The sequence below is a fragment of the Aplidium turbinatum genome, chromosome 2 (assembly GCF_918807975.1).
Source record: "Aplidium turbinatum chromosome 2, kaAplTurb1.1, whole genome shotgun sequence".
Taxonomy (NCBI): Eukaryota; Metazoa; Chordata; class Ascidiacea; order Aplousobranchia; family Polyclinidae; genus Aplidium; species Aplidium turbinatum.
This window is the reverse complement of record NC_137473.1, coordinates 47,715,306-47,787,394: the sequence shown is the minus strand read 5'-3', so window position 1 is coordinate 47,787,394 and position 72,089 is coordinate 47,715,306. Positions and strand designations below refer to the sequence as shown.

General features: G+C 38.0%; 4 protein-coding genes across 5 annotated transcripts; 1 reads left to right on the top strand and 3 right to left on the bottom strand.

The window, feature by feature from the left end:
* Positions 1 to 1,740: 1,740 nt before the first annotated feature.
* LOC145764881 (centrosomal protein of 19 kDa-like) lies at positions 1,741 to 4,413 on the bottom strand. The gene has a single exon (XM_082576572.1). The coding sequence runs from the start codon at positions 4,398 to 4,400 to the stop codon at positions 3,918 to 3,920; it is 483 nt and encodes a 160-aa protein (XP_082432698.1). The 5' UTR covers positions 4,401 to 4,413; the 3' UTR covers positions 1,741 to 3,917.
* Positions 4,414 to 26,647: 22,234 nt separating this feature from the next.
* LOC145764352 (uncharacterized) lies at positions 26,648 to 38,329 on the top strand. Its single transcript, XM_082575969.1, has 12 exons — positions 26,648 to 26,747; positions 28,281 to 28,461; positions 29,782 to 29,903; positions 30,486 to 30,521; positions 32,744 to 32,906; positions 33,219 to 33,360; positions 34,100 to 34,299; positions 35,873 to 35,994; positions 36,447 to 36,491; positions 37,260 to 37,434; positions 37,692 to 37,855; positions 38,081 to 38,329. The coding sequence occupies exons 1-12, from the start codon at positions 26,696 to 26,698 to the stop codon at positions 38,086 to 38,088; spliced, it is 1,410 nt and encodes a 469-aa protein (XP_082432095.1). The 5' UTR covers positions 26,648 to 26,695; the 3' UTR covers positions 38,089 to 38,329.
* Positions 38,330 to 43,193: 4,864 nt separating this feature from the next.
* On the bottom strand, positions 43,194 to 48,374 carry LOC145765090 (ras-related C3 botulinum toxin substrate 1-like). Of its 2 annotated transcripts, none has more exons than XM_082576837.1 (4): positions 48,294 to 48,374; positions 44,873 to 45,063; positions 43,825 to 44,040; positions 43,194 to 43,535 (listed from the first exon to the last, which is right to left on the bottom strand). In XM_082576837.1, the coding sequence occupies exons 1-4, from the start codon at positions 48,297 to 48,299 to the stop codon at positions 43,370 to 43,372; spliced, it is 579 nt and encodes a 192-aa protein (XP_082432963.1). In that variant the 5' UTR covers positions 48,300 to 48,374; the 3' UTR covers positions 43,194 to 43,369. The 2 variants fall into 2 exon arrangements, with proteins under 2 accessions (XP_082432963.1, XP_082432961.1); XM_082576835.1 differs by lacking the exon at positions 48,294 to 48,374 and adding an exon at positions 45,829 to 45,930.
* Positions 48,375 to 51,270: 2,896 nt separating this feature from the next.
* Positions 51,271 to 55,133, bottom strand: LOC145764351 (ras-related C3 botulinum toxin substrate 1-like). The gene is made up of 4 exons (XM_082575968.1): positions 55,128 to 55,133; positions 54,429 to 54,500; positions 53,306 to 53,496; positions 51,271 to 51,436 (listed from the first exon to the last, which is right to left on the bottom strand). The coding sequence occupies exons 1-4, from the start codon at positions 55,131 to 55,133 to the stop codon at positions 51,271 to 51,273; spliced, it is 435 nt and encodes a 144-aa protein (XP_082432094.1).
* Positions 55,134 to 72,089: the final 16,956 nt, after the last annotated feature.

Genomic DNA, 72,089 nt, shown 5'->3' with positions numbered 1-72,089 from the left:
AGCTGACAAAGCCATAGAAAGCATTCACTTGAGATTAAACCCACATACTATTCCAATAAGAAAAACAGGTCAGAACGATATGGTAGACATGTTTCTAAACAAAGGTCCACACAGTCAAGAATGGTAAACTGTTTAAATATTACAGCAAGTTGTCGGTTTGATTTGACGCCTACTATAGCTTACTTGCTTTTGACAACTTAATTTCCTAGCAAAGTTGCATGGGTGAGCTGATACGGGTGCAACCTATTTTGTCCCCTGAAAACTTAGTCCCCCGATTCCATCTCCTGAAAAGATTGAGAGAAAAAAATAGAACAAAGCCGAAGTTTCTGATCGGAATTTCCGCAAACATTTAAAAAAAATTCCCTTGAATAGGTTGCATCCGCTGATACACTGAAGTTGTAAGCTTTTGCAAATTTTGAGATAGATGCACCATCAAGCATTGAATTAGTTTTGAACTACGGGAGTCAAGAATGGTACTTTGGCTAAAAAAGCTCCCGACAACACTTAATGCATCCTACTCTGAGCAGGTAGTTTTGCATCTCGTATGGCAATTCTAAAAATTCCTATACATGTAACTGTTTACATATGGCCTACAAACATTTGGCCTAATATATCACACTTTGCAAGCTTTTGCCCACTGTTGCTAACAGTTTGACTGCATTATTCTGAGAATTACATTTTCTCACATATTACTGCCTGACAATGTCAAAACAGCATATTTTGTTTAGGGAAGGAACTGTAAAAATGTATTTAAAAAAAATACACTGCCAAGGTATTGCTAGCTACGATAATATAGATGTTAAGGGACTACAAAATAAAATACAAAACATACTTGTCAAAGTCTTCTGCATCATCCCGTTTAGACATATCCCATAATTATGACAATACAAATGTTTCTATTTTGGTAAGGTAAGACTGAGGACAGCTGTTCTGCTACTTTTGGAACATAATCATCAGGACCAGGAAAGATGTCACGCACGTGCTTGAGCACAAGACAAGTCTTCCCAACACCTTCATCACCAACCAATAGAACTGTCACACTCTGTTATGACAAAAAAACAAAACAACAACATAAAGACTAGGCTGAGAATTGGCAATTTTTGTCAGTCAGCTACATAATGAGGCTGACAAGCATTTAAATAGTTAAAAATCACCCAAAAAAATTATGTTAACCTAACATAAAATACATGTGTTTTAGATCTTATTATACATTGTTGTATATTATATTCGCTGCAATCATATTTTAGCATTAACCCTGTTTAACACTTTTAGGTAGAAATACTAGCCTTCAAAAATCTGCTGAACTACATATACTGTGTATATATATACATTTAATTTCGATATGTATCAACACTATTAGTTACATTATAATGTTCTAACCATTTTGATCTTATGAGTGTTCTAAATATTATCGTAAACAAACGATTCATTTAACTGAACCAAACAATTGTTATATTCAACTACTATTATTGTTATACTCATGTAACATGTTCAAAAATATCATTTTAACGTGTTACCTCAGTTTTAGATGCCATGAAAGATTGAAAGGTGATTAACATTAACAATCCAAAAATTCGTCCTCAAAGAGAATAACATTCAACAAATTTACTTAACATGGGAAGCTATTATTCTTCAAAAAATTAAGTTCCTGCATTTTCTAAACTAATTTCCACATTGCACAGCTAAAAATAAATGCAATTCAAACATAACAAAAAATCTGTCATTTACGCAGAAAGGTCCACAAAATAGGCTACATTACAACAATTTTAAACATATAAAATAACTACATGTAAAACACATCAAAACAAAAAGATATTTTAAACACATAAATGACTACAGTACCGGTAAGCAATTATTGGTACAAAAAAATAACTCAAAATATATATATATATCATATGTTTTTAATCAAACAATCACAATAAAGCTGTTTATAAAGTTTAATTTTATGCCAGTTTTAAAAATTGCACTGTAAGTTAATTGTATAAAACATTTTATGTTTAACAATCATGGTGTGTTTCATCTTATAAATGCATACATTGCCACTGCAGTGCTATATATGTTTTGATTGATTAAATGATTGTAGGAATCTTTATCTTGATAGTACCGAGAAAGTTTCTTTGAAAGTTTTATCCTTGTTGCATAAGTTTTGTATACTTGTAGAAGCTTTGAACCATCGAAACAGGCCGAACACTGACTAAAGTTTTCGCTCGTTGATATATTTAAAATTAAGAGTTATCCCATGAAGTATGTGCCGCTGAATGGAAAGCAGTGCCTGAGATGACTTGTGTAAATGCACACCCTGAGCAATGTGAGCATCAAACCAGCATTGCATGATCTTGTGGTTTCTTTGTGCACAAAGCTGGGCGCAAAACCAATGGAGTTACCAGATAGCGATCATCAGCACAGAGATGTGTATTGTAGATAGCAAAACGTTTAGGTTGACCTTTAAACATATATTAGTGAGATTTCAGAAGCTAGAACAGCAAAATCGTTGTCAAACAGGTATTGTATAAAATATCTCTTAACAGTTCTGCCGCTGGAAACGAGTTAGCTCGTGCAATTGTGATGTAATTTAACGTCACATGACGTCACAATGCCCCAAAAATCCTAATGTGTTGCCAGTCTGGGGGCCTGACAGGTTGCTTTAATTTTAAACCAAAAAAAAACGATTTTTAACCTATTTCCCCGCCAAATTCTTAAAATTAAATAAAAGTCAAAACACCAATCTGTGTGAACAAAACTCGAAATACAGCAATGACTTCGAGGTCTAGAAATTCTTAGACTGGGATCATGATGCCAGGCTACTAGTATATTGATCAATGCACATAGGTCATGTAAAAAAGCTTACTTTTTATGCAGCAAGGTAATTGAAATATTCTATTATTTTTTAAGGTTTAGACTAATTTACCTATTCATTTAGAGTCACTAGACTAGACTGCTTACTGGTACTAGCTAGAAGTCCTGTAGGCTATCTAACCCTAGTCGCTAAAAAAATCCAAGCAAGCATTTTCTTATGAATATATGCTATGACTATGGTATGATGTCAACAAAACTTTTGAATGTAATGTAAAGGCAAACCAAACGTGGTAGCCTATAGGTTTCATCGAAAGGAAATATGTTTGCAATCGCCTAGTTGGTTAAGTTAAACTTCGGTACGGTACAGTAGCCTAGCTACCGGCCAGCAAAAATTGTCATTTTTACATCGTTTCATCGTCGCCAGACGTTGAAATCGTGTAAAAAAGGAACTTTTGCTGACCAGGTATAAGTTGCAACTGAGAAATATTTACAAAAGCCATTCGATTTGTTCAAAGAACCGAATTAGCCTAACAGTTCGTATTTACATTGATTCAATGTTTGAATACGTTGAATCACTCGGCCTATCGTTTTTCTTTACATTGATTTCACGTCTGAACAGGTTGATTCAATGCAAAAAAAAAACTGTTTTGCTGACTGGCGCGCTTTTAAATGCAATGGTCATTTCGACGATCATTTGCAACACCGATTTGCTCCAAAATTTCAAAGTGCGTTTCAATAGTTTGGCAACCCATTTTTTCATTACCATGGCAACCAGAGAAAGAGGAGAACTATTCTCACTTTTTCAAAACGCTGGCAGCTAAAGTGTTAAATTAGACATTCTTTTATATAGGCCTATATTATAAATGCATTTGATATTTAACATCAAAACAAAAAGTTGATGTATGTTGTATAAAAATACAACATTTAGCAATTACAACACGTAAATAGCACAAATAAACATCACGCCAAATATTGAAAATGGATTAAAAGTTTGGTCCACCACATTTCGGTAATACTGTAGTACTCACTGTTAAAACAACTTCATATGGAAAACATATGTTCTGCAACAGTTTAACTGATATCTTCAAAGCAATAAAAACTTAGTACAAAATTTGACTTGTCTAAAATTCTTCCGGCTCTTCTGAATCCCATCCGGACGATTCAACAGGCTGGTCAAATTCAACCTCAACATCATACTCAAAGTTAGGATTATCTGATTTCACTCGATTTTCATTGAAGGTTTCGTCCATAATTCTTTTTGCTTTTTCAATTTCTTCTTCACCTTCTTTGCACAAGTCTTGATTAGGATCTACAGTTAACACAGATTCAGCTATTTTAATGGCCTCATCAAGTGTGTAACCTTTCAAATACCCTTGAATGATCAACAATAGTTTTTCAATTTGTAATTGTGATATATTGTTCAGTAGAGAACGATGTCGCTGGTTCTTTTTGAGGTCTGATGCAAATATAGAAACATTTGAAGATTCTTTAAAATTCCTTAATGGCATTTGTCGGCATCTTAATTTGTTGCTACTCAATTCAATGTAGGTGACCAACAAAGAGGGTGGTTTTAATTTTATTCCACATTTTTTAACAGCATACATTTTCGTAACCTACACCTCAACTTTAAAAAACAAAAGTGTTAACCATATACTGTGTAGTGTGTAGGCTACCTACTATAGCAACTGGCAAGCAATAACAACAAAACAAGTCAACTCCCAAGCCAGGCTGACCAAATGTAAAAGTATGAAAAGTTAAAACATCTAAAATAACAAACTAAATGATAAGTTTTGACGGGTGACAGCTAATTTGTCGCCTGAACAATATGTCTTGTCCTCCGAATTGGTCCGATGCGAGATCGAGATCGCGAGTAGTGATAAGATGAGATCGGATCGAGTTGAAATAAATCGTCCAGATAAAAAAATGAATAATATCTGAACAAGATTGCCAGATCCAAATTTCAAAAAATGCCAAATGTCATTTCAAGAATCAATAAAATTGTTGGGCGATCATGTCAAAGTCAATGTCATTGGATTTTGTTTTTCGATATAAAAATAACATAGGAGTAATTTACCAATCGTTATCACAAGGCAGAGTACTTACTATAGGACAGTAAACATTACCTTTTGCTTTTGCTAACCATACGGATGAGTTGTTTAATTTTGAAAGGCTTGACGGCGAGCGTAGCTTTCACGTTTGCCACCAACCACCAAACCTTTTAAAATTAGACAAGTGCTTCTCGGGTCTCGGCAGTCGAGTGTAGCAAGAATTGACAATGATAAACTTTTTTTTTCGCCCATAAGGCTGGGATCATTAGTATTGCACCACTAATTCATGTCACTAAACTCTCGTCCGTTGATGACTAAACATTTAACACGGTTATAGATAGGAAAAGTTTAAGTTCATGAATGGTAAAAGTAAGAGACTGCTCGCTCAAAAAAAGGTGGACAATTGGAGGGTCATAGTATTATGAAAAAAATTGGTGCAATTACAGTTTAAAAGGTCTACCGCCATATGTCACATACCCAGGTGCAGCGTATGCACTAGCTTACGCAGAGGGGGGCATTGGGCCATGCCCCCCTTAAAAATTTTTAGTAGTTAACGACGTAGATTAAAGCATTTAATATGTTTTGGGTTGCAGTGTTAAAGCAATTAACAATGTTGTTCTATAGACTAAGCCAATACGAAATACATAGCCCAATCCACCTATACCTCACCCCAGGTATGCCAATGTAGCATAGTGTTCTGTAAGCCTATTATAGGCCTAGTGAGAAAGAAATGGATAAAGTCTAAACTATAAAACCATACTGGGATATCAATAGCCAGTGGCGTAGCCAGGGGCGGTTTGGGGGTTACAACCCCCCTTTGGTACGCGTGTGACGTCACGATATTGAGAATTATGCTTTCAGTCTCTTTATGCTTGAGAATGATGCTTTCAGTTTAAAAAAAACTTGCCTAATTTTAAACAAAACTGCATTAAAAGAGCGAGTTTTGCCAATACCAAACATTCAAACATCTCAGCCAGGAATTAGCAACAAGAAAACAGAGACTTAGCTTTATTTCCGAAAAATGCCGAAAAAAACATGATCTTATCCTTTTGCTATGCCACCTGACAGCACCATTTTACAGGAATATTTATACGCACATTTTTGTTGAAAATGCTCTCAGAATGCACCAAATTCAAAGTAATTTTTCAAAATTTTCTGGGAGAGGCCCCCCAGACCCCCCGCCGCTGGGTGTCATCTTACGCGAAGACGCCGTCGGGCTTCGCCTGCCTGTCGTCAAAACCCCCCCTTTTAAAATTCCTGGCTACGTTACTGTCAATGGCCTCCCCTTCAGAAAATCCTGCGTACGCCACTGAGCGTATGTGACATGTCCACGAGTGTACAAATGTGTAGGTTAGGCCAGTGCTCATCAACCTTTTTGTCTGTGGTACACCTTTTTTCAATTTTTAATAACTTCGTATACCTCACAAACAGCAATGTCTAATTGTGCACAGAAAGTAAAAAAAAACTAATAATTAATTAATTGTTTGTTAAAGTGATTATAGTAGTCTTGAACTGGGCACAAGAAACTATGCATGCGAAAGTGCAAAAAACGTCAAAATTGAAGTTGATTTAATGGCTATAGCTTGTTGTTGCATTGTTTCGGCAAGTTGGACATAACGTGGTGTTATAGCTCTTTCTCTATTCCTCCCCGCATTAAAGAATCGATGCCAAGTATCGAGTTTCGTTTGTTTGACTTGCACCAAGACATCAATGGCTTTTTGCGTGAGATTTTTGTATTCGGGAAATTCAAGAAGAGACCTAAACATTCTGTGTAATCCACTTCTCGGCAGGGAAGGCACTTTAACATGCAGATATCCAATCCATGGACTTCTGTCCAATCCAACCACGAACCAACGAGATGCTACGTTATCTGTCCAATTGTGACCATTCCAGCAACCAGCATTTAGCCAGAGAATTAATTATTACTTTGAACTTTATTTGGTAATTACAGAAGAAAAAAGAGCTATAGCAGAGGTGGGAGTCAAACCCACGTCAATGTAATGACTACCACTGCCCTAAGCCAACGCGCCAAGTCAACCGATGGCAAAGCTATGATTTAATTTAGCTAGAATTTGCGTTTTTCCTTTATTGTTCCCAAACGCAACCTTGATAACGTCATGAACAGCGTAGCTTTTGAATGGTTCGTGGTTTATTAGAAATCTGCTTGTTAAAGTGCCTACCTCTCGGCAGTGATGTACGCGCATACAAAAAATTTTGACGCGTCAGCGTAAATGCAAACGTTCGAAAAAACATACGCCGTATGCGTCAACGTAACTTGTAAAAAAAGTTGGCGGCGTCAGCATCAGCGCATACACTAGCGTAAACTAATTTTGTTTGCTAGGTGCCAAACATTCACATGGTATAAACCACTCGAAACAAACAAGTTTTATTTCGAATTTCCACGATGAAACACAAGCATCTGAAAGTGTTCATCTGACATTTTGCTGTGTTTTGATTCCAATAAGCTATGTCTTTGCCCATTGAAAACATTCTTTCAACTGCAGCGCTGGAAGGTATTGGCGTGTTGTAGAAAAAAAATACATTAAAAAGTATGCGTTGACGCTATGCGCTAAAAAAACGCGAAAACTTTACGGCGTAGCCTCAAGCGCAAACTATCCAAAAAAATGTGGCCGCAAGCGTTAGCGCAAACAAAAAGTCTACGCCGCAAGTATGCGGCGTAGAATTTGCGGCATATACGTACATCTCTGCTTCTCGGAATGAGCATTTTTGATTTAAATCAGAGTTCCAATAATTCCTCATCCTCAGTTGGTTCTTCATTAAAAACGGCACACGCATCCAAAATGAGCGTATCTGTTTCAAAAGCACAAAGCAGGTTGACGAGTAGCCTAATAACAGCATACCAGTAGGTCCGGTTAAAAGTTTACAAATATGCCAATTGCTGTTTCTGTTGTGACTTCCACTATCACAAATCTAAACTGTAGGCCTATACCCTTCGCATACCCTTCTCCAGCTGTATACCCTAATTTTGATCTGGTATACACAGAGGTGGGCGTGATCTTGATCTTGATCTAAGATCACTTTTTTTTGTGTGATCTTGATCTTGAAGAACAATAAGATCAAGATCGCTTTAAAATTGAAGTTTACTTACTAGATAGAGGCATTTTTTTAGAACTCGTACTGTACAAAGTAGTTAGTGGCAACTACTAACATTAAAGTGCCCCTGACAGGTTGGATCCAAGTATAGTAACTTTTTAAAGCATTTCCTAGCGCAGAATTACACTTAGCGAACTTTTTAATCTTGACCTCGTAGCTCGACTGGTTAGGGCGTAATTTAATCAAACGACTGCTCCGCAGCGCCACCACAGGTGAAACTCCATATTTCACTGCTCTGGGACGACTTTGGTGGTATTACGTCATCATAAGTGGACGTCGTTAGCAACGGATGAAACAAACGCTTCCTAGATGTAATTGGTGGATCACAGTTTGGTCGGAGTTGGTACAAGCAGTTGCTTTTTTAGAAGATTTATTGTATTTTGCAGTTTAATAAAACTGTACTGGATACGTTCCTACAAAACCTAAAATATACAAAATATACTTGAAGTGAAAAATGAAGAAATCGTACGAATCATCATTCATATTTAATTCATCATCACTATTCAAAAATAAATAAAAGTTCTCTCTCTCTCTCATAATGTGCCTTCAGTTGGCCATTGAAATCCTGTGTAACGGCCATCTGGATCATGAAAATTGTTTCTGATTCGCCAAACAATGCATGACGGCATCACAATCCGATTGTTGCTTCCGAGAGAATCACCTTGTAGTATACACTCCAACACATGCCTGCAGGCATTTTTACTTGAGTGGTATTAGGCTAACAAAATCATCTTCAGTGAAGTGAACATATAGCCTACGACTAGTTTTGTATGGCCCATCCCAACTTTGACCATTTTCTTCTCAGTAGGCCTACCTTGTTTTGTGGGAAAAGAAAGCACACGGTGTTTGTCACTGACAATGTCACATAAACAGCAATTTGTAGGCATTGCCTCAACCATAAATTAAAGGTACTGTTTGTGAGATACTGTTGTTACACTGCAAATGGCTATAGCCAGATTAGGACAAATAAAAAAGTGTGAAAATTGTAGCCTTATGAAACTGCAATTTCAATTGAATTGAGATGCTGTTTGATAAAAGTAAACTCAACCTATTTGATCGAAACCTGATAGTAATAATAAGTTCACTTTTTCATTTCGGTAATTCTTAATTTGCACATGCTTTTTTAGACCAACAGAGCCCCACACATTCACGTTTTGCAGTAGCCGCACCATACTTTACCAAGTCATCACAGAGAAAGAATGTATCCTTCCCGCTTACTGTGACGTCACAGCGGTGTTGCCGTTTTTATTTTCGCAATTGAATGAGTGCCAGATTCGCCGATGTCAACGAAAGTTTGCAAGCGTGTAACTTAGTAGCCTGTTGAATGTTGATATTTTTTACAATTTGCTGGTCAGGGAAGTTTGTTAGTGTCATCTTTTTGGTATCTTAGGTAAATTTAGCGAATTTATTTACCTGTCAGAGGCACTTTAAGCCACTGTTAATGTGATATGTGTCCAACAAAAGACAATATAAAGTCTCCATCTGATCTGGTCAGCGTTGCCATTTCAAAATTCAAAAATTTTTATGTGTTGGTCATAATAAAGAAGTCAACTTCCGTGTACTACTTTATGTTGACGTATGATAAATATGATTTAACTTTGTTCACAATTTCCATGTGTAAATTTTAAAGAAATATTTGCTTTCTTTGACCCAGTTTTAGATGTTTCAAAAGTCTAGAATGGCGGTGTTAAAAAATTTAGGGTCTAGCCGATTTTAGTCATGTAGACTAAAGTGGTTTATTGCAGCAACTCAACCAGAATAAGACTTGTTTAGGTTCTGAGTATGGAGCGGTTTGTCTGACCACAAACCTCTGAACTTTTTTGATAGCAGACAACAGTATCAACGTTGTCAGATGGATAAATGGTGCAATAAACTTTAACATAATACAGTGAAAGTTAAAACTACTTAGTAACACGTATAAAAACTCCCACATAAATCAGACAAAAATTTGGTAAAAAATGATGCAGTTCAAAGTTTATTTTTATTTATTTATTATAAATTAAAAGTATAAAACTAATTGCAAATTTTGCGACTTTTTCTTTAGGCCTACTGCTGTAGTTAACCTCGGCCTTGGGTGTGACGTTGCGATTCTACGCAAACTACGTCAACAATTGAAAGGCTTAATAGCAACAGTCACTAACTTATTACAATTCTTAGGCCAGCGATCGAGTAGTTAAAAGTAAAAGTTAGCAATACCAACTATATACCGTTACCCAGGTTGCTTATAGTAATTATTTTTTGCAATATCATTGATCAAAAACTTCATTTTTTTCAAGTACACAAGAAGTGATCTTGAAAGTGATCTTGATCTTCAAGATCACGATCTTGATCTTGATCTTCAAGATCACACAGCTTGGTGATCTTGATCTTGATTTTTAAGATCACCTATTCTTGGTGATCTTGATCTTCAAGATCACCAATACTGGTGATCTTGCCCATCTCTGGGTATACACTTGGGTATAGGCAGTAGGCTATAGCCTACCCGGTTGAAGAGCACTGGGTTAGGCTATTGCCAAAACAAATGCCTTATGGAAATGCGTGATAGGCGTAGGTAGGCCTACGGCCTACAATGTTTATTTAATGGGATGGGATGATGAGCACCTTCACGTGGTCCCTCCTGTGAGTGGCGAAACGAAGCCCATCAAAAAGTCAGAGAAAAATAAGTTACTATATCACGACGTTTCACAGCGAAAACAGCCCTTTTCAGAGCATAGCCTACGGTCGTCCCAGCTGGGACAAAGACCGGAGAAAGAACGATTCGGCTGGGGTCTTTCCGAATCTTCCAGCTGAACGTCAAAGGGCTCACGACCAGCAAGCTTGACATTGTCGAGCGGCTGGCTCACGAGTAGGCTACAATGCAACCAATGTTTATTTAATATTATTCAAGTCATGATAATGCAGCGGACCAGCGGTAGACTTTATGCTACAGTGGTGACACTAGGTAGTTTCACACTGCTGCAGTAATAGTCAGGTTCACTATGTCAAAAAAAAGAGTTTTGTTCAAAATTTTTGGAGATTAGCAAACCTATACATTTTCGGAAAGCTTAGATCATGAGGAATCTGAAAAACGTTGATTACATTTGCAGAGATGTACGCATGGCCGCCATTTTGATTTTTCAAAATGGCCGCCGCAAAATATATATTTTGATATATCTTGGCTCCTAATAAACTTAGAAACTTTATCAAACATGCTAATTCTATGTTTTAATGGTCAAGAAATCCATTAGAAGCATACCTAGATACCTAGCGTTAATCACTTTGCAATTATCCGCCATATTGGTTTTCAAAATGGCCGCCGAAATTATATTTCGTTACATTACTACTTACTAGTTGAGATAGAAACTTCATTCAAACTGCTAATGCTAAGTTATGTTGACTAAGGAATTTATTAGAAGCAAGCCTGCACGCCACTGTCATATTTTGGACAAACAAAAAACAATTCAATTTTCCAACAGCTGTCCTGAGTCTTATTTCCAGCATTGCAGTCAACGTCATTTTCGCAGTCTGTCCCACACAGGCACAAGTCGGTGTAAGTCAAGTTGTTCCTTCGACACGAACATCTCTGGGTTGACCAGTTGGTTTTGCATTGGCATCGGTCTAGCTGAATAGTGGCTTGTGGTGCAGGTAGAATCTTTGTGGTGATAGGTGAAATCCCACTTTCATGCTGATGGTAGCCATGCCGAAGTGGATCAAGGAGCTGTTGCCACATGACAGTGGCTTGGCACCAGACACGACTCTGACCTCGCACGCGTTCAACGTGCTCCTCTAATGCACCAATTGTTGGAGGCAAGTTTGATTCTCTACCAAGTTCTTGCAAAACAGGTGCCATCTCAGTTCTGGAGTTGTTTATGTGGACACCCTTGGGGCAGTACATCGTGCACACAAAGTTGGCCAGCATTTCTTTCACATTCTGAGATAGGGTGCTGTCCTCAGGTAACCGTATTAGTGCACTGATTGTTTCCATTCCTGCCTTCAAGTACTGTTGGAACCACTTGGTTCTATCCAATCCTGAAATCTGCCAATATTATCAGCTCCACTGAAAGTATGGAATACGGATAATGCTTTCGCCTTCTCTTGTCCTAGAGCTCTCCATATTGGTGCGATCACCAGTGTACCTGATAGCATGGAAATGGACGAGTGTTTGCAGAGTTGGTCGTAGTTTGCAACACCAAGGACAAGAACGTCTGTGTCCAGACTGAAGAAGACTAACTGCGCACCAGGACTCCGCTGTGATGCTGATGCTGCGAGGCAGATCATCAAGGTGTCAGCTTCTTCGTGATTGTTCACTTCAAACGTGATGTTCCGATTGCTTCTGGTGTGGCCTGACGCTGAAGTTATCACCAGCTTGGAGAATGCTTGTTGTATCCGATTACTTCTTCAGCAAGATACTGTGTCAAATCTGCTTTCGTTTGGTCATGGGACAGGAACCTACTCAGTGGTATGTGCTTGATTCTGGTGTCATTCATGATTTGGTATTGGACAGGATCTTTGTCTTTTCGTCGTCTTGCTTTAGTTTTCTGTTTCAAAGAGTCAGACTTGTACGTGTCGAACACCAGAATAATCTCGTCAAACTCTGCTGTCAACGTCATGAGCTTGTCATTGAAGTGTTGGCTAAGATCTTTGACTGTCGTGATGGCCCCGTATTCTTTGTCATCTTCTGGACGACCACCATGCTATTGACAATGGCAATTTTCTGACTCATGTGCGATGCCGATGGTAACAGTTCTGTATTAGTAGTGTCAACTCTCTGTCCACCCGATGCTGGTTCATGCACATCATGCTCTGTTCTATCAGTTTCAACCAGATGCTGTAGGCAATGGATGAGCTTTGATTTATCAGTGCATGGTAGAACTGATCCATCTGGAGCGAATAGTGCTCTCCGTGTGAGGGTAAACTCATAGTTACCGATAGCGTTTTTCTGGTCAATGTCCCGGCTTGATCTGGATAGGACCATGAAGCGCCCTTAGAGATCTTTTGTTTCTTTCAGATCAACCAACTGGTCACGAACCTTGACTGTTTGCTTCTTGTTTCTTGACATGTACAATTGTACATGGGGTTGTTCTGCTTCTTAACTGGTGCCCATAAGCTGACATCACCATTAATGCGTTCTGCAACATACTCTTTGTAGAGCTGTTGTCCCTGCTCATCGACGGTCAGGATCTGTTTGACATTTTCTTGTGGAACACATGCGTGTGTGATGAAGTTATACAACTCATCACTTTCAACTGCGAATAGATTTCCGTGACTCAGTATGGTAGCTTTTATCTTGTCAACAGCTTCATGTTCTTTCCTGACAATGGCTGGTTGTACTTCAGGGTAACTTTTTTTTGGAAGAAGTGTCTCGAAATTGCTCTTTGAACTTTTCTGAGAGGCGCGACATCTTTGGTGCAGCCAGAAAAAACCGTTGCCGACATTGTTGTTAGAAATGCCAATTAGTCCAGAGCGGACTTTCATCACCTTGTTGAACTGCTCGCATGCACGATCTGCACCAATGGACACAAATGGGATCTCACCTTTGATAGCAGACACATTGCCTTCTTGAAGTTCACACCAAGTCTCTGGGTGGTTGATCTTCAGGTCATGCATATCTGCAATATACCGTGGCCAAAGGCGCTTGTACTTTATTTGATCTAGGGCTTATTCAGTTCCTCACCAGCTTGCAAATGGGGATTGAGAACTGCATTCCGGGATGCCTCGACAAAGAATAAGATCGTTTCCACACCGTGAACATAGTTCATCATTGACTTGAACATCACATTAAAGGACTCCGTTTACCATGCTTTCGATTGCTGCATCGCATCTTCATCTATGAGGATTCGTTCCAAATGGTCATGAGCAGTCGAGATGGATTCAGGAGTAATGTTTATGTTATCAGATAACGATGTACATGCCTCCTGGACCTTATCTGCTGATCTTGAGCAAATAATCTTCAGATGTGGCTTCTCTGTGAAAAACTGATCCAAGGCCAGTTCATACAAAGCTGTAGATGTGTGCACGAAGAGTTCTCTTGTAGTGCGCACACTTGAGAATTTGTCTTGTGGTCGCAGACCCATACACATCGGCATCGATCCAGGCATCATCAATCCCAGAGTTCTCTATGGAAGTTCCGAGAGCTCTTAGTGCAGCCATCACAGTATGCAGCTCACCCAGTCTGGAAACAATTTCTCTTTTCAGGTCGACCCGTGCGTCTAGCAACTGCACTGCCTTTTCGTAGAGGGCCATGTCGAAGGTTATCACAGTTGGGTACCCCTGACCAACGACTAACGTCTTCAGCTGGGATACTTGTAGAATCACAGCATAGTAGGCCACTCGTGAGCAACTTCAGGTAGCATGGGTAGTGCATCAACGCGACTGAGTTGTTCGCAAGATGAGATGAGTGACTTGTATCCTGCCCATCCGGGGATCTTTCTCTGTTCATAATTTTCTCTTGCTCAGTACAAAGTAGATGCTGTGACCCACTTTAACTGGGTCAGTTCATATGACTGAGCATTGAGCAACACCTGTTGTGTTGGCCTCAAATCTCCGCGCTCTGTTGTCAAGTTCTGGTTTTAGCTTGGCACATGGCTTAATGCGCACATGATATGGAAGGATTGATAAGTTCTTAGCTGCAGTAAGTTCGAGCTTTGGTGCGAGTAGTTCTCCTGGAACATTTGCTTTCTGATACACTGCAGTGATTGTTCCATGTGTGGTGCCTTTCCAGTAGGTGGACAACAAATACGAATAAATACTTTTTTATTTTATTATTTTTATTTTTTATACTTAATTGCGGACAAATACTTTTTTGTGAGCAGACAAATACGACGTAACACTGCCTATAAGTAGTAATGTAACGAAATATAATTTTGGCGGCCATTTTGAAAACCAATATGGCGGATAATTGCAAAGTGGTTAATGCTTGGTATCTAGGTATGCTTCTAATGGATTTCTTGACCCTTAAAACATAGAACTAGCATGTTTGATAAAGTTTCTAAGTTTATTAGGAGCCAAGATATATCAAAATATATATTTTGCGGCGGCCATTTTGAAAATCCAAAATGGTAGCTATGGGGACATCTCTGCAAATGTAATCAACGTTTTTCGGAGTCTTCATGGTCTAAGCTTTCCGAAAATGTATAGGTTTGCTAATCTCCAAAAATTTTGAACGAAATTACATAACGAACCTGACTATAAGGTTCTGAACTTCTGCCGATGTTTTAGCACCCAAAATTTTAAGCAAGCATAGCCTAGAAAACTTTTGCAGTTCAACCAATTTTTGAATTTCGTATTGACCCTCCAGCTGTCTACATCGCAAAAAAAATCAATAAAGTGAGCCGTCCCGGTATTCCAGTGTTTTTGCTTTCTCAAAACAATATTAGCCTGTGCTTCCCTCAAGAAAATCTTGCGTTATGCTACGTCATATAGCCTTTAGGGTACGGTAGTCGTTTTTTGTTGCTTCCGAATGGCTTTCACTTTGTATCTGTAATTATGTAGCCTACTAGCTTATAGGCTACTGTTTGTCTATTACTTTTTCAAAATGTGCCGAATTTGATTAGCCTACTGTACTCCTTCTATTTTGGTCAAACGCATGAAACGGATCTGAAGTTTCTCATATGCCTATTAACCTACTGTGATATGTGGCATGCGTCGGCTGCAAAGCCGAGTGGTGAGAGCCCTGGAACGACAATCGAAAGGGCGCCGGTTCGACACCGCTCAAGAGTATGCGGCTGTGTCTTTGGCAGGACACTTAAAGACATGCCTGAAGGTGGACATGAAGATTGGCTTCTTTGCCTTCCGGTTTACTTAATCTAAATATTCAAACACCGGTTGTAAGCCTGGATACGACAAACAAAAACAAACTGTGATATGCTGCTACTGCATCTCAACTTCTGATAAAATTGAACATTCTATCGGTTCGGTTTTGAACCTTTATCCACGAACTGACAAAGCCTTGATAGTTTATTCCTGGCAGCTTTGTATAGACTTGTAGAGCAGGGCTACTCAACTGGCGGTCCGAATCCGGACCTTCTGGGTGTTGATGGTGGTCCTCGGGTTTTCGGAAGAATAACCTCATTGCCACATTACTGGGCCTCTTTAAACAGATTTCTACTGGGAGGCAGGGGCTCCGAGAGGGGGGGGAAGTCGGGCAAGTTTCTCTCCTAGCAAAACATTGTGAATGAAAAACGAGTAGTTTTTTGTTTTTACATTTTTGAGGGGGGCCCATTTTTACTATTAAAATAAAAATGTACCAACTCAATAATAAACAAATTCTTAAATGAAGTGCGTAGCCTAGTTCCAAGTATTTCTCAATCATTGTAAATGTCACTCCAGATGCTTCTCATCAAGAACAAATGATTTTCGTGTTATAAGGTAAGCGATGTTGAACAGCTTCAAGACGTAAAATGTAAAGCTGAAATGATTTTTGTATCACTGAACGGTTTCGATTATATTGATAGTTTCAACTCGAAAACTGGTGCTGCTTTGGCTAAACGTGAACTCTTTTTGCTTGACAACTGAACTTTAACTTCAAAATCTGCGTTGGCCAGGCATATGATGTTGTATCTACCATATCTGGGAAAGTGAAAAGTACCAGTACAAGCAGGATTAAAGAAATTAAACCCTGTATATTTTTTGTTTATGGGTGTTGTTGCTTAAATCTAGTTGGAGTTCATAGTGTTGCCTAAAGCGTTGTTCAAATGTCATATCATTTTTGGAGTAATTGATCGACTGTAAGTTTGTGGCATCTTTAAAGTTATAGACCAGTCAGAGAGAAAATTCTGAAAAATCTAAAGAAAGCTGTCCTATCATCTTTGCAAAGAAAATTGACTTTAAAAGATAATCAAGTCCTGGTGCAGTCAAACCCAATGCTTTACATTACCCTTTTGCGAATGAAGCTCTAAAGACGTTACTTAAATCAAGTTGGAACCAACAAGAGCTTGATCCGTAGCTGAGTCAGTGCTAAAATAGCCTACAACTAAGTTAGCAGTTTTAAATTTGTGACTGCTTTGCATTATGTGGTAATGTGGAAGTCCTAAACAAGATTCACTGATGAATTTAATGAAATTAAAGGAACATGTAATCTAAGTAAGAGAAAGCTGAGAAGAGAAGGCTATTACTCGCAAGCTAAAGTTGTTCTTGCAATTATAAATTTAAAAGAAAATGATATTCTTTTCCTGAGGACAGAACGCTTTTATAGCTCCACTTAATTTGCTGAATCATTAGAACGAAATGTATTCTATACTCAGTGATGGGCATTATCGGCGATAATCTATCGGCGATAATTATCGGCGATAAATTTTTATCGCTTATCGTTATCGCTTAATTATTTTTTCAGTTATCGTTTATCGTTATCGCCAAAGGCAATATTTGATTATCGCCGATAATTAATCGCCGATAAATTTTATTTCGGATCAACACACAAGTAGAAAGAACATGAAAAGTAATATTTTTACTAGCCACCTAGTTCATGAAACTAAAATTAAAACCAGTTCTTCTTCAGTGCCTGAAGTGTGTGTGCACAGGTCGTTGTCATGGGAGGGGCACGCCCCCTGCAGCGACGGCCCTAACAACACAATAATTTTTAGAGTTGCAAATTGCAATGCAATGAAATGCATGCAACAAGTCTCTTGTTGTTTTGCTGCAATCGGCAATCGCGAGTGAATTTTACAATTAAAATGTAAGCGCACAGGCGGTACAGATTCCTTTGAAGCAAAGCGAAAAAAATTGGCAAGTGGTTTATGAAAGTGTCGCAATACGAGGCAGCTTTTACATGGGAAACATGGTCTTTCGCGCCACCATCACTGAAACAAGTCATTGCAGAATATGATATTGCTTGAAGCATTTGACATGCAGACCGACATCACACTTTTTGCATCTTGTAGTAGTTTTTGCATGACAATAGGCGCATCGAGTTGCGTGGTAAAATTATGCTAAATACAGTATAACCTTTCTCATTTACCTGTGCTGCATAGCCGAGTGGTGAGAGCGCTGGAACGGCAATCGAAAGGGCAGGACACTTAAAGGCATGCATGAAGGTGGACATGAAGATTGGCTTCCTTGCCTTCCCGTCCACTTAATCTAAATCTTCAACCACCGGGCGTAAGCCTGGATACGACGACGATTTACCTATGCGACATAGCCAACGCTCAATCAAATATTTTTATTCCCACTAATAATACAGTGCCTATATTGTAATTCTTATCTCAACAACTCAGCGTTCTGCCATTGCTTTAATGATGGTGTTCACAAAGAAAACAGAAAAATTTATCTGAAATTATCAGTAAATTACGATAATTATGTTATTGTTCTTAAACAAACACGACTAATTTGACAAGCTTGATGGATTTCACAGTATGCACATTTTTACTACCAATAACGCTTAAGATTACTGATAAATTTTCAAGCATTTTGCGTTTTTTGGAATTTTTTTAATTATTGCTGACTTTGCTGTAAACAGCCCGTAGAAAGCAAAATACAAAGTTTGGAATTTTTTATGATATTTTCATTTGATTTAATTATTTTGCCTACTGCACGTAAGCGGCAGTGTAACTCAATTGATAAAAGCATCCAACTGGTATCTGAAGGTATAATTATAAGCACGGCGGTTACCTCAGTGGTTTGATTCTGGATCAAGAGGTTGAAGATTCGATACCTACTGCCGCTGTTGCGATTCTATTCATGCATAACTTACAAAAAGTTTTGTCCCTTTACAGTACATTACAGTATGTTCGATTTTTCGTCATGTTAATGAAAACAGTTCGTGCTGCATGGGGTGGGGCAGCGCTAATCAAGAAAAAAAAAGTTATCGTTATCGGACATTATCGGCGATAATTTATCGTTTATCGTTATCGCTTAACTTTTTTTTGATTTATCGTTTATCGTTATCGCTTTAGGCATTTTTCGTTTATCGATTATCGTTATCGCTTAACTGAAAAATGAGTTATCGCGCCCAACACTGACTGTACATTGCAAAGGATTCAATAGTTGTTGGAATTGACAAATATATCAACAAACTCAAACATATCGTCGATGAGTTTGACGTTCCATGAAAATTTCATCGTATGTCTGATGTGCAGTTGCAGGCATGTGGGCAGGCCTGGATTAACCATTGTGCTAGGGTGTGCTAAAGTACAGGGGCCCCGCAGACAGAGGGCCCCACTTTTCCTAAAAATGAAATAAATAAAATAAAATAACAAATTTTTTCTGAAAAAAATTAAGAAAAGTGGGGCCCCTCTGTCTAAAAAAAGTAACACATTTATCAATATATCTCCCCCTTCACGTGAAATAAAAATATGGTTCTTGTATTTTTTCTTTGGCAACAAAGACTTTGCAGCAAAGAAAGCCAGAAAAAAGTCGTTCGACTGAATTTCATGTTAGTTTTCTGAATCCTATTGGTAGTTAGTAGTGAATGAAAGAGCAGTTTAGAATAGAAATTCAGAATAACCTTTCATTGCAATTTGCAGTGTAGTGTGCAGTACTAACAGTAGTCCCTTGCTACAATGTTTTCCCTTGTACGGTTTCGTTGATTTAATGTGTGTGGTTTTGCATCCATTATAACGTAAACGTTGTTGACTTAATTTGCACATGCTTATTTAATCATCGATCACGCGCTTTTTCAAAGTTATCTAACTTACCTAAGCAACGCTCGGTTTCCTCTGCAAGCGAAACCAGCTCACTTTCATTACGCTCCACGTAAGCTGGTAAAGGCCCCTATAAAATTCATTAGCACAGGGGCCCCATTTGACCTTAATCCGGGCCTGCATGTGGGACAAATTAAACCATTTGTACAACAATCAATGACATTTTGAATAAGTTGTTAGCCTACTTTTCACAGAAAGCCACGCACCAAACTTCAGCTGCAAACCAGAACGAACCACCCCATGATCTCTATACAAGAAAACCATTGATTGCAACTTTCGAAACGTTTTTCCAAATAGTTTTGTTATGAATTTTTTTGTTTTCCGGTAAGGCGGTAACTACCTCTAACGTTCCGATTTGAGAACGTGGTTTTAGCAATTACTGAAATTTGTAAAAAATTGTTTGCGCTCCACTATGACTCAAAACCGATTGAAAAGCCTAACTATACATGTTGTTGTTGTGCATCAAGTCAGACGTCGCAAAATTTTATCATTTGATGCTGTGATCCGTAACTTTGCATTGCAAAAAGTCCGGAAAGGGTGGAATTAAATCAGGGATGTCCAAAGTCCGGCCTGTGAGACGTTATTGTATGGCCTGCGCCTGTTGTACAATTTTCCACCTGCAGACACACAAAAATCATATAAATTTAACTTGCATTTTTTAGAAAATTAATGTAGCTGTTGGCCCGCGAACGCTTCAGTATTATCAAATCTGGCTCGCGTGGGAAAAAGTTTGAACACTCCTGAAGTAAATGCATGCTTGGTTGAACCAACGGTTGAACTATTTTTGTTGCCTGTATTGTGTGTTTACAAAGCTTTCTAGACAAAATAGTTAGCCACAATGGCATGTTTGCTTCAAGTGTAATCCAGTGATTATTATTGTTGATTTTTACATTGAAGGAAGTTCGTTTTATGCTGAGGAAAGTAGGCTAACTTCAGCTTAACACGAACATGCAACGCAAGATACAAATTAGTTGTACATTTGCTAAAAAATATTATGGGGCCCATTTTTCGCATTGTTTCCCGACCAGTGCTGACTTCTTTCGGAGACCCTGCTGGGAGGAAGCAATTTCTAGTATGGTTATCCTAGTTGCTGGTGAACTTTGACCCCCTGACTCTCCAACACTTTCTCAAATATCCAAGTCGAGTTACACTTTACGTAAAAAAGTGGTTTGGCACTGATAGTTTAACTTTCGTGGTTGCGTTTGAAATAACTTATTCACCGGACCGCTAAAAATATTCTATTTGTCAAACCGGTGTAACGGTCTAGGCGTGACCGCAGTCCAAGAGTTACCAGAGTTGCCAAATATAACTAATTATTATTTTTTTATGAAAATAATTGAAATTTCTACTTCTCAAAAAGTTACATTGACAATTTTAGGCATTAATTAATCTTAAATGAAAAGGTATGCATTATTTTGAGAGTAACTACTCAATTAAACTTAGTTGTAAAATTTTTGTTTTTTTGTATCGCTTTCAGAAGCGCCGGGCAGCTCTGGTTATTTGTGATCTGACGTCATTTCTACAGTGCCACGCTGCAGAAACACGGTAACTTTTGGACCGCAGTAACTCCTGGACCGTTACACCGGACCTTTGTTAACATTATAGTTGAGTAACCCTGTTGTAGAGGCTTTTGACTCAAAGCCGGTTACCAAAATTGACATAGGGTCTAGGGATAAGTTTGTGATTGTTAAAATTTTGTTGCCGGGAAATTATTTCATCAACTAGGTGCTGCTAAACGCGTTGCTCAAGTGCACACCCCAAAAGCCGAACCAACGCCGCGTGATCTTGAGGCGGCGCTTAAGTAGGATACTATCCACGCAGCTATCGTAATGTTTTATTATGGCACGTTTGATGGGTAAAGTTGGATTTCCACAAGATGATATTGTTATTGCTTGTTTATGTTTGTTTTTGTATTGTTTCATATCGTCAAACTTTGACAAATTAGTAAATCGTGTAAGGCCTGGGCTGGTAGGCTACGTTGCGCTTGAAATGGCTTCGCCCGTGAGAGAAACCTTTTATATAACTTTTTATTTTTTGTGACCTTTTTTGTCTACGTTGCTCTTCTTTTCAAGCACTAGTTCTAGTTGCAATCAGGGGCGCCGGAAGCTGGGGGGCAAGGGGGGCAATGGTGCCCTTTCAAGGTTATGTGAGCTACTGCACATTTTTCAATAATAACAATTTCTGCTATTCGCTTTTAGCCTAGGCTAATTACAATCTTTCATTTTTGCCTCAAAATAATATTCACACACAAAATTCTGTATCACAGTAGCATGATGCCCTACCGTGCCATTGTTCTTTGCACACCGGTATACAGAGATGTACCGTATACGCCGCAAATGCAGACTTTTTGTTTACGCTAACGCTTGCGGCCACAATTTTTTTGGATATTTTGCGCTTGAGGTTATGCGTAAAGTTTTCGCGGTTTTTTAGCGCATAGCGTCAACGCATACTTTTTAATGTCTTTTTTTCGCTACAACACGCCAATACCTTCCAGCGCTGCAGTTGAAAGAATGTTTCCAATGGGCAAAGACATATTGCAACCAAAACACAGCAAAATGTCAGATGAACACTTTCAGATGCTTGTGTTTCTTCGTGGAAATTCAAAATAAAACTTGTTTGTTTTAAGTGGTTTATATCGTGTAAATGTCTGGCACCTAGCAAACAAGTTTGGTACTACCACCAGCCGTGAAAATCAAACGCCAATGATTCGAGGCACCACTAACGACCGTTTTCCATTACATAGGACCAAAGGTAGGGCCGAATGGCCGGGTATTGTTGATGGCTAACTTATGACAAAAAATGTTCCTCGTGGTCTGGGTTTTAGTTAGAAAAAAGATCTGAGTGATATAGAATTGTAGAAAAGTTAAGAAATGGTAACTTATAAACGTCTTGGCATCGCAAAGAGTGTGAGAACCTGGAAGTTAAAAGTTTTTCGAAGAGAAAGTGTAAGTAAGCCGTTATGATATAGCGTCAAATTAGGAAAGGTGAATGCTGAAGGTAGTTTTAGCGCCATGAGGCGTGAAAAATGTGGCTTCGTACCATAATGACAGACAAAAGTTTAAACAACCGACTGTTTGCGACTATTCACAAACAGGTGATGGACACCATTGACTTAGATGCTGTTGCAAACAAGCTCATTCGAGCAACCGGCGCGCGTAAAAAATACTTCGGATTGGTTTGATATTTGTCTACACTCTACTGTATATACACTCACAGACCAATAGTGTATACACTAATACAGTATAGGCCTACAAATTATCCCGTGGACACATTTTATACTTTGCAGCAGATTGTGACGCTATGAACGTGAAATTTAGCCTATCTTTCGTTTCTTCTTGTTCAAGCTATTTCAATATATTTCATTCCTTTATCTTCACCTGTCTCACATTTCGATTTATTTGGCTAATAGGGGGAAAACAATTAACGAACTGCCCAGCATTATCGCTATATCTTATTTTAAAACTTAAAAAAAGTGCCCTTTTTTCATAATCCTGCCGCCCCAGTCAAATATCGTTCCAGCGCCCCTGGTTGCAACGTTCGTCTGACAAAAGTGATAGAAAAACAACGACAAATAGCCTACTGTAGGTTGATTTATTGCTTCACTGACGTTTCACGCACCATGTAACCTGCCTGTATGTTTTTTTGTGTTTTTTGTTTATTAAGCAATCTTTTTTATTTCCTTTTTGTTTAAAAATTTTCTAAAAGTGTTGCAAATTTAAAGTTAATTTATTTATAACTTTCTTCGGTTTCAAGCACGTTTTATGTTTAGCGTTTTGTCGCATCTACCTTTTTCTAGACCTTGGCTGTGTGGACGTATTGTTTTCGCTGTAATGATCAGAAATAAAAACAATTGAACGCTGCTGTGCATAATATATTGCCACTGCCGAAGAAAAATAGAACAATAGCCTACTGTCAGTGTCATAATAGGCCATTATTTGTTGAAGGAAGCAGCAGCTTTATTCACGCTATGGCAGTGGTTCTTAACCTTTTTCTAGACACGCTTCCCTTTAACAACAATTAGCCCTACATGTTGTGCCCCTTCCTCGATTCTGAACAATTGTAACACCCAAATAAATTATGTTTTTGTTGATGACAGTGTTACGGACAATCGTTCTCCAAATCAAACGTCACATAAAACTGTTATGGTCTACTTAACCTAGCTGGCGTCTTACGTCATGCAAATTATTAAAAAATTAGCAGAGATTGCAACATATACTTCGTAAGACGTGTAAAACATTGCACAAACCGTTTCAACACCTGTGAAATTGCATAACAATGCATATGGACTATTACGTAACAGAAGCTGCGGTTACGTGCGTTTGAAACATCTCAAGTCAGTTTTGTCATTTAGAATTGTCGTTTTGAAAAGTTGGTCGAATATTAAAACTGTTTTGCTTGTGCTTACCAACTAGACAAAATTTCCGTCTTTTATCCAAGTGATTTGTATTGTGGTGACAAGTTTTAGTGGTGTACCGCGTTGTACTCCATTTTCGACAGCCTGTTGGCTATTTTTTGCTGAAATACAATTTTTGAAAAAAGTTTTCAGTAAAGTATTTTTTCCGTGTCATTGCATACAGACAAAAGGATCCGTGAATTTTATGTTACAACTTTCCCACGAAGACATTATGGTTTACCGCTGTGACAACACGGTAGCCAAAGGGAGGCCTACTCAAAATTTATTCAAAGCAACTCGATTTTTAATGCATTGCGTAACGTTGCTTAAGTCTTCAACTTTCAGCCTGTTCTTGGTCTTGACAGCAACTGCGGTAGGAAAAGGAGTAAAGATATGAGGATCCGAGGACTGTTATGGTTTTTCAATACCTTGAGTTCAGACAAGGGGGCAAACAGAAAGATAATCGTGTTTCAGTTCTTTGAAGTCTGACGTGGCCGTGAGGTTGAACGTTTATGCAGAAAATTTCTTTTGTGCTTCTAAATAAAAAATTTTGATTGCTTTCCATGTTTTCGCTTGCATTTAGAAATTATTTAAGTTGTTTGCTTTCAAGGCATCTAGACGAACTGTTGCTTGAATTGTCGACTCTAACTTAAAGTTAGCCTATCATCTGCGAGAGCAACATCCAACTTGCTAAATTTTGCTGGATTTCCTTGCTACCTCAAATTTTTCAGATGTAGGCCTATAGGCCTAGTTTAATTTGGATGTAAAACGTCAAATTAGCATGTATTTTTTGGACAACCATCCTTATTATTCGTGTGAAAAATACGCCAGATTATAAGTTACATTATTTACAATCCTGTTGGATCTCCTTACACAGGAAGAAACAACCGCACGATCTCAAGCTTTTGATAAAGCCCTCTGCTTTTGCAAAGTTGACTACTTTGATAATTAAGTTCAGGACCCCGTTCAAGACACCCTTCATTGCTTTACTGGAGGCAAAGGTTTGGATGCTAAGGTTCTTCGATAAATAACGCAATGCGTGTTAAAAGATTTTACTGTTCATTTTCACGTGGAACGAAACCAAATTGTAGAGCAAGGGCAACAAAAGCTTCTCTGCATATACAGTAGCCCGGTTCTTAAAAATTATAAATAGCACAAAAATAGTTTAGGAAATTAAAATTCAAAAAGATTACATATCGTTGGAAAGCTTGCGTCTCCCATGAAAAGTGGTCGACGCCCCCCCCCCCCCCCCCCCCCCGGTTAAGAACCACCGGGCTATAAGATGAGGTGGTCGGTAATTCATTTCTCACCGCGTTTGCAAACAGCAGAAGGCGCAATTGTTTATCGGGCTACTGTATTTCACAAATGACAAAAATTAGCCTTTGGAATAACCGGTAATATATTCTGCTCAACATAAAGAGGATTGGAGTATTGCTTTTTGGCTTTATAAAAAGATTGCAAACGATCGAATTGGTGTTTAGTGCAAGTAAAGTAGGCTACCATAACAATTGTCACGCGGTGCAGTCCTTGTTAGCAGGAAACTAATTGATGACCAATCTTTCCTGATTATAGGCCTACTAACACGGGTTCGACAATAATTATGTCTACAATGGGATTTTTAAATGTGGCTATTTTATTGTTTTGTCGAACAATAGTAGCTTATAGTAGCCTAAGCTACAAAAGAGCTTAAGATAATCTAGCAACAGCAAAAGTACAGTAAACTATAGTAGGCTATTAGGCTACAATATAGCTAACTAGGCCATCGGTACTAACAAGAGTAGGGTGGCTAGTTCCTTTCTCTCAGCCACCTGTCATTCAGCAACTACGTCTACTCAATTTATTACAATCTGGATCAGTAGCGTTGACAGGGGGATTTAAAGGGTAGGCCTACTTTTGGACTCGGGCTCGAGATAATTTTAGGGGCTAGGAACCTTTTTAAGAGGCCCAAAAACATGAATAAACTAAAGCTTATTCTTTGGATGCAATGCATTTTTCTTTTATATATTTCAATTTGGAGTCGAAGGATCTCATTGGTACGGGGCTCAAAATATCGTCTCAACGGCTTGCCCTGGGTAGAGGTGAGCGGTGTTTTTCAACGACCAGCTGAAGCCGCGGGAGTCGAAGCAGGATTGGGTATGCGAAGCTCAAATCTTGCGTGGAGCAAACGTTCGATAGTGAAATATTTCAATTCTACTGTATTTGCTTGAGAGATACCCAGTAGCGTTGACATAGGGGTGCAAAAGGCAATATTTTGGCCCTCTGAATGATTTTAAGAGCCCATAACCTCTCCAAGAAGCCCAGGAACATAAAAACACCTCATATTCTTTGAATATAGTGCATTTTCTTACAAGTGCTTTGATTTGGGACCAGAGGACCTCGTTCGTACCAGGACCAACTTATCCTCTCAACATTCCTGGAGATACCTCACCAAATATAGCCTACTAAGATGGGCAGTTAAATTTGATGCATTAGGCTAGGCCTTCTCAGATCCATAGACCTGGCATTCAAACTGTTGCAACTGTAATGTGAAAAAGTGCGGTTGTTTTGCTTTTTCAGATACAAAACTAGTCTTGTGTTTTACAAGAATTACAATAGGCTATATCTAGAACTTTTATTCAAATATTCCTTGAATTATGCATTTGCTCTATTGGTGCTTCACCTGGCGATTCTCTTGTTGCAGACGTAGACCGGAGCTTTTTGAACAATTACAATTATATTCTGTCTAAGAAATGGATTATCTCTGGCTCTTCGTTGTCTTAATATGTGGCGATATTTATCAAGGTAGACTAGTTTGCTTTTTTGTTTGTTTTTTATATCTTTATCCTGCATTGCGGGAAAGCAGACTTGAGCGCTATGCATCGGTGTACACCTTCCGACGTACACCTGACCACGCTGCAGCCGACGGTAATGTCTGTTTCCGGTTGTCTACTCTACTTATAACTGAAATTTGGTACTACCCATTACTCGAAATCGATCACTGGGTAATCGTAAAGTAAATTATCGTAAAGTTTCTTGCCCAGAGAAACAACAGCAAGTGCCGGTGGATGGAGTCGAACATGCAGGCTCTCGACTGCGAGCCCAACGCGCTAACCACTCGGCCACTGCTGTATATTTAAATACCATCTGAACAAACATTGCTATATCAGCAGTTCATAAAATAAACGACAGCCTAAAAGTATTAGCACTTCCATCTACCCAGTATAAGTCTTTTATTTCTTTACCTTCTGTTGAGGGAGTTTCTGAAAAAATCCGGCGTATCTTAATGAAATTGGTGTAAAAGTTGCTTTGAAACCTTTCTTGACCGTAATTTATTTTTTGCCGTCTTTAAAAAATCATTTGAAACAAAGCGAAATCTCAGGTTTAGGATACTAAGTATCTTATGATGATAGCAATTTAATTTATGTTGGCCAAACAAAACAAGATCTTAAATCTCGAGATAAAAAATCAGCTCCCTGCACGCATGCCATAACTTCAGATCATAAAATAAAATGGAGCAGTTTTAAAATGCTAAAAGTTGAAAGTGATTGCCAAAAACGAAAGTTTTCTGAAAGTTGGTTTATCAATCAAAAGCCCCTTGTAATGAACCGTGATGATGACATCTGTTTGCCTACTATTTATAAAAAAAACAAAAAAAAAAACAACTAGTATAAGTGCTTGTCTGATGTATTTAAATTGGTTTCATGCTGATTGAAAACTGTGCAGTGTTGCGTATACAGTTTGATTCTTCATAACTTATACTGTTCACTCTCTCCCCGTTCTGCCGTTATTTAAGTTTCTTGTTGATTGATGACATTTACACTCTTTTTTCTAGTTTCAAAGTTTGCTCGCAATAATTTTTGTTTGGAAGTTTGATTTCATTTTGCATGTTTAGTTGGTTTACACCAACATGGTCCTATGTTTTGCCATGCTAGACAGATAGTCACTACCTGACCTAGCCCCTGAAGAAGTCAGTCGTGTCTAATTGACGAAACGTGAGAATAAAAGCAGATCACCACCTTATACATGTTATGATAATTCAGCTTAATTTGCACCAGAAGAACGCATATCTTTTTATTTAAATAAAATAGATATTGCCAAAAAAGCTCAGTTACGACACTGTAAACTGTAGGCTACACTATGAAACTTCTGAACTGACCACACATAGATTCTCTGTTTGGTGTAAGTTAAATACAAAATAGTCGAAATAATTGACAATGTTCAAATAAAAGCGCTGGGCTTCATTGTGGCAATGCATTAAATTTTTCTGTTGCGTTTGATGTTTAAATGATTTTTAGGAAAATCTTCATTATCATCATGTGAACTTATATTTCGTAGGTGATGCCCAAAGAGAAACTTATGGACCTCCATCACCCGAATTTACTGCTTTTGTTGCAATTTGTTTCGAACAGAACTCTACGTCAGTTGGAGTTAATTGGAGAAGCGTCATCGATTTCATTGTCTTCCACACCTCTTGGTATGACATTTCTAACGTCGGACCGTGTGCTCCTGGTCTAAGGTAGGCCAAATATCAAGATATTTGTGTAAACTATCTACGCTACAAAGAAAAACAATAAAGGTTTGGGTGTCATAGCTCACCTCCATTGGTCTTTAAAATTTACTTCTAAAATCTTAGCTTTTTTGATTGATAACATTTACGATTGCAGCTTAGGCCTATTGTTAAGTGTTTCCAAGGTTCTTTAATCATCTTATTTGTCTTTGCATAAAATTTTTTGACAGTGTTTCCAGATTAGCCTATAAGTTTGTCATTGCTTTCCCCATGTAAACCTAGCTCTCTTGAATGAGCCAGCCAGATTATTTCCATTCGTTACCGTGAGAAGCAAGCCCATTGAGCGGATATTTTGGACTAGACACCAACAAAATCTTCAGGCCCCATAACAGCATAACAAAACACCTCTATCAAGTAAAAAACCAAACACTTTTTACGAGAAGACAAAATACAAAAATACTAGAAGCATTGAACCATACTTAGTATAGAAGCATTGAATACATAGAAGCATACAAGAATACAAAAATACTGGTTTTTCATCACCAAAAAGTGGGGAGGGGATCTAAAAACAATATGATGGGATGCTAATGCAACTTAAAAAACAGAATATGCGATCTTTTCATCAAGTTTTCTGACCCTTTACAGAATTTTTTGACCCCTAAAATGATTCCGGGTCTGGATCCAAATATACTTCATGAAGTCCCCTTCATGGCTACTGATGAGGAGATTATAGTAGCAGTGTTTCAAACAATCATCCATTAATGAGCAAAATAACAAAATAAGAATGAAGTGCTGCGTTCCTCCAGCTTGTTTTCAATTGAGCTTGCTACATAGGCCAATATGTTCTAACAACCTCAAACAACGGACTCAGAAACAGAAAATTATGAGCGTCACCTGAGTTTCAACAAAGCAAAAATGTTCAAAGATGAACAGCGGATAATTTAACGTCGGAAAATGGTTTAATTTTCAAAACTCAAATTTAGCAAAACCAGAATTTGTATTTGACCAAGTTTATCAAATTAAAACTATATTTTGCAAACTTTTGGAGTAAGCCTACAAGATTTGGATTAAAATTGAAGTTAAGATTAAAATATCTTTTACGACCATAAAAGGATTAATCATCATTTTTCTACCACAAACTGTTTAATTAATAAAATAGTTTGCATAAATACAAGATCTTAAAAATATGTCGTGAATTGATCGTTCACCCTTTTGTCTGTGCCAAGCTTGTGACCTTCACAAATGTGATACTTAGCGGTCACTAAATTTATGTAGGTACCGGTGCCACCTGCTTATCAGTAACATTGTATTTGTTGAATTATTTTCCAGCTTAAACTTTACTACAGAAGGAGATTGTTGGAAAAACGCTTTTGATAATCTAATTTCGGCTTCATCTTCCGAACTGCAGGTGGCAAAAACTTGTGTGGATATTGTAACCGAGCATGCTACAGGTGAGCCAGTCAGCAACATCACTTCTACAATCGGAAAGCTTCACTCTGACAATCTCGGCAATCTAGGTGACTGATCCTGCGTCAGTGGTTGAAAGCCACACAAGTAAGCTATATGCAAAACTGCTAGGAATATCCTTTCAAAGGCTTACTCGATCCGAGGATAAAGATTTAGACCGACTAGTACCTTTAAAACCGCTCTCATCCTGTCTGTTACAATCGCTTGTGAGTTCTCGGTACGGTTGAACGAACATGATACATGGCACGGCAATTATTTCTTCATGGCACGGCAATTATCATCATTCTGCTCTGGAATAAGCGGAAAGTTAAAAATGCCCTAACAGTCAACAAAGATATGCTGATACTGACTACTGAGTACTGTAGCAGAGGGCGGCAAAAGATGGCGAAGACAATCGCCAAAACAAAACTAGTTATTCTTCTTTACTTTGTAGCCATGCATGGGATTTTCATAATGGTAGGTAATTCTTTTTTTGTTTGCTAAAACCTTTAAAAGTTGTAGGCTACAGTTTTTGTAGATATGTAGTCCTGAAATGATAACAAAAAGAAATGATTTGTACTTTTCAGGAAGAAAAAAACGAAGCACAAGCCCAATTATTGCAGGTCACCTATTTAAATCTTCATATTTTTTGCTGAGTGTATCAGATCATATTATTCAATACCGTAGGATACTCAACACATAAAATTTCGTAACTTCTCGCGATGTAAAAATAGTATTTTTCACATACCAAATTTAAGAAAATTACAGTTGAATACTGTAGGTAGCGAACTCAATGGGCCACTTGGTCAAATAAACATTTTCTCTCCCTCTCTCAAACACATATTTTGCTGACTTACGCTTAACAGTATTTTCATTAGAGCAGTAATTCTCAACGTGGTCTACCCAGAATTTTCAGTGGTTTACAGAGATTAGCCTGTAGTGGTCCACAGACATCAAAGCAGAGGAATTATCAGATTAAGACTAGGGGAAGGTGGGGTAAAGCGGACCAACGGGGTAAAGTGGAACCCCGCTATTTTTTTCTTTTAAAGTTTCACTACTGTGCGGATACCATTAAGTTTAGTGAAGCATGACGAAAAGTAGTTGCACACGCCATTATTCAAGGTTTCATGGTTTAGACGACGCAAAAAAGCACGGAAATTACTTTTTGCACCCTCTGATCTATTGAAAGGTATGCATGGTAACCTAAATTGTATCTTATGTACATAACGTAGAAGTTTTTTTGAATGATAAAAATGAGCCTCACTATATCACGTACGCATTACGTAGATTCACTCTTGTTGTTGACTAGCCTAAATTTGGCCAACAGTTAAATTAGTAGTAATGTAGAGCTGGGGTAAAGTGGACCAGTGGTTGCAGAGCAGCTTCCAGATCAGCTTTCCAGACCAGCTTCCAGATCACCGACGCATCAGAAGCAAGACACTATCAATGAAAGTGGAACTAACACTGATGCTGAATGTTTTTACTGCAACGAAATGTATTCAAAATCATCAGAGAATGATGGGTGGATCCAGTGTTCCAAATGTTTGCGGTGGACGCATGAAGCCTGCGCTGGTTGCAATGAAGAGGATGACAACTTTATCTGTGAACTCTGTTTTTAAAAAATTTCTTCAAAGTTTAGTTCGTAATGGACTTATGAACTGCAGTTGTGAAGTTTCATCATTTTTTCGTTAATGATGCTAGTTGTAAATAATTTGATTGCGTGGAAAAAAATTACAGAATTTGCTCAAAACTTACAACGGTCCAGTTTACCCCACATATGTGGGGTAAAGTGGACTATTGGAGGTAATTTTAAAATTAAAAAAATGTATATAAAAAAGCTGGCAGTTATCAATAGTGCACTTTAAAAATTGTCGAAATATGTTAGAGTTAACGCTTAAATAAAAAAATTTAAATTTTTTGGAAAAATCAGTGAACTGTACTGAATTAACCCTTAGGTATTCCACTTTACCCCACATTCCCCTACATAAGTTTGTTAAAAATTGGCTTGGAATTTTTGTGTCAAAAACATCAAACTAAGACAGTGACGTTCCCCTCCCTCAAAATCCTGTAAAAACATGTAAATTTTCTACTTTTTTTGCAGAATTTTTGCTCTCGCTTATTATCTTATTAACCCAATGGGTGACTTTGGGAAAACATGGTTTCAACAGTGGAACCCCTTCAACAAATTTTTGTGGTCGTAAAATCTTTTTGTGATCGTAAAACAAAAAAAAAAAACAGTCAAAGAGTAACTTAAATTTTACCAAAACTTGTCACTCAAACTTCTAGAAAATTCTAGATTAAAGTAAATAAATTTGGTGAAGTACAAGATGTGGGTCTTGATAAAAAAAAACATCAAAGGCTATTGGGCCTGATAATGTACAAAAAGCGATCAAAGCAAAGTTAACTTTAGCAAAAATTTTTTCATTTGTTTCTTTATCGGACCTAAAACTTTCATTGTTGATTTGATCTTGCAAGTTTTTTGTTCTTCAAATGTTCGGGGCCCTCCTCAAAATTTTCTTCTAGATTCGCTTCTGGTCCCCATTTTACTTTTAGTTGTTCAAATCGAAAAAATAGTTTGGTTGAGTGTACAAATTAAGATATATTGCTAAAGTGGCAAAGGACTGACATTGAAATTCACTGACCTATATGTAACATGGTTTCGATAACGGCCTTCTCAGGATGACGGCAAAACAAAGTGGTCCATGGATTTTTTTTTCTTAAAAAAAGGTCCATGGGACAAAAAAAACAACTTGAGAACCACTGCGTTAGAGAAGGTAGGCAATATGAAATTAGTTACTGTGTGAAATTTTTCTTTAAGTGAACTAAGTAACTATACGCAATATAGGAACCTCACTGGACTCAATGGACTGTCCCACTGTTCTTCCCCAGAACTTGACTTCACAAGTTTCATCGTCACTTCTACCTGGTACATTATCTGCTGATGATAAGACATTGGAGGATTTTCTATCTGTCATAGAGTTTGTTATAAAAGTTGGACTGTGCGATGGGTAAGTTGTGAAATGTTGCTTCAACTCAAGCTATCATAAGAGTTTATGACTCTATACGTTGAGGTAATGTTCAAAAGCAATTAAACAAATAATCTCCCTCTCAATCTATCTTCAAGCCACCTTGAAATGAAATTGTTGTAGCGATCTGGAAATTGGATAAATAAATTGTAAAACATTATTGCTTTAAATTTTCCGGGTGTTCCATGAACACCTTGAGAGCCTAGGCTATAGTTTATTTGAAGCCCCTGTTAATACGATTTCATTGCGGTATCTGAATGCTCTTTTATTGTGCTTTGCTATTTTCATTTACAGTCCTACTTGCAATCGATGCGATATCCGCTATATCAATGTAAACGATCCCAATCAACCGTTGGAATGCAATCAATGTTGGCCTACCAGACTAGCCGGAATGATAAAAAATTCCTCTCCGCTTAAAATTCCTGTTACCAATGCAGTTATGCAATTAGGTGATGCATTTGTTTTTATGTCACATTGAATGATGCCCACAACTTCGCTTTTATGTTATGTTTTACATTTCAGCGTATAGTGTTGGCAACAGAATAGTTTACGACAAAGCATGGCTTGTTAATGAAACTACGCAAACGTTGTCCTGAATTTTGAAAATAGCCGTTGTAGGCTAATAATTATTAAGAGCGGTTTTCGCAATATCGCAGATAGGCCATGCATTGCTTAGCATTATAAAACAGGGAGTTTCAGCTCAACTGAATGGAGGCGAGATATAGTAGCCTACACTGTAGCCTACTGATGCTCTGAGCCGAAATTCATTTTGTCCATGTTTGAGTGCTGAGCAGGAACGACAAAAGACCGTTTTAATTTTTCTACAGTATGTCTGGATATGATACTAAATCCACACATACCGAAATAGAGTGGGATATTTTATCCACTAAGCTTCCAAGCCGGTTTTGTACACATTCAAAACTGTGTTGGTGGATACAAACATAATGCCCATGTCTAAAGTTGTCAATCAAGCTAAAAATTTTAGGTCGACTTTTATATACAGATTTCGGCGTGCAAAAAAAATTACTGACATTAAAAGTAGAGACATTTTATTTTTTATAACTTATTTTTTAAACATTTGTTTAATGCCAAGATAATGCGCTTTGTTCTAAAACCTAGATTGTGCAGAATCGCAACTTCAATTTGAATGGAAATCGTTTGCACTAATTCTACAGGTTTACAAATATTTCATCGAGATATATTTAGGAAACAACCCACAAATAACTGGGCCACCACCAGCATTTGTAAATCAGTTTTTTGCCAGCTGCATCGGCGAACTTGCTCAGGATGACTTAAACTGGGCTAGCATAGTTGACTTTATTATCCTTCATAGTTCCTGGTATGAAATCTCGAATGTCGGAGCATGTGCTTTCAGGTATGGCTATGTTGGTTTATTAAAAGTGAAATCTTATAAGCTATTGATGGTCTATCCCAGTGTTTCTCAAACTTTTTTGGTCCATCGCCCCCTTTTCGTTATTGAAATAAAATTTCGCCCCCCTAATTCTGTCAAGTAAAATAAACATTGATAATAGAGTGATAGAGAAATTTACTTTTGGGAATTTAATCAACGAAATTGACAGTAACATGATAATGTTCAATGGGATGGATGAGCTTGGCGACTTTTACAAAGTTTTGAAATGTTCGGCGACATCTTCGTAAGATAGAGTCGAAGATCATCCCGTTTATGAACTAACAAGCGATTTCTTTGCTTTAAAAGCATCAATGTCACAGCCGAAAAGCCCTTTTCAACCATATATGAAGTAGGAAACGACAAAATCCATGTTCTAGCTTCTTTCCAGAGAAGCTCATATTTACTAGCAACCTGGCACCAAAACAAATAGTATCGATCATTTCTGAATTTCACTCTTGACTCATCATCTGTTTGCATATCAATGAACTGCTCTTGAAGTTCCACTTCTACAGTAGACTATGTCTGTAGATTCGGTAGAAAATGGTTGTACCACCCAGTTTGGAACATGTAGGACATGCCCACGAGATCTGCAAAGCAAAGTTTGCATTGCACAATGCATTGCAATAAGTCTAGGAATTGCTCTTTTCATCAGTGCAATGAACCCTCGATGCTTTCCAACCATTGCCGGAGCACCATCAGTTGAGCATTGTAGAATATTCTTCAGTGTAATCCCCTTCTCTTCGTAGAAGTTTTTCACTGCATTAAAGATGCTTGATGCCCGAATATCTGTAAGAAGACTCAGCGCAAAAATCATTTCTTCTTGTTTTCATATTATGAACAAAACGCACATATCCAAGCAACAGCAGCGGTACATTGTCGGCCAAGTTGGATTCATCTATTTGCAGTAAATGGTTTGTGCGTTGGACTGTTATTGGTGGTTTGCTAAATTCGCCCCCTTCAAGTGTTTTCGCCCCCCGATCGCCCCCTTTGATTTTTTCGCCCCCCTGGCTCTTGAAATCGCCCCCAGGGGGGCGATTTTGCCCACTTTGAGAAACGCTGGTCTATCCTATAAGGCTTTAGCTATAGTGTGCCTACAAATTTTGCATTTTCATTTTAAAAGGTAAAAGGTCTGTAGCCTATATTAAAAAGCAATTCACTTGTGATTAAAAACTTTCTTACCAATAGCAAAAACTAGTAGATCGACTGATAAAGTCTATACTACTGAATATAGCCTATACTTCAAAACAGATAGGCCGACTACAAAAAGATATAAGAATTAATGTCAGCTACAGCGAAATTGAATTGGTTATTTAGATTAGCTAGCATATAGCCTATGCTTGGGGTGAGTGGCATTCTAGTGAGTAGGCAGGCCTACTCAGCCTCGTGCTGACTTCCAGAAGAATGGTTCTCTGTACATATTCTAGGCTGCATATCGTTCTTGTAATTGTTAGTACTTTTGGTTTGTTAACTTTTTATAACGATGCCATAAAATCTAAGTCAATTAATTGAGAAATAAACATGTTATTTCCTTCAATAGTCCAGATCCACAAGTGGAAGCAGATTGCTGGAATGAAGCGTTTGGTTTGATCATATCATCAGGATCACCACTCTTAGAGATAACGAGGGCATGCGTAGACCAATTTGTTGCTATCACTAACAGTAGGTTGCAAGAGTGTTTAAAATATTTTTACAAAATTGCAATAATAACGTTTTTAAACTAGGGATAAAACCTAGCCTAAAGTTTGAGAACTTTGCATTACACATACTCAATTAGGAAAAATTAGCTTTTTTTGGAAAAAAAATTCCATAAAGAAAATATCCAAAGTTGGTCAGAATGGTAAAATTCAAAACCTGTGATGGTCAGAAATAAAAACAACTGAACGGTTGTAGGCTTGTAGCAAAACTTCTGTAGATAAAGTCTATTATTGCAGATTTACAGTAGATAAAGCAAAGCAGTAAGCTACCGGTAATAGGCTACCATTTTATTTATAATAGAACGTTTTTCTCCAAGTTTGCCTTTACAATAAGGTTTTCTAATTTGTTTCAGTGACTATTTATGGTTTGTGAAGTTGAAATAATGAATTGCAGTTAATTGTTATTAATTTCATCAGGTTTACCACCACCGGCAAAGCGTCATTTTCCAAAATTAAAAAGAGGTATGAAATTGAACTGTTCTAGTTTTGTTTTCAATAGTTAAATATATTAAAAAAAAAGCAAGATACTCTGCGATCATTCTGCGTAGTATTCTCAGGCTAAAAACTCAGCCAAGTTTATTGAAATGGAATCATACATTTTCATTTTTAAACTGTGAAACATAGCTTAATCGATTTCTATTTAAAGTTTACAACAAAGTAAAGTTTTCCAAATCCTTTTGCTAAATTTTCATTCTTTCAAAATCAAAGCTGAATTCTAGTTCAGGAGAGCAGGGGCAAGCCCGGATTTAGGGGGGGGGGGGCAGAGGGAGCAGGTGCCCCGGGCCCCTCGACTTTTGAAGGGCCCCCCTACGTGGAAAAAATGTGATTTTGTGTTATTTTTTCTTTTTTTCAGCCTTTGAAGTTTCTGCAAAATGCTGTGCAGTGCTGAATTGATGCTACTGTAGACGCATACGTGGTTTTTTGCGCCGTAAGCGCAAAAATTTTGTTTGCAGGGGGGGGCCCCGATCTAAAAGTGCCCCGAGCCCCCCATCAGATAAATTCGGCCCTGAGCAGGGGTGTTATTTTTGAGTTCAAAGATTCGTGTTAAGTAAAACAAGACTGAGTTTATTTATTTTGTACCCTCACCATTGGCATCGACATCCAAACGGGACAACCGCCTGTGAAAAAAAGAGACTAATATTTGTATCACGGGCTGCTATTCTTCGCAGTAGGCTATGTCACTTCGAAGTGATGCTTCTTTATTCATGTGGTAGACTCCTTGTTTTACAGAATGTCTTTTGGATAGCAATAAATGCCCAACGGTTCTGTCTGCCGCTTTTGTTGAAGCTTTCTTGTACAAAGTTGATCTGACAACAATTCTAAGCGACTTTCTGGCAACAGATACAACGCTACAAGACTTAAAGTCGGTGGTATCTTTTGTGAGGGAAGCCGGCTTGTGCCAAAAGTATGAATTTGTTAATTTTTTATATTTATCCTCTAATTCAGCGGTTCTCAAGTTTTTCAAACCATTTTGCATAGCGGACCTTTTGGATTGCTTTGATAAAACGCAGATTTTTAAAAGTCAAAAAAGGATTAAAAATTACGTAAGGTAGCTATATAAAAGAATGAACGATAGGCCTACAAGAAAAATCAAACAAGATGGATTACTACCTAATCAAGAAAAGAAAAAAATGCTGCAATAAAACTTGTTGCTTTCCATAGACCTACTTGCATCTGTGGAAAAGGATTTGTATCAACAACTAATCCATGGAAAGTGCTAACTTGTGACCAGTGTTGGCCTACTAGGCTTGCTTCAATCATCAAGGATTCATCTCCACTCAAAGTACCAGCCAACTTTGCTGTAAAAGAGTCTCTCCCTGATGAAGGTATGTTTTTGAAAAAATCTCTGCATTTGGTTGAGTTGGTCGTACTAGTAGCCCAAAAATTCAGTTTCAGTTGAGAATCTTTCAGTGATCAATCTCCGACCCCCAAAATAACTTGGCTGCAATTAGACATACATTCGACACGACTCTTAACTGTCACAACATCTATCGAAAAAAAAACACTTTTAGCTTTTTATTTGTCTTTGACTTATGTTTTTTGCTTTTCAGATCACTAAAAAAAGTCAGTGGAAATTCTTCAATTTAAGAGCAAAAAGAATCTTTCGTTGAACATCCAATCTCTTGTGTTTGTATTTTGTGTAGGACTATTAGATGGGTGTCGCGACAAAGAAGTTACCATCAAATATATTACAGTTCAGTTCTAATTCTAAACAGCGGCATAGTTGTTGTTTGCCTATTTTTCTAGATTATACGCTGCGTTTCGGAGCAGCTTGAACAACAGCACAAAATATCACAGAGTTATACAATGCAAGAATGAGAACCGGACGGCTTTTTTGCTTAATTATATTAAATTTTAACTCGGTATCAAAAATAAAATTGATCTAATTCAACTTTAAGCTACTTATTCAGAAAGTTTAATAAGAGACTAGAAATACTTTGGTTGACTCCAATACAAATTGGCCAAACCCTACTACAAACAGCTGGAACCTTTTAGTAATAAAAATAAAAATTGAAAAACCGATTCAAAAGTAAGTCAATGCGGTATATGGCCGTCGACTGTGGAAAGTAAGTAGCAGCACACAGCACTGTTTCGGCATCTAGCCTTTTTAGTACCGCATCTTTTTGGCGACAATGCTGCTGTAGGCTATTTGGCAAGTAGGCTAATATAAAGAACTAAACTTGAAAAAAAAACAATCGTATTTCCAGATTTGGATTGGCTATACATTAAACAAAGCTATGTCATATACTGTAAGTCTACAACTCACCATCTTAATTTGATTGTCATTTAAAGTTACTTTCGGATGTCTTTCTGTAGCCAATTTTCTAATTTATTGCGGCTTAACATCTGCATTTTGTGTCTCTTCATTTGTGCATGTAACGCTTCCGAATGTAACTTGTTTTTTGTTTTTTTGAAGTTATGGTATACGACAGACTTATTGGCCTTGTTGAGATTTTAACCTTGCTTGGTTATTAACCTCAGAAACTTAGAAATTAACCTTAACTACTCTACACCTTTGCTTTAATATTGCCACTTACACGAACAGAATTTTAACTTCACAGAATGCACGAACAAACAATAAGCCTACCTTGAATGCGCTGTTTTTATATATAAATCTGCTCACAATATGTTGGCTAATTAATTTTTCGAATACTTTAAAAACCTAAATGCAGTTTATAACTGCAACACTCGACAGAAAACTAGACAGCAATTTTATCTACCAAATGGTAAATCTAACACAGACAAGAAAAACTTTGAATACCTAGCTGTAAAACTTTAAAGCACCATTTCCACAGACCTTAAAACCGATACCATTAGATGTTTCAAAACCAAATTACAAAACCACTTAAGTAATACTACAACTAAGCCTGGAAATTTTAGTTATTATCTTGCTTGGCCTAGCACCATCTGACTGTCTGTTATTATATTTAATTTTGGCGTTTTTTTGTTGTTATTGTCTTTTCGTAGTTTTTATTTTTGTGTGTATGAGGGTAGCAGCTGACTTCGTTGACCATGTGGTCTTTTGCTATCATCCTAGTACCAGCATCAAATCCGGACGGAAATACTTTATACAAAGCACTTTATATATCAAAGTACTTTATAGTAACACCTACGACTTGCCCCCCACCATCTCCAGGAAATATGCTTACGCAGACGACCTGGCACTCCTGCACTCAGCAGGAAACTGGCAGTCAGTAGAGAGGAACCTCAGCCAAGACATGCAAACACTATCAGCATACCTCCAGAAATGGAAGCTACAGCTCAGCAAGTCAAAGACAGTGTCGGCGCCCTTCCACTTTAACAACCGGGAGGCACAGCGTGAGATAAACATCAAGATTGATGGGGAACGCCTGCCCAACTGTGCCGAACCTACGTACCTCGGCATAACCCTGGACAGGTCACTCACGTACCGCCGGCACTTGAAGTCACTGCGCAAAAAACTATCTACACGCGTCGCACTTTTGAGACGATTGGCGGGTTCCGGCTGGGGAGCTGGTGCTAAAACTCTTTGTACAGCTACCCTAGCCCTTGTTCATTCCACCGCTGAGGACTGCGCGCCGGTCTGGTGTCGTAGTTCTCACACCCACCAGATTGATACCGCCATCAACGACGCACTGCGTACTGTGACTGGATGCCTGCGTCCCACTCCAACGGACTGCCTACCCGTCCTAGCAGGCATCCAACCCACTGAGCTACGCCGTAAAGGAGCCACGATTTCTCTCGCTCGCCGCGCTTTGGACCCGGACCATCTCCTCCATGCAACATTCAAGAGACCACCACCTATAAAGCAGCGGCTGAAATCAAGACGCCCCTTTTTGCCTGCCGCACAACAACTCCTTAAGAACGCAGAAGAACTTGGTTTAAGTGCGGCACACTGGACGAACCACAAGTGGAACACGGAGTGGCAAAATCACACCTCCACGCTCCGTGACTTCATACCCGACGCCGATCCCCGTCCACCAGGGATGTCCCTCGCAAGGCTTGCGTGGGTCAGGCTTAACCGCCTGCGAACTGGCGTCGGCCGCTTTCGTTCGGACATGCACAAGTGGGGCCTGGCTCCTTCATCAGAATGCGAGTGTGGTGCCACGGAACAGACCGCAGACCATGTCATCCACCACTGCATAACCCACCGGCCTCCACACGGTGCACAACTGCGCATGGTCTGAGAATCCTGGACGACGAGACTGCTGAGTGGCTGAAGATTTCCTGTCCTCCAATCTAGCCTGGAAAAATCGCTCATACGCCATCATCATCATCCAATACGTTTATTTATGTATCTATAACTGCAGACAGTGCAGTAGAGTGCACACCGTTTCGGTCTTCTAGCTTTCTCAGTGCAGTAGGTACACTGGGTATGGCCACGGAGATATATACCTCCATGTAACGTTTTCCCATTTGTGGAACCTAAGCTCCAAAAATGGTACTACCGCCAACCTTGCCAAAGTACTCAAACTGCAAGCAGTGAGCTTTGCGCAATGCACAGCAAGGTGCCTCCAGTATAATGCTCAATCGGCATTTTATTGATGTATACGTGCTGTAGTGTTAAACCAAATAAAAAGAAAGAATCCACAATACAAGCAACCCAGCCGAAGAGCAAAGTTATGTTCTGATTTTTGGAATGTGTTGGCATATGAAAATGTTTTGAATTTAAGTTAAAGTTTGATAAATTTTCATTTTTTTACTTTAACTTCAAAATTCTGAACTAAGATTATAGTTTGAAGCACTTTCAAGCATCATGCATGAGCAATTGAGCATCGCTTTATTTCAAAAGAAAATTTAAAGAACGCGGCGAACGACTCGACAATGATAAAAACTTGAAAATGTCAGGCTAAACAATTGTTGTGAAAACATTTTGAAATTAATTCCTTCGCATAAAGTGAATTGATTTCTCTTGATTTCGAGAAAAAAAAAGCAGACAGTAGTTTGAAACAAAAACAATATCTACAGCTCATTATTGCTATCATTATTATTGACACTCACAAAGTGACAAATAAGAAAGCTGGCGACATCGACATCGACACGAAAAACATGCGGAAACGCATGAACTATTATATGTCAACAGAAAGCACAAGATCAGAAGTAAAATTAGGATGTCAGAAAAAAAACAAGACAAAAGAAACATTAATTGAAAACACTTTTTTTGGAATCATAAATTTGACTTTTGCAGAAGAATAAAAGGATTTTCAAGAGAGACGTATCCCACCTGACATCAGATTAGTTAAGCTATCTTTGTTGCTTACACAACCTCTTAAATTAAAGTTGTAAATTAACCGTTATAAATTGTTGAAACACAACAACCCCCCTTTAGGACATTATGATGTCATGGGGCGTCAAATTACATCACAATGTCACTAGATCTGCTTATCTAGTGGTTGGCAGTGAAAGTCTCAAAAAATGAGCGTCAAAGTGTCAGAGGAAAACAGAGAGTGAAGTTCTAACTGGGAGGAAAAGTATTTCTTTGTGAACAACAATGGGAAACTGCAGTGTGTGGTGTGTATACTGTATATTAATTCCGAAAGAGTTTAATTTAAAGCGGCAGGACAGCACCCAAGACGAAAAAAAACACGATCAATACCACGAACTTCCAGGCAAGCAGTTTTGCAAGAAATAACTTTTCGGAATCGCTTTTTATAGTCACAAACAAAGCAGTAACTCACCAAAAATGCGTTAAGTAGAAAAGCAAACTCAGTTCTTTATTTTATTGAATTTCTTCAATTGCGACCCATAAAATTTTCGTCAAACTTTATAATGCAGCCTGTCATGTTTGCGCTCTTGAACAACCTTGTTGTGATATTTTCTCATCGACAACATAAATATCACCAATAGAGCTGCATCAATTCTGCAGGTTTGCTACGTTTTTGCTTAGCCTTTCATGGCCACCTGGAGATGCGGCCTGATTTGTCACATTTTGCAGATTTTGATTAGGCTACACTACAGCTACTGCTAGTGTTTGACTGACATTTTCTGAGATTTTTTTACTTTTTGCTGTCTCCTAATGATATAAAAGCTTTTTGTTGCCTTGGGGAAGCAATAGCAAATGAGAAAAAGTAAGAAGTTAAAAACGTTCAATCAGACTGTTGTTGAAAAATTAACAGTCTGACTAAAATCTTCGAAATAAAATTTTCTTTGTTTTTTAACATGTGAGAATGTTAAAAGTTATTAGCCTATGCCATTTGGGGAAAACAGTAAAGAAAGCGTAAAAATATAATTTTTAGAAAAATTTATTTAAACACTCGCCCAAAGTTAGCAAAATCTGGAAATTTCTCCAAAATGTGACAAATCAGGCCGTATCTTTAGGTAGCCATAAGCCTTCTTGCATAATGCATTACACATTTTTGACATTCGATCCTCTGAAAAAAACTTTTGCTTCTAGCTTATGTTCAACCTCCTTCAAAGTGGGATTGCAGGAAACATTAGCTACTACTACACATGAGCTATTTGATCAGTGATGACAATATTATTTTTAAAATTTAATTTGATTTTTAACTTAAACAAGTAAAAACTGATGTTTGTGATGGAACACAAAGAAAAGATGGTAAAAATTTAACCTAACCAAGAAGAGAAAAGTTTAACTATAAAATATTTTTTTAGAATAGAGGTCTTTAATATAGAATAAAACTAAGATATAACATTTATGTAGTGGACATTAAACTAGGGTAGGCTACGTATATAAAAAAGCTTGTGCATAATTGATTTTTATTCACGGTCGCTTCCAATGCCTTTGTGGCCGCAAATCGGGCAAGGTGTATGCTATCGAAAGCAAGTTAAAAGTCCAGGCCGCAATTTTAAATTTGACGCGATAAATAATTGATTCCCTTCTATTGAATAAGCGAATCAAACTAATATAGCAAGCATTTCTGGGGATCTCTTTGTTTAACTGGTTTTTCTAACAAAATTTTAATTGAATCAGCAAAAACTTCGTCAACGCCGTTAGTTGTCAGTGCAGAGCACTCAAAATAACGTGACGCTCCCACATCGTTTGCAAGTGAAACACCTTGATCAAATCTGCAAAGATAGATCATAAACAAGATATTGATGGCCATAAATGAACACGAAAAAATTCGTTTTTTAACGTAGACAAAATCAAATCTTTACCACCAATACACAAGCTTGAACACAAAAAATTACACTAAAATTATATGTCACCAAAGTCAAACACTTTATTGAACTATGATTTTAAAACTAGTAAATCCGTCAAATACGTGGCTCCATATGTAAGCCTATGTAAATTTCTACATGTGTTTTATAATATTTTACTACATAGGCTTATACAGAAGATAACGAATCGGTTTACCTCAAAGGTTTAAAGCCTGAAGCTTTCATTTCTTTTAGTTTTTCCACATTTTCCCTCAGATCCGTTTTAGTACCAACAATGATGACAATCCCTTCAGGACAATGGTGTCGTATTTCTGGAATCCATTTCGAGCGAACGTTTGAAAAAGACTTTTTACAACCCACAGAGAAGCATACGAAGAATATGTCAGTACTTGGATAAGAGAGGGGACGTAATCTAAATGAAAAACGTTTCATAGTTGAAACATAAGCTGTTATGACATGTTTCGACAAGGTAAAACATTTCTCTTTTTGCAGCATGTTTAATTGCTTTTATATGCATCCTTTATACTTGATGGTACAACGAGAAGATTAAGTGGACAGATAGAAAAGCAATCCATAACTTCATGTCTTCCTGTAGAGTGTAGGCATATCCTCACATGTCCTGTCGAAAAAGTTGCCACGTGCTTTTGAGCAGCGTCGAATTGGCGTCCTTTTATGCCAAGGCTCACACTGTTTGACTGTGGGGCCGCTTTAGGATATCAAATAATGTTTAGGCTACATGCCAAACCAGGAATCGCCATTGCTTGGAATTGGAATTCACTTGTTCACACATCAATGTGCAAAGTGGTGTCTATTTTTAAAGCTGTTAATCTGCCTGGGTTTTCGGTTAAATGTGGATTTAATCTTGACATAAGTTAGGAAATTAATCTGGGTCTGATCAGGAACGCATCCATGGGGGTTAGGAAATCCCACAATTTTATCTTGCATTTCCCAATTATTTTTTTAATACTATTACAACGTTATAATACCATTGTAATTTATAGTAACAACGTTTGCCTCTCCAACAGTTGATTTTGCCCCCATAAACCCTACGCCACTGGGCTTGATTTAAGTAACTTTTGGTGACGGTTTGGAAAACATGTACACATGATTGGCCAGATAGGATTTGATTAATCTCGTATAGACTTAATTTCTGGTCTTATTGTTGGATGTAAATGCGTCTTCCTTTTAGAGCTAAACTATAAAAGATACTTTGCTTCCAAACAAGTTAAGGAAACTCAATTTACCTATCGTATTCTTCTTGGCCAGCTGTGTCCCACAAAGTAAGTCCGCATGCTACTCCATTCACCTCAGTTGAAGTGGAGTAATTGTCAAAGATTGTTGGAATATAGTCAGTTGGAAATGCATGGTTAGCGTAAGAGATGCACAGGCAAGTTTTTCCCACTGCTCCGTCACCAACCACAACAATCTTGATTGGCTGCAAGTGAAAAATAGTCACCGATGACTCCTGTTTCATCCCAGTTCGTTTTATTATGTCACATGTGACATAATTATGTCATAGGGGAAGGCGGGGCAAGTTGAGCAAGTTTTTTTTAAATCCAATTTTTTTTATTTCACTAACTTTTTCGAAGACTCAAGTATTGCATTTCAAAAACATGCTAATAAGCCAAGTTTTAAGACAAAAACTGGTTCGTTTTATTTCGTATTTTGCATTATATTCAAGTTTAAGTAACGACTGCACAACTTGCCCCGGATTATTTTTCCGGGGCAAGTTGTGCAGCACCATGGGGCAAGCTGTGTAGCACCATGGGGTAAGATGAGCAACACTAGGGGCAAGTTGAGCAACATATTACGGCCAGCAAAAGTACAGACAATTTAACAAATCAGCTATTTTACATTCATTCACTATCTCCAGACTTTGAAACTATGTAAAAATGGCTAATAGGCTAGAACATTTGTAAATTAAAAAAGGCGGTTTACAGGAACAGTTGCACAACTTGCCCCGTCATCAATTGCACAACTTGCCCCATTCACACTTTTTTTAAAGAACAAAAAATTTCAAGAAAACTAACAAATGCACGAAAAAATTTTACCTGTGAAAATACAACTACATCATATGTCTACTGCCCCCTACTGCTAAAGTTTGACTAGTTCTACTGTGCATCCAAAAAATCAAAATTTTGTTTGCATCCGAATTTAGATCCTAAGACCTAAACACCTTATATCGTTGATCAAGACTAACCTGCCCAAAAAACTGATAACTGCGATTCACGTGCTTCAAAGGCATTAACTTATGGTAAAATATAATAATGGCGTGAAAGACTCATTACGCTCTTTATTTCCTTTCAAACCGGGACTTGCACAACTTGCCCCGCCTTCCCCTATATGTCGATGTACATAAATTATGTCATGTGACACATCTGTGGCGTAGCAACTCAATATATCGCCCTTGGATTTTTGCTCGAAATGCCGCCCCCTTCCCATAACACCATCGTAAAAGCTGATTAATATTCCACACAACAGAAGAATTAAAGTTGTGTCCTATTGAAAGTTTAAAACGCAATACGCCTAGCTTTCAATGAAGCAAATTTAGAAATTATAGGCCTATCGTCAAAAGATAATGTATCGACTAAATCACTTTCAATGGACAGTAGCTAGTCTATTGCTATAAACCAGTGGTTCTCAACCTTTTTGTTGTCACGGACCCCTTTAGACAAATTATTAATTCTGCGGACCCCCACCTAAATTTTGCCTGAAACTCAATTAACATACTATTGACTATTGTAATAATTATGCTACTCAACTACTGTAGCTACTGTGTCATATTGCATTGCCGCTATGACTCCTGCAGCAAATATCAGGTTGAACAGTTGCTCAATTAAGAAAATGAATGAATTGTTCAAGAAATGTCAGCAGTATTTGAATATCAAGGTGACCCAAAGTGCCATGCATAAAACTTTTTCAACGTAAGCAAATTTAATGTGAGGGCTGTTGTTGCCATTCCTGAACTCAACGACTGAACTGTGGTTGAGTTTTTGACAATGCAACACGCATGTCATCTTCAATGTCCAGGTGATTTCGATGTTTAGTTTTTATTGTAACAAGAGCTGAGAATCCTGCCTCGCAAAGGTAAGTGGTTATGAATGGTAACAAAACAATAATAATCGCTTGCTTTGCCAAGAATGGGTAGGTTTGCAGTCGTGAGCACCAAAATTCTTTCACAGTTTTTGAATGAAATTCAATGCGTAATAACTAATAACTCTTTTGATCTCAAATCAATTAGGTCATCTTTACTAAAATCGTCATCGCTAATGTTGTTCAAGTCAAAAAGAAAAGGATTTCGAATCCATGTTTCAACTTCGTTCGGCAGGTGTTCTTAATTAAAATAACGTTGAATGTTGAAATGAGATTTGCAGGGTTTCCAAGTGTGCGCAAAATTTGTCTCTCTGCTGTCTATTACGTAATAGAAGAGCCAATCCTGATTTGACTGTAATCGACATGCGTTGTGGTAGATGTAGTTTAAGGTCAATGTACACACTGTAGGCAGCAGCATAGATTTATTTTAATGCATACCGGCACAGTTTATTCTCGCGGGCTTGAGCTTGACACATTTGCATTTAAAGAGAGAAATAAAAGTAAAAAGATCGCTTTTCGTTTTTTTCCCCCAAAATTCATCAAGATAATCGCGGACCCCCAAATGCTTTCTCACGGACCCCAGGTTGGGAACCACTGCTATAAACGATGTTTGCTTAACCACTGCAGCACGTCCAGCGCTGTAGTGTCATTTTTAAATATACCAGCAATCATCACTCATCAATCATACTTTAATCATCATAATCATCATACATCAATCCTCACTCACCAGCAATCATACTTTTTCTCAACTTTGTTTATATCTATTTCGATACTGTCACTTCGCAACAAAGTGTGGGGATTTAAAAAGATGAATACTTAATTCAGCAAACACATATCGCTGAAACACTTTTCCGCTTCACTCCGAAACCGGTCTATAGCTTCTAACATGCATCTCTTGGTTTCTTCAACATGCGAGAGACCTACGTCTTCGGTCTACGTATAATTTTTTGGCTTCACTTAAATCAGTGTTAACTTGGTCGTTTAAGTCAGAGTCTCTCTGAACATAAATTAGTGTGACTGTCTTTGTTCGTTTAAGATGTTATCCCATTTTTCCGCCCTCCAGCAACGTGCCGCCCCTGGATTTATCCACAAGATCCACTGGGTAGCTACGCCACTGTGACACATATGTCACATTATATTTTTTATTATTGTTGTCACATCTACCCGAAATTCAAAATCTCTTGACTCGAAGACTATCATTGTCATTTTACAGCTTCCCATTGTTGTGGTCTTTGACCAGAACTTGGGGAAGCAATCTTTCCAAAAAATTATCTTGCTCCCCCAAACAAGTTATGTTTTATTACAACGTTTTAATGACATTGCATTACATGTTGAATGATGTTTCATCAATGTTTGGCTGTATTTAGTAGCTATATAAAATAAACACTTTATTTCTTGCTCCCTAACAATCGTTTTTCCCCCTTAAAACTTGATTTTTGCTACGTCACTGCAGGAAACCCGCTGTAAACCACCACAAATTTATTTAATTTTTTGCTTGAGTTTTACGTAGGGTATAGGCTTTAAGGCTACAGATAAATATTGTTAACAAGTAAAAATATTTCAATGACTTACTTTCATGACTGACAGATAAGTTTGTAGTGAATGCTATACGTTTCACAAATTAAATTCTTTACTGGTGTTATTGTACTAATCTAAATACACAGTGTTAGTGCAATATCAAAAAAAATGAAACAAATAGCTTGTCCTTGTAGATTGTAGCAATAATGTTTCAAAATATTCTCTTTTTTTTTATTTATTTTTAAAATCAAATACCCTTGAACCTTTAGCTTTCGCCACCTCTCCTGATTGAAAATCAAATTGCTCCCGCTAAAACATAAAGAAGGCTAACATTTGCATCAAATAGTGTCTTGGAAAGCCCCTTTAAGCTGATGAAGGCTACGTGTTCTCTCTTTGACACACGTCTTAAAATTATGTCATTAGAACTTACTCCACTAAGTAATTTAGGATCGTAATCCTTCTTTTTTATATTTACAGTATTACGCTTTCAATAGTCTTCTTTAATGTCAATTGGTAATCACAACTTCAAACCATAGGAATTTAATGTTTGATTCAATTATTTCAGAATACAGACCAGGTTTCCTGATAGGTTACAGACATTCTTTCCGATAGAGTTTAATTTTAAGGTTACAGACAAGATTTCAATATCTCAAGGTAAGATCAGTTTATTTTGACTGTAGCTCACAACCAGTATCGTTGACGGGGGTGAAGGAGGTAATTTTGTATCCGGCCGGGATGATTTTAGGGACCCATAACATTTCAAAGGGGTGAGGAAACTTAAAAAAACCACCACTTCGTTTTTTTAATATAGGCTTAATTGTGTTTTTCTTAAAAAGGTCTTAGTTTGTGGATCTCATTGGTACTGGGCCCAAGTTATCTTCTCAACGACCCTGCCCACAACAAGTTGGCACAGAATCTGACTTTTGCAATGTAAAGCCAACGCTACAGCTAGTGAAAAGTAGACCGGTGATATATTTGGAGCGTTAAAATACGTCACAGTAGCCGATCATGCAGTGTAGAACGTTGAAAGTCTGGAACGCTATCTTAATCAACTTGTTAGCGTATTCATCATTACTCCACTGCACGAAAAATTAATCTGCTGTAAGCTAACACCACTGTTAGAGCTCATAAACCTTAATCTAAATCTAGCCGAATACATTTGTGCTATCAATGGCTTTGCAGAACATATTACTCAGTATATGCCTATGGTCTTCTTGCAGCTAATTGCCTCTCTTCAAGAACATAGACTACAGTCTTAGAAATAAAATACAAACAGGAAATAATGAAAAGATACGTACAAGACGCACATCGCCGTCTGCTTTGTGCAATAGCATTATGATTCATTGCAAGAACAAACGTTATCGTGTGATTAGGGCATGCAATAATCTGCATGATAGCCAACTTATATGTCATAAATACCTGTTGATCTAGGCCCAATAAATTTTATTGGACGTTTCTTTTTAATTTAATACAGTATGATTCATTGTTGAATGATTTTGCATAGACGTTATCAGCTGTCGTCACATGCTAACACTCATCAGAAGTAGGATAGCCTATGATGTACCTGATTAACATTACGATACTGTAAATTCCCACACATTTTAACTAATAGCAAATTTCTACCCTTGGTTAGTTTATCCTCGGATTGAAAAGGCTTCTTTGCAACCTAACCCTGGAAGTTTTGCGTGTAATTGTGGAGGCTTTGAACTAGTGACACAAGAATCCAGTGGTTGACAAACTGAATTTTTCACTTGTTGTTGAAGTAATGTTGTTTGCAAATTATTCCATTCATTAAGTGCCGCTAGATGGAGGGATTTCTTTGAAATGCGTTGTTTGAACGCATCCTTTATGGAGCAGGGAGAGATCCAGAGGGCACGCTCACAAAGAAAACATGAAATTTTTCTAGGTATTTGTAGTTTCTTTTCGTTGCTTTATTTTCTTAGTCACATGCCATTTGCATAGCCGGATGAGTAAGGCACGCGTGTTTTCAGCTATGATAAGAATTATAAATTTTTATGTGTTTTACTAATACGGCACTGAGAAAATAACACAATATTCCGAAATGAACGTACATTTCCTACTCAACCAGTTAACAATATTAAATATCCTATTTTTGTGTTGATAAAAATATAAAGTCAAATGTAGGCTACCTTGATTACTATAGTCCAGGGGTTGGCAACTTTTTGCAGCCGTGGCTAAAATTGAACCGTATAAGATCTCGGTGGGCCGTAGTAGGCCTACAGGAATTTTCTTCTTTAAAATTTATTTTCTTCAGAGCTTCTGATGTTGTCAACACTTGCAAATTTATGAACTTTTGATACGCTTAACAGTTTATAAAAAAAATACTAAACTACTAAAAAATACTAAACACACCTTAGCCTATACTTATCGATGACAATATGAATATCATATACACTGCGTATTACTTTGTCTATAAAGTTTCTTACGATCAAGTAGTGAGCTGGATGTAAAAAGAACCATACCATTTTGTAGGTGGTATAGATATAGATAGGTGTTCTCAATTTGACAAAAATATTTGCTTGCACCTACCGTATAAAGTGCTCCCAAATATTATTGCCAACTATTACAGCATTCAAGATTTCTAAAAACCAAGCTGTAATAAGTTCTCCTGTAGAAATGTGATCTTGGATCTTTTCTAGGGCGTAAGGGGGATCTCGAAGACTTAAACCACTGGGAAAAGTTAATTTAATCCCAAAAATATTATTTAATGTAGCCTATAGTAATGCAATAATTAGGCAATCATGCGTAGTATGTAGGCTACAATTATTGCAAGTTTCAAAGTCTTACTAAGTTTGGCTCATTGAAATAGTATAGCATTAAGGCCAACGCTAAACGGGAATTTTTTAATCTGTATTGTTCTAGCCATTAAAAATTAGCAGTTAATTACAAAAATAAGATTGCGATGACAAGATGTTATCACAAAAATAGATTCAAGTAGAGAGCCTGGTAACAAAAAAATTATACTTCACGTCACAATTACAAAAACACTAATTTTGTTGGATGTATAAAACTAGTATAACAAGCATTTTTTAGTTTCTCTTTTTTCCAACGGTCCTTCCAACAAAATTTGAACTGAGTCATGAAAAAGATCGTTAACGCCATAGGATGTCAGTGCAGAGCACTCAAAATATCTTAATGCTCCCACATCGTTTGCAAGTGAAACACCTTGAGCATATCTGAAAACAGAAACAACAGTAGTATAATTAATTATTATAAATAATATTTCAATAAAAAGTAGACACAAAATTTGACTTCTTTCTGGTCTGTTTAATCAAATCTTTACTATCAAAGCAAAAACCAGAACGCAAGAAACTTTCTAATAGGCCTACATCTACAGTTTAACCACCAAAGCTAAACAAGTTCAAAAAGCAATACCGTAGGTTTATGATAGATTGCAAAACTCGTGCTGTCAAAATGCCTAAATCGGACAAGTGTGGAGATAGTCTACTCTATATTACGTAGCCTACGTCTTGTATTGTATTTGGAAATAATCTACGCCTAGTCCAAGACAGCCACTTCTGGCCCTCAATCTGGTCAGTGAAGATCTGGTCAGATCCATACCCGATCTTGTAAAGATCTGAATTGGATGAAGTGGCTGCCTGGGTTTCTATGAAACAGGACTGTGGGGTTGGGTGAAAAATATACAACTCCGAATACTCGATTTATAACTGGCCGACTCCTGACACGCCAAAATTCCTCCGACTTCGACTCTGCGACTCCACATCCCTGCTATTAAGCCATAAAAAATAAATAGGTAGATCTGATCGCTTTACTTCAAAAGTTTGGAGCCTGAAGCTTTCATTTCTTGTAGCTTTTCTACATTTGTCCTCAGATCGATTTTAGTCCCAACATGGATGACAATCCCATTAGGACAGTGGTGTCGTATTTCTGGAATCCATTTCGACCGAACGTGCGAGTATGACTTTTTACAAGCCACAGAGAAGCACACCAAAAGTATGTCCGCGCTTATATAAGAAAGGGGGCGTAATCTAAAATACAAAGAAAATATTTTTCAAAGGTTTGTTGTGTAATGTTTTGACACAATAAATTTCAAGGGATTAATTTAGGGAATAATTTTAAGGGCCCAAAACCATGAAGAAACCAGGACATCGTAATTTTTGGATGCAGTGCATTTTTTTATGAATATCTTGATTTGGGCCCCTAGGATTTCATTGATATTGGGCCCAAAATTGTGGTTTAACCGCATGCGATGAGATTCAAACAGCTATGGTCGTTTTTCACATCGTTGCTTGTTTCAATGCAGATGCATGGTGACTGAACATCGGTGTAACGTGATCAGCCTCCTACAGCAGCCTATGCAGTTGAAACAGGTAGGCTACCGCAGTTCATCCGCTTGCGATATTTTAATAGGCTCTTGTAGCCTGTGAAGGTACAACTGCATTGATTTTAATTGTATTTCGTATATCACATTTTTATGTCAGAGATAAAATATATGGATCTAGCCTACTTATTGCTGATTGCAATGTGTGGTTTGCAAAGTTTGAGGTTAATACTTGCATAATGAATTATAAAAACAACTTTTAATACTGAAAAACGTAAGTTAAAACTTGTCAAATTTATGTGCAAGTTCAACATAAATCAAACATCAGACATACTTTCAAAAGGACAGCAAAACTCAAAACCTTGATAGCATTAACGCAACGAATCAACGATCATTGAGGATAGTTATTCTCACACAGAACTACCAAATTTTAATGATGTACGTAAGGTAACGTGGTCAAAACTTTGAAACATCATATCATCGGATATTCAAACATCTTCTATTGCATCTTTTAAATTTTATACCGTAGATCTGCAACATTTTAGTTCTTGTACGAAATTTCATTATAGGCTAACTAGTTACAGATAAACATAGTTTAACACCCATCAAATTTGCAAGCATCTTATTCAAACTTTTGAAGACAAAATAATATTTCTCCTTTTAGCTACAAGCTTATGCAGCAAAATAGAATGTTTCAAACAAAAGAAGATCAAGAAAAAAAAGATACATTCTCTTCAAAGTGAGTTACAAAAACTTCACTTACGTGTCGTATTCTTCTTGCCCAGCTGTGTCCCACAAAGTAAGTCCGTAGTTGTCTCCATTAACTTCAATTGAAATAGAATAATTTTCAAATACAGTTGGAATATAATCGGATGGAAATACATGGTTAGCGTAAGAGATGCACAGGCAAGTTTTTCCCACTGCTCCGTCACCAACCACAACAATCTTGATTGACTGAAAATAGCAACAAACCTCATAAGTCCTCTCCCGTTCTAGCACATTTCTCACCAATCATTATTACGCTTTATTCTGAAATACCCGAACAGTGACTTGGATGGAAGGAAAATTTTAAGGGGGCAAAAGCAACTGTTGGGAAACAAACGTCATTCAGTATGAATTATAAAGCCTAATGGTATTAAAAGGTTGTAATAGATAACGTTGTTTTTGAGGCCTTGAGGGGCAAGAAAAAATTGGGGAGGGCGATTTAATCTCAAGCTCCCCCCTTCTTTTTCGTGACTACGTCCCTGCACCAGAGTTATAAGAACGTTGGCACGACTTAAATGAAATTGAATGAGCGCGCTGGTTCGAAGCCATTTCCGACCACATGGCTGTGCCTTGAGAAGGACATACATAAAGGTGGGCACGAAGATTTTCTTCCTTACCTTCCTGCCCCGTAAAGATAGTTACCAAACAACCGGCCATGAGCCGTAGGAGATGAGGGCTGGGGAAGCGGTCTCTTCCCCTGCTAAAAGAAAACGTCGCGAATTTGAACAAAATGTCCAGTTGTTTGGACAAATCAATCTTAACTTTTCAACTGTCTTTCCAAACAAGTATTCTTTAAATATGCTCTATGTAACATTTACTAACTGTTTTCTGTAGCTGACTGTAGCAGGTACACAACAAAACTTTCTGCAATTGTTAAAAGAATCGCATGTTTCACGCGCTACAAACTACCGCCCTGGTGGTGTCATAAAAATAAGGCAATCACTGTGAGCTTTCGCATCCCCTTCTTTAGATATCCCTGGGTTCGACCCCCAAAATGTCTTGTGATGTAAGCATATTGTGTACCGTACTACTGTATTATAAAATTTGATTGGCAAATGAACTTGTCTCTCTCTTTCACTTTCTCTTTCTATCTTTTTCCCTCTCTTTCAGTTTCCCTCTACTTCCCCGTTTTCCTCACTTTCTCTTTCACTCATTCTCCCTCTCCCTCCCTCTCTCTCTCCTACGACTATGGCCTGTATGTGCGATAAATGATGTTGAATTCGTACCAAGTTGCATTTGCAGGTGCACGAGTTTGTCTGCAGTAACCTAATTTTCCAAGGCATAACTTCTAATAACATAACTTCTAATGGTATAACTTCTATATATTTTCTAAACTTCCTATATCACTCTGATGATCGCAATGTTATTGTGCTCGAAACGTCAGTGCAGCGTTGAAGATATCGATAGCCTATTTCTTGCTTGCATTTTGTGTATGACTGATAACCATTGTAAAAAAATAAAAAAAATCATCATCATTGCCTACAAAGCAGCTGAAACGATACCAACCAATATCAAGCTCTTTCCCGAAGAAAAATTTCCTCCCAGTGAAGATGAGCATGGAAGTACTGAAGATGCCTCAATCGCCTAAAAACTGGCATTGGCAAATGAAAAACGTTGACGCAACACTGGGGTATTCGCTTCCCAGGAAGCACAAGTTGTAAAAGCGAACAGGAGCATACAATGTAGCATCAACTCAAATGGGCTTGTTCTAACAGCAAAATGCTCTGCACGTGATTTGGCCGAATTCAACGATAAAGCAAGAGTGCGTGTTGCTCTGGGCAACGGCCGTGTGACACACCAAGAAGACTGAATCGACTTACCTTCATGATGAATAGCCCTACTGCAAACGCTGTGTAATTTATCTCCAGTGTCTGGCAAGCTAATGTCATAAAGGAATGCGATACACAATCTTTAGGCTACTTTCTTTGTCTACAGCACGGCAGGCTTGCCAGATTGGCTTTTTTACGGCCAAATTTCACAAATTTGGCCTTTTTTGAAGTCGTTTGGCCACAAAATTTGGGTTTGGCTTTTTGGCTTTATTTTGGCTTTTTTTTCATATTGGTTTGGCCGCAAATTATTTGTTTGGCTTTTTTTACATTTACTGTATTTTGTAAGATTGAAACAACAATGGCAACACTTGTCCTTTATTCTTTCACTGTGGATTGAGGAATTGCTATTTGTTAATGCGCATCATGTGCACTGTGCAGAGACTGCAGGGGCAGACTGACAGCGTGCGCAAGGATGAAGTCTTGCTCTTTTGGCGATGCTTGTTAATTTTTATAAAGTGACCATTTTGACAGGCTTTTATGTAAAGTACCGTATTAATTATTATCTGTTCAAAAGTATTGTAGCTGTTGATAATATGTCAAAACGAAAGTGGAAGGCAATGTATGATAGCAGCAGGAAATATCTACCTGAATGGGAAAATGAGTTTTCTTAGCTTAAAAAAGATGAACGCACAGGCAGGGCCATAGCCAGACCGCAGAGCAAGGGGGGGCCAACCTTTTTTTAGGGGGGCGAAAAAGCTCTGCAACGAGAAAGATGGGCAAAATCATTATAATTGTAGCTGTTGCTCGAGAATGTTGGGATTTTGCCAGGAGGGGCAAATTTTTTTTCAGGGGGGACGAGGCCCCCGGCTGGCTACGGTTCCGCACAGGTGATGCTTTTTGCAAGTTATGCCAAGCAACCATTGTCCCAAAGAAAAGTAATTTTAATAACCATGAAAAGACAACAAAGCGTATAATAAACGTAAACTTCCAGTACAAGCTCAAATCGGTGTACGTCGGAAGGCGTTCACCGATGCATAGCGCTCAAGTCCGCTTTCCCGCAATGCAGGATAAAGATAAACAAACAAACATTATTTGATACGCTTGCAGCTACTGCACTTGATTCTGAAAAAGCAAAAAGAAGATTGAGCTGAAACTAGCATTGTCTGTCGCATGCCACAGCTCTATCAATGCAATTGACCATTTCCAAGACATAATTGTTGCAAATGCAAAGGGTAGCATTCTAGCATACTGCAACAGCTAAAATCATCACTAATTACCAGCTTCTGTTGCTTTTTTTTAATGAATTACAAACTGTTAGAATGCAACGTGAGTATTACCTATCAAAGTTGGTTTTTACAAGTGACTTGTTTGGCTGGTTTTTGGCCTTTTTTAGTTTAATGTTTGGCTTTTTTTTACAGTTTTATTGGCCTTTTTTGGCTTTTTTTTTATGAAGGTTTGGCTTTTTTTTCAATTTAAAATCTGGCAACCCTGCAGCACGGCAGCACAACCAACAGCTAAAATAACCTGATAAAAAACTTTTTGAAAAGCAATAAAACTACATTTTTGACCCAAAATTCTTTACGTTTACTGTAGCTGAAAACAAAACATCCTCACTGAACTTTTCATTAAATAGAGTTTCTTGAATTCATCAAAGATCCTTGAATGGATACATAACTTGATGCATTACAGTAAAAACAGCAGAAAATACTACACCAAACTGATTGGCTTCACCAAACTGATGAGGCTTCATTGAGGTAGTCTACATTTTCTTATTCAAGTAAAATGCACATCTATTAGACTTCAAAAGAGCTCTATTTTGGACAGTAATCTACTTAGGATGGCAGACATAAGTCCATTGATCTGTGACGTAGCTTGAAATAAAAATGTTTGGAAGGAGAGGAGACAACGAAACGACTATATGATCTACTAGTCAATTGCCACCCGACAGAGATGATAATTTTGTCATTTCAGACACAAAAAAATATAACTGACAGTATATCAATATCTATTGGCCAATAGCCTAGCTTAAAAGTCTTATTCGGTGCATATACAAAATATTTCGACGGAGAGGGGCAATTGCGCCTGCCCTTTGATTACTCCCCTGCACTTAGGCTGAAATGTTAAAAATAGCCATTTGAAGATAACCAAAGTTGTAATTTGATTTTAAACATTTTGTAAAATATTTAGCTACTGTAAAACAGAAATTTTTGTCAAAGAAAATAATTGACTACCATCGCTCAATAAAAATTAACAGATAGTTTTCTCAATGCCTATTGATAGTCAATCCATTTTCAAAGTAACCTAAACAACAGTGTAACCTTTAACCAGTGTCATATTTCCCTTCCAAAAAAACAAACACATCAGGAATTTAATTTGCGTTACGACCTGTTTATAAATAGGCTACCTACTCTACTTTATTAGAACTGGTTGCCAGAAAATTTCGCGTTATTACTAAGTGAAAGTTTCTCCAAATATATAGGCCATGTTTAAACGTTTTTCAATAAAGGCTACGTGGTATATCTTAAATTTTGAGATCTTTAAATCTTGAGGCCCTAGGCTTCAGCCTTTCTAGTCTAATGTCTAATGGTAAATCCGGCACTGCTCCCATGGCGACATCCTTGCCATTGATCCATAATACAATTACCCGATATCATACTTCCATTAGTAGGCTACCCCGAAAGTAATATGCTCTGTTTTGACGTGTTCATATCAAAATTATTCCAATATTCTCGATAATTGTCTTCACATAATACTATTTTGAGATTCAGACTCTTTGCGTTTATTATGCAGTCTACCTTTCAGTAAATGTTACTTCATTTTAGTAGGCCCTAGTAGTTTTCCCAACCAATAAGCTAATACGATTTAAATTTATCCTCAGGTAAGAAGAGAAAAAACTCTCTAAGCTGTGGGTGATGAATAGGCCTAATCTGTATAATGACACATACTTATCCTTCCAGGGCCGTTGACAGGATTTCTCGGGCCCGGCGCGGTACTAATTTATTTTCGGGGCTCTTTCATCGACAATGTTATGAATATAAAGGTTGCTGTTAAAATGAGGATGACACATGCCGTTCAAAGTAGAAAATTAAGGGAATAGATCAAACCCGATATGCCAAAAGCATGGTGGTTTAACAAGTCTTGCGCAATCTTAAAATTTCCAGAACCGCAAAACTTATTATCTCTATTTAGTGGTAGATTTTTTGAACTTTTATTTGTCACATGGCGCTAGCGTATTACTCCCAGATTCCATTGATGTTTCACTGGTCATTCTAGGCTCATCAGAAGAGAATTTACAGCAAAGTTAGTGCAGACGGTCAGAAAGTTTTCAATTTGATTTGGGAAAGGTTTTTGGGCTAGGTCAAACATTTGATGATTGCTGCAATCTGAAAGCGGTTTTGGTCTAAATTTTTAGTCCAGAAATAGGGATAGCAATCTTCATACCTGTGCCATTTCAGTGTTTGAATTTAAACAAACATTAGCTTGTTTATTTTGAAACTCGTGTTTCAGGTTATATTTCACTAAATATTTGTGGTTAGGGAAATCACTAAATACCTACTAGACTAAACTCAATTTTTATTTTACTGTTTGGTGGCTGAAGTGGCTATTTTACCACCAGAGAGCTGAAGAGGGCCCAGTAGCCTACCCGGAAGGGGCCCGGCACTTTGCCATCTGACGGCTGAAGTGGCTGTTACCTTTGATGGCAATTCCTTTAGATCTGATTATATTAAGATCTTGATAATGTTTGAAGTCGCGGGGAATCTTTTAAATCCGGGCCCTTTAAATATTCCTGGCCCGGTCCAAAAGTACCACCCAGACCCCCCTGTATCCTTCCATTTTGTTGTTGCTCAAACTTAAGAGGAATTCACACTTTAAGCAACTAGAATCACTTCAACATCAGTGAGCTTCAAATTTCTTGCCGTCCTTAATAAGAAAGACTTTTATTGCGTTTATCAAACGCTGCGAAATCTTAGCTTAGAATTTAATTTCGTCGCTCATGAAATTGGATTGTTTTCTTAATGCCATCGTTTCATGAACACTACAAGCAAACAATATATGTCGTATAGGCCTAACGTAATTCTGAATGTGTCTACCTGCCTAACCTATGTCTTATAGCTAGTGCATGTTGCAATTGCATGCAAGTGAATTTGTTTAATTATTTTTTTCGCTTCATATGGATCGCAAGGTCTGAAATAAACTTTTATAATAACATAGAAAAAACGAATTGTTGCTCTTTGTAAAGCCGAGAAGACTGCTTTCAATGATGATAGACGATTGTTTTATTGCAACAATGTTGGGGTCAGGAATGAAATAAACTTATTGTTGATAATTCCTTTGCTGCAATTGACTTAGGCTGCTGCAAACATAGTGTACGGTAATCACTAATCACTTATAGCCTAGCGAGCTAACTTTTCTAACTAAAGTCGTGCAGCACGTATTCACCTTCCAATCTATAGTTGCTTGTCAAAAACATAACCTATAGCCTTTCAACATCAAACCTACAGTCTTTTAAAATAAAAACAGGAAATAACGAAAATATACGTAGAAGACGCGTATCGTCTGTGTGGTTTGTATCTTGTCAATAGCCTACTATTCACTACAAAAACAAACGTTAAGTACATTGATTAGCCCTAGGAAATTTAATCATCTAACTCAGGGGTGCGCAACCTTTATTACAGGAGGGCCAGATGTTAACAACTGGGTGAAACCGGGGGCCAGGTAGTTGCAGGTAGATTTTTTGTTATTCGTGTTATTCTTATGGCATTATTGGGGGTTATCTCCTTGCAGAAATAATGTTAAGACGCATAAGTTACTGAAGAAAACTGCTATTCAAATTTATTGTCATACCGACTTTAAACGAGTTCACTGAGAAATTTGCAGCTGGTTTCTTTTCCCGACGACTTTTTCCAAATTTACATTAATAGAAGTACCGTACGGTACTCGCAATTCGAAGTTCATTTTCCAAGTGTTCGTCTGTTAGAACCGATCGATAGGGAGATTTCATGACGCCCATTTTAGAAAAAAATTGTTTCCACAAATAAAGGTAAAGGTGAGTCCCATACTTGATCCAAGCATCGGGGAACGAGAAGATAAGGTTCTCATTAGACTAAGCCTTCGGCACTAGGCATTAGACTAAGCCTTCGGCACATTTCCACAAATACGTTGAGCCAAAAAGAGCCATTTTTGAAGCCATGGATATTTTCAAATATGGAAAATCATCTTGATTGAGATGTTTTTGGTAAAAATCGCCAAGATTCATTTCTAAATAGGCCTACTTTGCTTTCAAATCCGTTTTCTCTTGGAAGATCAATCAGTTCAAGTTATATCTGCAGGTGCTTTGTCAATGTCTGTGTTGAATGGCGAAGCGAATATACATAACAAGTGTTAATGAGATTTAAGTCATTGAAGTCCTTGAAACGAGCCAAAAATTCATACAACAATTTTTCAAGTTGGTCTGCAAATTTAGTTTTTTTAAGATGCATTCCATAGTCTCTCAAAGCTGGAAGGTGGAAAAGATTTCCTGTCTGTACGTGAGCTTTCCAAAGTCGTAATTTGCTCATAATGCATTTTATGTGACCATAAATTTTACGTTCCAAATAATTAAATACAATGGATTAGCGGTGGTCGGTGGGAGATTTATAAAATGGTTAACAAAAGGTGCGAAATCTATAATAATCCACTCCACAATAAATTGTTCACACCTACCAGACTAAACTAAATTACAAACACGTTTCGTGGGCCGCACACAATTCAAAATTGGCACATCTTCGCGGGCCTCACAATTTTTCTTCGCGGGCCGCATTTGGCCCGCGGGCCGCACGTTGCACACCCCTGATCTAACTTATAAATCAAAAAATGAAACACTCGGTCTGCTACTATATGTTAGGCTTAGCCTACCATATTTTCATCGCCCAAAAGAGATGCCTAATTTTAGTAATTTAGCAGCAAGTAAAATGCAAGTAAAGTTTTACGTTTAAAGTTTTTTTTTTTACATCTTTTTTGATAATTAGGGACATATGCAGAAGCTACGACTAAAGCAAAACTAACTTATTTGTCAGATTCAGCCAATGACGATTTTGGAGTTTCCTTAACTTTTTCAAGAAGAAATGGTCAGGCTAGGAGTCTACACTAGAAGAGCGAAATGCATATATGCCAATGGGGCTCTGCTGATTTTCCATGTACTTTTGTAATAAAGAATGATTAATCTGTATAGTGTACTGCTGTACTCACTCAGTACTGTATAGCCTATAGAAGACTATGGTGTAGCCCAGGGGTGTGCAACGTGCGGCCCGCGAAGAAAAATTGTGCTGCCCGCAAAGATGTGCCAATTTTGAATTGTGTGCAGCCCAAGAAACGTGTTTACAATTTGGTTTAGTCTGGTACCTGCAAACAATTCATTGTAGAATGGATTATATTCTACATTTCGCACCATCTGTTAATTAACCATTTTAGAAATCTCCCACCGGCCACCGCTCATCCGATTGTATTTAATTATTTGGAACGTCAGTAGATCAGAGGCACAGAATTGCACAGAGAATAGCTGAACTATGAAACCGTATTCTGACGGTAATTTTGTAAAGCAGTGTCTTATATATCGATATCGCAGAAGAAATGTGCCCTAAAATGAAGAGTGACATTCGAGAAAATAAGTCTGTCACGGTGGATGATAGCGAGGCGTATCGATGATCTTGCTTGTAATATTAGTGACACTCTTAGGGATAAGGTGAAGAACTTTGTTCCATAGAGTTTTGCGATCGATGAAAGTATATGAACCAGAAGGACACAGCACCTGTAGCGCACCCAGCATGGGGATAAGGGGGCTCAAGCCCCCCCCCAAACCGGCTACCAAAAATGAAGTTTTTGTATGTTTCCCATTTATCCCTTTTGCTGACAGGTTAGATATGAATAGCCTAAGACACAACAATACAACAGGGCTGAGCATTATAACATTATATTTCACATATTTACAAATAGATTTAACAGTCGAACATTTTCGGCTTAACTTAACTCTATCTTAATACGAGCTGTTTTCGTGCGAGGAAGCACTTCACGGGCTATCTTAGCCCGTGCTAATTAATCGCTAATAACGGGAGCTATGAAAATCACAGAGCCAAAATATTTTACAAGATAATAGCCATGTGTATTGTGCGCATAGAAATTAAATTTTTACCCAACAAATTCATTGAAATAAAGTGTTTGAGATGAAAAAACGTCAGAAAATCGGTTTTTATTCTACTTTCCCAAAAATAGCTTTAAAATTGAAATTTTTGAATTATAACATAAAGCATGGCTACCTAAAGATACGGCCTGATTTGTCACATTTTGCAGAATTTCCCAGATTTTGCTAACTGTGGGTGAATGTTTAAACAAATATTTCTAAAAAATATATTTTTACGCTTTCTTTACTATTTTCCCCAGATGACACAATAGGTTTTAACATCCTCACAGTCACATGTCAAAAAACAAAGAAAATTTGATTTCGAAGATTTTAGTCTGATTCAGCGTTTTTCAACTTACTTTTTCTCTTTGCTATTGCTTCCCCAAGTCAACAAAAAGCTTTTATATCCTTAGGAGACAGTAAAAAGTAAAAAAATCTCAGAAAATGTCAGTTAAACACCAGCAGTAGCTGTAATCAAAATCTGTAAAATGTGACAAATCAGGCCGCATCTCCAGGTGGCCATGCATAAAGTAATGCTAAACTAAACAAAAATTTAATTTTGCTCAGGCGTTTTTACATTTCAAAGTAATTGCACTAGCATAGTTGGTCTGTCTGCACTGTCTAAGTACCAAAGGATCGGTCAACAGTCTAAATACTTTATTAGAAATCGATTTCATGAGTGGCCGTAGCCCTCACATCTTCAGTCTCGTATGAATGAAACAAGTTACGGTTCGTGCGAAGAAATTGAAATATACACACTATGACGTAATAAGAATAAAACAAAGGCGTGAATGCCACGGGAATGAATAGTAGTGGAGTCAACACTAGGTCAAAAGTAAATAAACAATTGGTAGACAATAGACAAATTATTTCACTGCAGGTAAAATCATGGATTGAATATTGATGGTGGCTTTGATCTTGTGAAGCCACTTGTCCTCACAAGCGTCAAGCCGGTCTAAACTAGGTTGTTCAAGAAAAGTAACACTGAAACAGTTGGACAGAGGCGGTTTATTGCTCAGATCATGGAAATTGGCGAAATGCTTAAGTAAAGCTGCACTGTCATTATGTTTAGAGAGGTCAATTTATTCCAGATATTACGATGGCCTGTCTAACGAACAGAAAATTTATTCACAGTTTGGCCGACGTACTGTTCCTTACATACGTTACAAGTTGCTACATAAATACCATAGTTACTACAATCTAATTGTTGCTTGAGTTTAAAAACTTTATGGGGAGTGTTCAAAACATTAGTATGTTGAATCATAGACATATTATGTGTGCCGAAATTCCCACAATAAGGGCGCAGTGTCGGCAGGGTCTAGAAGACCCGCATAGTTCCGACTGTGCTGTATCCTTCGACAACTTTTTATAATCGGTCAGCTGATTACCAATGGTTTTAGGTCTGGTATACGTAACCATGGCATTCGGTCCTTTCTCTCACTTTACAGTTGAAGCTGGAGAAAACGTGATGGCAGCTATCGCCAGCGAAAAGAGAAAAATGTGGCAAGATATGATCGAATCCACAGATCTGTCTCATAGCAGTCGGAAAGCCTGGAAAACAATTAAATTGCTGTCGGCCGACTACACTAAACCAGACCACCACTACACTGTATCTGCCAATCAAATTGCCCATCAACTCCTTCTAAATGGCAAAAGCAAAAATAACATGAAAAAGCAGTCTAAACCCCTGCTAATAAGACCTCAAAATGAACGCAACCCTCGTCTAACATCTCCTTTCTCAATTGACGAACTGAAGAAGGGCATTGAATTTCTGAAACAAGGTAAATCTGCTGGATTAGATGGAATTTGGACTGAACAAATTAAAGATTTCGGTTCAATCGCTCTCGGATGGCTGCTAAAGTTTTACAACAACTGCCTCAGCTCTTACCAAATTCCTAAGCTATGGAGAAAAGCCAAAATTATTGCATTGTTGAAACCAGGAAAAGACCCAACTGACCCTAAAAGCTTTCGTCCTATATCTTTACTGTGTCATTTGTTCAAGTTGTTTGAAAGGCTGATATTAAACCGATTGCAACCTCTTATAGAAGACCAACTCATTAATGAACAAGCAGGTTTCCGACCTGGTAAATCCTGCACAGGACAACTCTTGAATCTAACACAGCACATAGAGAATGGGTTTGAAGAGGGTTCCGTCACTGGAGCTGTCTTTATAGATCTATCTGCAGCGTATGACACTGTCAACCATCGTCTCCTTATAACAAAGATCCTCAATATCACCGCGAACTTTCGATTCACTAAGCTGATACAATCATTGCTTAGCAATCGCCGTTTCTATGTTTATTTTTGTGGCAAAAATAGCAGATGGAGACAGCAGAAAAATGGTCTACCACAAGGGAGTGTTTTAGCCCCCATCTTGTACAACATTTATACAAACGACCAACCAATCCATCCTGATACAAGAAGCTTCATATACGCTGACGATTTGTGTATCACAACACAACACAAACACTTCACTTCCGCGGAGAGAGTACTCAGCGATGCTCTGGATGAGCTGACAACATACTACACGGACAACCACCTGCGTGCCAACCCCAATAAAACCCAAGTCTGCGCATTCCACCTTAGATCCCGGGATGCATCACGCCAACTAAACATTTCCTGGAATGGAACCAAACTGGCACACTGTATCAATCCCACATACCTCGGTGTCAAATTAGATAGGTCCCTCACATACAAATCCCATATCGAAAAAGTAAGAGCTAAGGTGGCTTCTAGAAATAATATTTTGCAGAAACTCGGAAACTCTGATTGGGGTGCCCTCCCTGACACAATACGGTCAACTGCTTTAGCCTTATGCTATTCGGTTGCAGAATATGCTTGCCCAGTGTGGGAACGCTCAGCACATGCCAAGAAAATTGACCCCATATTGAACCAAAGCTGCCGTCTGATTACAGGTTGTCTCAAACCAACCAACATCACGTCGCTGCACATTCTGTCTGGAATTGCTCCCCCCAACATCAGAAGAAGCGTGACCAGCAGAAAGGAAAGATCTTGTCAGGACATAGATTTGAGACACCCACTGTATGGCCAAACTCCAGCACACAGGCGTCTGAAGTCAAGAAAAAGTTTCCTTGCTTCAGTTGTCCCATTAGGTCATGACGATGTCGCCGCCAATGTGCGGGTTCAACTATGGCAGGAGAGACTGGCAGCCGGGCCGACATTGGCCAATATGGAGCTCACACCCATGGAGAGCCTTCCTCCCGGAAAACGTGAACCGTGGAAGTATTGGCGATGCCTCAACCGCTTAAGAACTGGTATTGGCAGGTGTAAAACCTTGATGAGACACTGGGGGTATTCCATGGGGAGCACAAGTTGCAAATGCGGACAGGAGCAAACGATGCAACATCTACTCGAATGCCCTGACCTAAAAGCAAGGTGCTCTGCACAGGATTTGGCCGAGTTCAACGATAGAGCAAGAGCCTGCGTGATGCTCTGGGCTACGGCCGTGTGACACACGATGAAGAAGATGGCATTCGGTTTTAATTGTTTTTCTTTTTCTGTAAGTTTCAACAATATGGGGAATGCTGTAGCTAATGCAATGCGGTTCTTTTTATTTTCCAGTTTTTTTGTGTTAAATCTATCTTTCCAATTCGAAGCAAGTGCAATTACATCGGATGTCATGTTTTCAGGGAAGTCGGATCTGAGTGCTCTATCTTTTAAACGCTGAAGGCTAGATAGAAAATCCTCGTCGCATTCGTTCAGATGGCGTAGACGCAAGGCTTCGCTGTAAACGATTGATTTGAAAGTCGTCAATGGGTGATGCGAGGCGCCATTGATGAAGCAGCGATCTAGCGCAGTACTTTTGACAAAATCTTTTGTCACAAACTTGAATTTTGTATTATGACTGATGCAATGGTTGACATCCAGAAATTCCACTGTGCCTGACTCTTGCGTAGTGTCGGTTTGCCGGAATGTAAGATCTAAATCAAATTTTGCGAAACTTTCTTTCAGTGTGGATTTTATTGAGTTTGTGGTGGTCGTACCAATCGATATCCAAATAATGTCATCAATGAATCTTTTAAATACACAAGCTTCTTGCAGGATAGTTTTTGAAGCTTGAAGGATGTAATTAATGTGCGGTGATGTTCGCCAGGGAAACGCAATGATTGTCACCTGTGACAATCCCATCAGTTTGGGTGAAGAAGTTTTCTCCACACTGGGTTACAACATTATTCATACAAAATTCATTTAACTGAATAATTGTCTTTCTAGCTTCTGCAGGGTAGGTAGTCTGCGTTGCAAGTGCGTTTTTCAAGGCTTCATTGACTACACTGCGTTTAAGCGACGGATACAGCGCTTTGACATCTGCTGCGACAATGTAGAGTGATGATGTTTTTAAACAATCTTCAATGGTGTCTGCTGTTTTGGTTTGCCAAGCTATCAGTTCTTTTATGTAGTGTTTACTGTCTCGGCAGTATTCATTCGGTTGTGTTTGACAAAATGTTTTACTGATTGGTCCTAAAAGTTCTTCCAAAAAGGCGGTGGCACGTGACGTTGTAATCATACCTGCGGATTGGAGTAACCGGATATGGGATAGTAACCGACTCAATTGCACTAGCATTTTCAAAATATTCAAATAGATTCTATTTGAATAAGACCTTCTGATGATCCGTTAGGTGAAACAATTTGTAAAGGCTTCAGATAGTAATAACTATATTTGATTTAAATTAAATTATATATATCCAGCATTGCACGAAAATGTCTAGGCACCTGAAACGAAATGCTTTTTGTGAAGGGCAGGAAGGTAGAAAAACTGCCAGTATAGGTTTAGAAAATTCGCAAATAACAAAAACTAAAAGTCAAGAAATTTCACATTTCTAGCAGATTTCCTTCTGAGAAATATTTCACTACTAGAGTGGGGCGTCCTCTTAAAACCCCGTGTCGCTACACATAGGGTTAAGCCCTCATCAGGAACCTGAAAATATTTATAAAAATGCAATAAATTTCAACTTCTTGAAGGTAAAATTACATTCGGAAAAGGCAACTACATAAATAATTACAAAAAAAATTGCACCCCAGGGAACGTGATACCTACATCAAGTAAATGTTGAAGAGAATAGACGCGCCTCCAGCAAATAAGTTAATTGTTTGTTTAAATTTGGGTTGTAGAGTTTGATTAACACTGCTTCCTGAATTTTGTCAAATGTGTGTCAAATTGGGATTTGCCTTTGCGTAAAATTTTAAATGAGTCAGCAGAAAATTTTCGATCTGTACAAAAAGAACACTCCATGATATGGTCTTTGATGGCATTCAGTTCAGATGCTCTCGTGGTCAAATGTGTGGTGGACATACCGATGTATCGTACATCCAGGGCCGGATTTAGCTGATGGGGGGCCCGGGGCACTTTTAGATCGGGGGGCCCCCGTGCAAAAAATTTTTTCAACCACCTCTACGTCTACAGGACCATTAATCCAGCACTGCGCGGTATTTTGCAGAAACTTCAAAGGCTGAAAGATTAAAAAAAAAAATCACATTTTTTTTCCATGGAGGGGGCCCTTTGACAGTCGGGGGGCCTGGAGCACCTGCCCCCTCTTCCCCCCCCCCTAAATCCGGGCCTGCGTACATCAATGCCGAATTACACAGACATGTAAAACTGTAGGCCTATACGAAATTTGAGCAGCGAGACAAAGGCGTCTGGGACTTTAGTTGAAAATATGAACTAATTATGAATGTTTTGTAAGAAGCAAAAATGTCCACATCAAATTTACTGTTTACAAAATTAGTGTTCGTGCTAGTTGTTGTTTTCGCACTTATTTGTGTTGGCAAACAGAAAGCGATTTCTATTTTGTCATACATGAGGAAAAAATCGAGATCTATAGAAGATTGCGAGAGTAGACGTAGGAATGAGGATGTTGATGGTGCTAGTAGTATGGGGTTCACTAGGCCAACTTGTAATCTGATTGAGAGAACAAATCCTGATGTATCGGCAACCGATGGGTTGTGGGCCGTGAGTGCCTTTAAATATTAATCAATGGGTATTGGCCTATTGTCACTGTCACTATTGTCGCAAATCACTCGGCCGACATTTCTCAAATAGCCCCCCCCCTAAATTTTTTTCTGGGTGCGCTACTGCACAGCACAGTTGGCCATATTTGTAAAAAGGAGTGGACAAAGAATTAAACGAAACAAAAGAGCTTCTGTCACTACAGTCAATGAAGGGCACGACAACTGGTGCTGACATCTATACTAAAGTAGGCTAATTGATGCTTTTGACATGCTCGAACTGGACTTGTCCAGCTTATGTAAAATCGCAGCTGATGGTTCTCGATCCATGTCCAGAACTGGCAAACCGATGATGACAAAGCAATTTGTTACTGTAAGTTATCATTCACCAGCAAAACCTGTGCGCAAAATGCTTGAAGTTCAAACACGTCGTGAGCCCGGTTATTAAGGTAGTAAATTTCATTCGACCACGAGGGCTCAACCATCGTCAGTTTTAAAAGTGTCTGGATGATCTTAACACGACGCATAAAGATCTATTGTACTTTTCCGGGGTGCTTTGGTTAAGCAAGGGCTGCACGTTGCGACGATTTTACGAACTGCGGAAAGAAGTCGTGAATTTTTTGAAACTTAAAGGGCACTCAATAGCTGTAACGGAAAACAAAATTGGATATGCGATCTAATTTTTTTGGTTGATATAACTACGCACCTGAATGATCTCAATACAAGACTGCAGCAAAAAAAATCAGTAGCCTACCGTATGCGAATGAAATGTATGGTCATATAAAAGGCTTTATGAACAAATTATGACTTTGGAAAGCCCGCGTAGCCTACAGACAGGAAATCTTTTCCACTTTAAATGCAACTTGAGAAGATAACTGAATTGCAGATCAACATGAAAAATTAATTATTGTATAAATTTTTGGCTCGTTTCAAATCTCATGAACATTTGTTTGATATAAGTTATTCTCTTCGCTATTTAACACGGACAGTGACAAAAGCACCAGCTGATATCTAACTTGAACTGATTGATCTTCAAAAAAAAAACGATTTGAAAGCAAAGTAGGCTATTTAGAAATGAGTTTTGGCGATTTTTATCGAAAACATCTCAACCGAGATGACTTTCCACATTTGAAAAAATTCATGGCTTCAAGAATGGCTCTTTTTGGCTTAACGTATTTGTGCAAACAATTGTTTTCTAAAATGGGTGTCATAAAATCTCAATATTGATCGGTTCTGATAGACGAACACTTGGAAAATGGACTTCGAATTGCGAGCACTTCCATTAAAGTAAATTTGGAAAAAGTCGTCTGGAAAAAAGCCAGCTGCAAATTTCTCACTGAACTCGTTTAAATTCGGTGTGACAATAAATTTGAATAGCAGTTTTCTTCAGAAATTTAAATTCTTCAGAAGCGTTTTAACTTAGTATTTTTGCGAGGAAACCCCTAATAATGCCATAAGAATAACACGATTAACAAAAAAACTACTTTATTGTGCCTGCAACTACTAGAATTATGTTAAATAAACATGCGGCCCGCGGTTTCACCAGATATTTATATCTGGCCCTGCTGTAATAATCATAATCTTGTAAATTTTACAATCATAATAAAGGTTGTACACCCCTATAGGCTAGATCATAGGTGGGTTGTCGTTTTTTGTATCGTGGGTGTGGCAGGCTTAGCCTATACACTGATTTAAACTTAGTAGGGGACATAGGCGTAGCCAGGGGGGGGCGAAAGGGGCCATGGCCCCCCCCAAATTTTCGAAGTTTGGATTCCGAAGTTGAGCCCTTTGTTGAAAATATAATAAAATTTGCAGAAATTTATAACGTTTTCCAAGACATCTGGCTATTAACACCCCAAGGACTTGTTTTAGACACACAGAAAGACACCAATAAACTTTGCAAATCGTAAATCACGCAAAGTTTTCTGGATTTAAGTTTCTTTTAACTAATTTGTGGAAGCAATTTCAGAATGGCTTACTCTGTTGGGTTTTTCTGTAGCTGAGTTTTTGGTGTTCTCTAGTTTTAGCTGCAGATTTTGACCGTTCGTGTGTAAGAGCTACCTTTAATAAGTTAATAGCTGTTTATCTGCTAATAAATTTCATACAAATATTACCCTAAAAGTGTTTCCAGAAAGCGCTATAATCCATTTATTTAAGTGTAATTTTGCAAAAATTTTCCGGGGGAGCATGCCCCCGGACCCCCCTAGAATACGCGTGCCTTCGGCACGCTCTAACCCCCACCAGTTTCATTGTTTCCCCTTGCTCAAGCCACCAGGATACGCCACTGCACATCAGGTGGCGATGTCTTAAATCAAACACTTTGTCGTTCTCTTCAATTCATCAAATATTTGGCCCCCCCCCAAATTTTTTTCCTGGCTACGCCACTGGTAGGGGAAGGTGGGGTAAAGTGGAATACCTAAGGGTTAATTCAGTACAGTTCACTGATTTTGCCAAAAAAATTAACTTTTTTTATTTGAGCTTTAACTCTAACATATTTCGACAATTTTTAAAGTGCACTTTTGATGACTGCCAGCTTTTTTATATAAATTTTTTTAATTTTAAAATTACCTCCAATAATCCACTTTACCCCACATATGTGGGGTAAACTGGACCGTTGTAAGTTTTGAGCAAATTCCGTAATTTTTTTCCACGCAATCAAGTTATTTACAACTAGCATCATTAGCGAAGACATTATGAAACTTCACAACTGCAGTTCATAAGTCCATTACGAATCAAACTTTGAAATTTTTTTTTAAAAACGGAGTTCACAGATAAAGTTGTCATCCTCTTCATTGCAACCAGCACAGGCTTCATACGCCCACAGGATGTCCTTTGGTGATAACGAGGCATTCTGAAAAGCAAGAATATACGGTAACTAAGTTAAGAACCAGCTCGTCTACTCGATCATGATTGGTGGGATATTCCGCCCCGTTAGCTCAGTGGTTACGAGCCCGGCTCAAGATTACACGGCGCTGGTTCGACTCTCGGGATGTGCGCTTGAGCAACGCATTTCAGGACTGCTCTCCATTTAGCGGTACTTAATGGATGGAATAATTTCAGGCAACAACACGTCAGCAATCGGAAACTTCACTCAGCCAATCTCGGTAACCGGCCCTGCGTCAAGAGCCTCTACAAGTGTGCGAAACTACCAGAAATAGCCTATCAAGGCTTTGTCAGTCCGAGGATAAAGATTCAATAACCAACCAACCATATCAGAACAACTATCCACTTGAGTGCTAATTAGGCCTACACAGCTGTTGTGTAAAATAAGCTACAAGATTATAAGTAACACAGCACCTAATTCGGTCAAGAAATCATAAACAAGAAAAAATATTTATGACGGGGTAAAGTGGATCACCACTGGTCCACTTTACCCCACCTCTACATTACTACTAATTTAACTGTTGGTCAAATTTAGGCTAGTCAGCAACAAGAGTGAATCTACGTAATGCGTACGTGATATAGTGAGGCTCATTTTTATTATTCAAAAAAACTTCTACCTTATGTACATAAGATACAATTTAAGTTACCATACATAGGGGAAGTGCGGGACCGATGGGACACGGGGACCGAAGGGACAGCGCGATATCTTGCCCTCTAGTGAATAGTTTTTGGCAATATTGATTTTGGACACAAAATATGTATCTCAGGTTGCGCACGTGAAAAGAGTAGGATCTAGCTCAACTGTGTAAACAATGGCGGCAAAATATTAATTTTAAGACACTAAAATAACTTGTAGCTATAGGATTAAAAAAAATTTGTGGAAAATATCAGACATAACAATGATTGACAATAAAGTTGTTTTAAATCAGTGATATAAGAAGCAAGGTTTGTGATACTAATGGAGTTTCAGATGTCAACAGCATGGACAGCAGAAAAATATTTTCCAAAAT

Coding starts and splice junctions, on each gene's coding strand:
- LOC145764881 (XM_082576572.1), bottom strand. CDS start 4,400: ATGTATGCTGTTAAAAAATGTGGAATAAAATTAAAACCACCCTCTTTG.
- LOC145765090 (XM_082576835.1), bottom strand. CDS start 45,873: ATGCCTTTGAAGCACGTGAATCGCAGTTATCAGTTTTTTGGGCAG. Junction 44,041..44,872: donor GGCCAAGAAGAATACGATAG/GTAAATTGAGTT, acceptor TTTTTCATTTAG/ATTACGTCCCCTCTCTTATC. Junction 43,536..43,824: donor TCAGGCTTTAAACCTTTGAG/GTAAACCGATTC, acceptor CTATCTTTGCAG/ATTTGATCAAGGTGTTTCAC.
- LOC145764352 (XM_082575969.1), top strand. CDS start 26,696: ATGGATTATCTCTGGCTCTTCGTTGTCTTAATATGTGGCGATATTTAT. Junction 30,522..32,743: donor CACAAGCCCAATTATTGCAG/GTCACCTATTTA, acceptor TACGCAATATAG/GAACCTCACTGGACTCAATG. Junction 35,995..36,446: donor ATTTGTTGCTATCACTAACA/GTAGGTTGCAAG, acceptor TAATTTCATCAG/GTTTACCACCACCGGCAAAG.
- LOC145764351 (XM_082575968.1), bottom strand. Junction 53,497..54,428: donor AAAGTGAGGAAAACGGGGAA/GTAGAGGGAAAC, acceptor TGCTATTTTCAG/TCAATCAAGATTGTTGTGGT. Junction 51,437..53,305: donor GGGCAAGAAGAATACGACAC/GTAAGTGAAGTT, acceptor TTCTGTTTTCAG/ATATGCTCAAGGTGTTTCAC.